At 38.7% G+C, this 71,842-nt stretch overlaps 3 protein-coding genes across 3 annotated transcripts; all 3 read right to left on the bottom strand.

Moving 5' to 3' along the window:
- Nucleotides 1–12,245: 12,245 nt before the first annotated feature.
- On the bottom strand, nucleotides 12,246–13,195 carry LOC144377649 (granzyme B-like). The gene is made up of 3 exons (XM_078049051.1): nucleotides 13,092–13,195; nucleotides 12,517–12,655; nucleotides 12,246–12,347 (listed from the first exon to the last, which is right to left on the bottom strand). The coding sequence occupies exons 1-3, from the start codon at nucleotides 13,193–13,195 to the stop codon at nucleotides 12,246–12,248; spliced, it is 345 nt and encodes a 114-aa protein (XP_077905177.1).
- A 16,937-nt stretch (nucleotides 13,196–30,132) lies between these two features.
- LOC144377556 (granzyme B-like) lies at nucleotides 30,133–33,484 on the bottom strand. The gene is made up of 5 exons (XM_078048995.1): nucleotides 33,397–33,484; nucleotides 31,672–31,819; nucleotides 31,095–31,227; nucleotides 30,648–30,905; nucleotides 30,133–30,296 (listed from the first exon to the last, which is right to left on the bottom strand). Exons 1-5 carry the CDS (start codon nucleotides 33,449–33,451, stop codon nucleotides 30,135–30,137), a joined length of 756 nt encoding a protein of 251 aa, XP_077905121.1. The 5' UTR covers nucleotides 33,452–33,484; the 3' UTR covers nucleotides 30,133–30,134.
- Nucleotides 33,485–53,329: 19,845 nt separating this feature from the next.
- Nucleotides 53,330–55,167, bottom strand: LOC120886429 (mast cell protease 1A-like). Its single transcript, XM_078049050.1, has 4 exons — nucleotides 54,890–55,167; nucleotides 54,297–54,429; nucleotides 53,848–54,105; nucleotides 53,330–53,491 (listed from the first exon to the last, which is right to left on the bottom strand). Exons 1-4 carry the CDS (start codon nucleotides 55,165–55,167, stop codon nucleotides 53,330–53,332), a joined length of 831 nt encoding a protein of 276 aa, XP_077905176.1.
- Between the last annotated feature and the right edge of the window lie 16,675 nt (nucleotides 55,168–71,842).

The following is a 71,842-nucleotide window of genomic DNA, read 5'->3' as shown; positions in this document are numbered from 1 at the left end:
TTTAAGATTCTATCCTTATTCTGCATGCTAGGCATTTTCCTTATAATGTGCTTTGGTATAGATCTGTTGTAATTTTGTACATTTAGTATCCTGTAAGCCTCTTGTATTTTGTTTTCCATTAATTCTTCATGCTTAAGAAATTTTCTGATATTACTTCTTTGAAGAGGTTATGCATTCCTTTGGTTTGAAACTCTGTACCTTCCTCTATCCCAATAACTCTTAGATTTGATCTTCTGATGCTGTCCCATAATTCTTGGATGTTCTGTTCATGGTTTCTTACTATCTTCACTGTATGATCAAATTTATTTTCCAGATTGTATACTTTGTCTTCATTATCTGATGTTCTTTTTTCCAAGTGATATAATCTGTTGGTTATGCTTTCTATTGAGTTTTTTATTTGATTTATTGTATCCTTCAATTCAATGATTTCTGATTTTTTTCAGAATCTCTATCTCTCTCTTGAAGTAATCTTTTGCTACCTGTATTTGCTCTCTTATGTCTTTGTTGGAGTGATCAATTTTTGCCTGTAATTGTTCCTTAAGGTCAATCTTTAATTCACAGGTCATTTTAAGTATGAACTTCTGAACTTCTTCTCTGACATTTTATCAACTTTGCTGTCCTTGGGATATGTTATTATAGTATCCTGATTTGTTTGGGGCACTTTCCGACCCTGTTTTTCCTGTTGTCTATGTGTCTTCCTTTCTTGCAGTGTGGATCTGAGATGTTACAGTTTCTACCCTATATTCTTGTAGTACCCATGCAGATTTTCTGTATCTCACCTTGATGTTGGGCTTCCATACCCTGCTGGTGTTCCTCTATGTATGCTACTGCATGTAAAGTTGGTGGTGGCAATAGCATAGGTAACTTGAGATAATAGTTAAGGTGCCCCAAGATGGAAGCAATGTCTTACAGAGGTGGGGCTGAAAACGTGGACCTCACACTTATTTTGGGATGCCTTCTCTGAGATGCAACTGCTTCTAGGCTGTGTGTGTTGTCAAAAAGTTAGGGGCTACTCTGTAGGGAAGGCTATGGTGATGACCTCAGTGTCCCAAGGTGGAAGTGGGTTAGGCTTAGGCTCCTAGGTATGTGTGGGGAGGGCAAACTTGGACCTACCCTGGACTTGGATTCTTCACAAGTCAGTGTGGATGGATCAGGGCTGGGCCTGGACTCCTGTGGTAGTCTGCTGGTTGGAAGAGTGGGTCCTGTGCCAGAGTCTGGGCTCTGGTCGGTGCCTGCTGGTGGAGGGGTTGACACAGGGCACCTATGTGGGTACATTTGCATATATTTGTTGGTGGATTGTATTTGTTCTCCTGTGAAGAGGCTGTTTAATTCCTTAGCCCATTTTGTAATTGGATTATTTGTGGTTTTGGTGTTAAGTTTTTTGAGTTCTTTATATATTCCAGAATTAATACTTTATCTGAGGTGCATGTGGTAAAGATTTTCTCCCAGTCTGTAGCCTCTCTTCTCAATTTACTGATTGTTCTTTTGCTGAGAAGAAGCTTTTTAATTTGAATCCATTTCATTTATTGATTCTTGATGTTACTTCATTCCCTTTAGAAGGATTGTTAAGGAAGTCAGATTCTAGGTTGTCATAATAAAGATTTGGGCCTATTTTTTCTTCTATTAGGTGCAGAGTCTGTTCTAGTGCCTAAGTCGTTGATCCACTTTCAGTTGATTTTTGTGCAGGCTGAGAGAGAAGTTTAATTTCACTTTGCTACATATGGATTTTTGGTTTTGCCAGCACCATGTGTTGAAGAGGCTATTATTTCTCCAGTGAATATTTTTGTCACCTTTTTCTAGTATGACATAACTATGTGTATATGGGTTTGTCTCTGTGTCCTCTATTCTGTACCGGTGGACTAAGAATTTTTTAATCTCCTCTCTGATGTCTTCTGCTATCCATTGTTCATTCAATAAGTTATTATGTATTCACCAGGTGTTGGAGGAGCTTTTATTTTTTAATTTATCATTGATTTCTAGTTTCATTCCATTTTGATTAGATAGAATTCTGGTTAGCATTGGTATTATTTGTATTTGCTGAGAATTACTTTGTGGCATAATAAATGGTCTGTTTTAGAGGCAGATCCATGTGCTACTGAGAAGAAAGTATATTTAGTTTTTAATGGATGAAATATATCAGTGAAACAGTCTTGGAGTAGAATATACCCAAGGGGATTCAAATTGGCAGGGTGAAGGGGAGCCCAGTTCACTTCTCCTTTGTGTCTGGCAGCTCATGTGCCCAGTTGGTGTAGGATGGGAATCCGAGTGGGGGGGAATAAGTACACTTATAAAATAAGCCTGGGAAGACTGTGCCCCTGGTCTGCAATGAGTGGAGGACCAGCCCCTTAAACCCACAGTTGTTTTCCTTTGGAGGTTCCTGAGAAACAAACTCATACAGAGATGGGCTACTGTCAAGCCCTAGGGAGAAGTGGAATAATCTCTTGAAAGCAAGCCTCCCCCAACAAAGGCCATGAGGCTTGATTAGACCCCAATGCCACCTGCTGGAACTCCCCTCATAAAATGTGGCAGAACAATTGTATCCTGGGAGGGGACTGAACAATTCCAAATGGATGAAATGTTAACTGACAGAACATCCAAACCCATCTCAACTCACACTGGTGAGAAGGAAAGCTGAATCTTATATCAAACAGCTTCAATCTTAATCTGCTCTAATTGGAAACCATAGAGCAATACAAAAATCTCCAACCCTTGCCATATCAGCACACAGCCCAAGAAGAAACAGAAAGAAAGATTGTTGGAAATGGACAGTGACCACCCAATATCGTCAACTATTTTGACCATCTCAGTGGAGATATTTCCTTCATTTTTTTTGAGATCATTATTTGTTTATTTCTAATACTTCTCATGTGTTTATGTGTGTGTGTGTGTGTGTGTGTGTGTGTGTGTGTGTGTGTGTGCATGTGTACGTGTGAAATCTGGGTGTGCTGATGGTTAGGAACATAAGTATTTTTTTCTTTCATTTTGAGGATTTTCAATTATAATGTTCTGTAATATTATCTTTTGAGGGTTTACGCTTTTTATTATATATTTTGTTTTGGTTTGTATTATTTTCATGTTTGTTTCTTTTTCTCTCTTACCTTGTCCTACTAATGGCCAAATTCTATTCTCTCTCTCCCTCTCTCCCAATACTTTGCTTCTTCAATTTTCCCTTTGTCTCACTTAAACATCACATGCTACATCTCTTCTGTGTTCTCTCTGTTCACTTTTTGAAACTGGGCACTCCTTTCTAATTTACCCATGCGTTTTCTTTCCCCCAAAGTGTATTTTTACCATCTTTCAAAACTAATTGTCTTATATAACTCTGACCCCCTCTGTTAGTGCTGATATAATCATTACTGCTATGGATGATATAGATGACACCTGCTGTTTTCTTTGAAGCAAAATATAGTTTATGATTATTGTTTTAACAGTTAACAACTGCTGAACCCTCATTTCTTAGATTAACGTTGGAGACATCACAGTAGGAATTGGGCATTTATTTTGATGCTGTGTATCCTTTACAATTATCATTACTATTGCTTACTTTGCCCATTCTGTGAGGTTCTGGAAACCTATAGGTATACATAAAGTTCACAAGTTAGAGGCTTTGTTGCTGAAGTAAACTCTACCAAAGACAATAAACTTTACTGCACAAGTGGAATAATGCCACTCAATCTTCAGCTATCCTTTAATACAAAGAATAGAGAAGACAAAAACCAACACTAATAATTAGACTATGTGATTTCCACCACTTGAATTGGGGTGATCATCAATATACCAGATAAAATAGTAGATATCTTCAGTTAAATTCCTGATTTATTTCATATATCTATATATCTATATCTATATATCTTAAATGTATACTTATTGTATGTATTTTAAAATTATAATCTTATATATGTATTTACTAAACACATAAACATATGTATTTAAATATATACTTAATACTTATATTTTAAAGTATATTCTATATATATTTATTCAATAAATACATAAAATATATATTTATTAAGTAAATATATATATATTTAATAAATATAAATGAACTAGATCAAGAGTTTGTTAAACATATGTATATATATATATATAACTTAGATAATGAATATTTATATATTTATTGTTGGTATTATTGTTAAATGCAAAACTACCATTACTACTTAGGTGGCAAATAGTATTACAGACATTGAACAAGAAATCAGATTTATCATAAAGTTGTACATTTTCTCTTGTCATTTGTGTCATTCCTAGATTCTTGTCCCTCTAAAGGAGCTGAAAAGAGATTGGGGCACTTCAAGAGCACAGAGTAGATATCTGGCAGCTGAGAAATACTCAGATCTCAACCAGCAACAGTGAATCTCCCTTCACACACAGTCTTCTCCACCTGAGCCCTAACATTACTTCAATTCAAAGAAGTGAAGACACAAAAGCCCCAAACAAAAAACAAGGAACCTAGGAGGCGCTATCTGAGAGGGTACTGAGGTCTCACCCCTTGGCATCACACCCAAATTCATAATACCTCAACAAAAGAAGACACTGATAGCATGGTGGATGAAAACCCCCCAAAAGATGATAAGAAATAGATTATTAAAATGTCCATTGAACTAAAAGAATATCCAAGGAAGGAATTGGGGAGCAATTTAGGAGATAAAAGAGAGCTTAAAAAAGAAATAGAAATTGTTAAAATAAGCCAAGAAGAATGCTTAGACATGAAGGACACAATTCATCAAATTAAAAGCACAGTTAAAAGCATCACTAACAGATGGGATTGCATAGAGTACTGAACCTCAATTCTTGAAGACAGAACTTTAGGAATTGGAGGCAAACCTATATGATATTGAGCACACAGAAGTCAATAAATGAAAAAGTATAGAAAATGTCCAGATATACAAGAATTCTGAGAAAACTTTAAAAGACCAAACTTGAGAATCACTGGGGTAGATGAAATATGTAGTTGCAAGCTAAAAGCATAAAGAGCATTTCCAGGAGATAGTTCCAGAAAAATTTTCCCATACCAGAAACAAGAAGGACATCCACATATAGTACACTTGAAGGACCCCAAAGAGTCCTAGGCATATGAGGAGCTTGCCAAGACATATCATAATCAAAATGTCTACGATAGAAGTAAGGGAAGAGTATTGCAACCCACAAGAGAGAAACACCACATCACATTTAGAAGCAAAACAATAATACTCACTTCTGATTTCTCAATTCAGACTCTAAAATCAAGAGGAGTTAGATATTCCAAGCCCTAAAAGAAAACAAGAGCCAGCCGTGGTTAGTATACCAGGAAAGCTTCATTCCAAATTTGAGAGGGAAATAAAAACTGTCCATGACAGGAATAAGCTAAAACAATTCATGAGCATGAAGCTAGCACTAAAAGAATATTCAAAGACTAATTGTGCATAGAGGAACTACAAAACAATCCCTAGAGCTCTAAATTAGAGGAAGTTCAGTTGAAGAATAATCCACTAAATGAGAATCAATACAAGAAAAATATAGCAAAGAAAAAAGCAAAATGCAGGAAATCATAAACACAAATCCATATGAATGCTGAATATTAAGTGTCTCAACTCCCCTTTAAAAGACACAGATTAGCAGAATGAATAAACAACATGATCAAAGAATCGTCTGTTTAAAAGAGACTCATCTTAGAGGTAAGACATCCAGAGGCAGAGAGTAAAAGCATAGAAAAATAGACTTCATTCCCATGATCCAAAAAAGCAGGCTTGTGTAGCTATTCTCATATCTGACCAAGCTGATTTCAGCAAAAAGTAATCAGAAGAGACAAAAAGGGTCACTACATTCTAGTAAAGATAACAATCCAACAGGAAAATATAACAATAATTAACATTTAAGCCCCAAATGTCAATACACACAATTACATGGAAAAACCATTCTACGAGAGTAAGTCCCACATAGACCCCAACACAATAATACTGGATGATTTTAATGCACTCTTATCACCAATAGACAGGTCATCAAACACAAAATCAAGAAAGATGTCTGTGAGCTGAACAACAGTATAAATTAAGTGGACCTAATGTACATCTACAGAACATTCCAGTAAAAACAAATGAATTTACCTTTTTCTTAGTTGTGCATGAAACGTATTCCAAAATAGACCATTTTCTGATACACAAAGCAAATCTTAGCAAGTACAAAAAAGTTGATAAAATTGCATGTATCCTATCAGATCATAAAATCATAATGGAATGAGCCTAGATATCAACAGCAAGAAAAATCATGGAAACCCCATAATCACATGGAGATTGAACAATACTCTCTTATTTGTTGAATGAAGCAAAGCAGAAATGAGAATAAATCTCAAAAAATTCTTAAGAGATGAATGAGAATAAAGACACAACATATCAAAATCTCTGAGACAGTATGAAAGCAGTTCTAACAGGATAATTGATAGTATAGAGGCCTATGTTAAAATATTAGAGAAATCCCTAGTAAATACGTTTATGTTCCACATCAGGGCCTTAAAAATAACAAACTTTAAACCAGTAGAAGAGAAGAAATAATTAAGATTACAACTTAAATCAATGAAATTGAGAATAAGAATATAATACACAGGATGAATGCAATGACAAATTGGTTTTTGCAAAACTAAATAAGATTGACAAATCCTTAGCCAAAGTAACCAAAGGAAAGATGGAGAAGAAGCAAATCAACAAGATCAGAGATGAAAAAAAGGAAATATTACTCTAGATCCTCTGAAATCCTGAGCATTAACAAAATGTAGATCGAAAATGTATCCTTCAATACCTCCATAATCTGGAAGACATTGACAAATTTCTAGACACTTATGATCTGCCCAAATTGAAACAAGAATGTATAGAAAACCTAAACATACCAATATTCAGTAATGAACTTGTAATTGAAAGCTTTCTGAAAAATAAAAATCCCAGGACCCAATGAAAACAGCAAATAAAAGCTTTAAGAAAAAGAAAATTCCAGGACCTGATGGATTCTCACCTGAGTTTCTCCAAATCTGTACAGGAGAATTAATACCATTTTTTTGAAAAAAAAATTATTCCATGAAATTGAAAGAGGAGGACACTCCCAAATATATTTTATGCAGCCAATATTATCTAGATACTGACTGATAAAGATGCATAAAGGAAAGAAAAGTATAAAGCAATATCCTTGATGAATGTAGATGCAAAAATCCCTAATAAAATATTAGCAAACCACATTCAAAAGCACATAAAATACACCATGTTGAAATGGGTTTATTTTCGGGGTGAAAGTTTGGTTCAACATATGAAAATGAAAAAATGAAATTCACCACTTAATGAGAATTAAAGATAAGAATCACATGATCATTTCAATAGATGCCAAAAAGGCCATTGATAAAATCAAACACCCATTCATGTTAAAAATGATGAAAAAATTAGGAATAGAAGGACATTACTTCAACATCATATAGGCCAAATAAAAATATATGAAAACTGTTCAACATCTGTAACAATCAGGGAAATCAAATGAAAACTATGCTAAAATTTTATCTGCATTTTAGATTTGGAAACAAGCCCAAAGCCAACACCATCCTGATATTCAGTGGAGAAAAACTAAAAGCATTTCCTCTGAAATTAGGAACTAGGCAAATATATCCACTCTCACTACCCCTATTCAATATAACACTTGAAACATTAACCATGGTAATCAGACATGAAAAGGAAATCAAAGGAATAGAATTAGAAAAGGAAGAAGTAGAAGTACCTCTGTTTGCCTGTAACATGATCCTATATCAACAAGACTCATAAAATACCATAAGAAATCTTCTAGAGCATAGAAATCAGTTTAACAGTGTAGCAGGATACAAGATCAATACCCATAAATCATTAGCTTTCCTATACTCCAACAGGGATTCAGTTGAGGAAGAAATCATGAAAACAAACCCCTTCATAGTAACTTCAAAAAATTAATCTAACTAAGGAGGGAAAAGGGGTTGGCAATACAATTATAGAACACCAAAGCAAAGAATTGAAGATGACCTCAAAAGATGAAAAAACATGCCATCTTCAATATGCAGAATCAATATTATCAAAATGCCCAAAATACCAAGAGCAATATACAGATGCATTTCAATCCTCCTCAAAATATCAATGATATTCTTCACATAACTAGAAAAATATCAATTCATTTGGAAAAATCAGAGACCCAGAATAGCCAAAGCAATACTAGGCAAGAAACGTGAAGCATGAGACATCACAATACCTGAACTGTAATTACATTCAAAACTATAGTAACAAAAACAGCATGGTATTGGCATCAAAATAGACATGAGGACCAATGGAACAAAATAGAAGACCCAGAAAGATATTCACATATCCATAGCTGTCTGATTTTTGACAAAGGCACCTAAAATGACTCTTGAAAAAGACAGCATGTTAAAACAAATGGTTCTGGGGCAACTGGATAGGTATCTGTAGAAAAATGAAATGACTTTTCTCTCACACCTTCCACAAAACCCACATTGAAATGGATCAAAGACTAGGAATTAGACTAGAAACTGTACAACTGCTGGAAGAAAACATAGGTTCAATACTCCAGTAGGTAGTTGCTGACACCAGCTTCCTTAAAGAGACCCCCAGTGAATAAGAAAAAAAAAACAAGTTTCAAGAAGTGAGATGCCATCCAACTGAAAAGCTTCTGCACAGCCAAGGAAATGATTAAGAGTGAGAAGAGAGAGGTTATAAAACAGGAGAAAGTCCTGGCCTGGTAATCCTACAATAGGGGATTTATATCCAGAATATACAAAGAATTTAAATCCTTAACACAAAAAAACCCCACTCCCACAAAGCATCCAGTCAATAAATGGACAAAAGAATAAAACGGAAGTTTCTCAAAAGAAGAAACACAATGGGCAACACATATATGAAAAATGTTTACCATTTGTAGAATTAGGGAAATCAAATCAAAACTGTCCTATGATTTCAAGTGCCTCTAGTCAGGTTGGCAATGATCAAGAATATGAACAACAATAAATGCTGGCAAGGTTGTGGGCAGAAAGGAACACTTGTACATTGTTGGTTGTACTACAGACCAGTACGAGCACTCTGGAAAGCAGTATGGTGACTCCTCAAGGAACTAGGGATAGAACCACCATGTCATCCAGCTATCCTACTCATTGGTATTCCCCCAAATATATGCATTGACATACTATAATCACCTCAATGGTTATTGCAGGACAATGAACAGCAGCCAAATTATGGGATCAATCTAGATACCTGTCAGTAGATGAATGGAACAAGAAACTGTGGTATATATATTCAGTGGAGTTTGACTCAGCCATAAAAAGAATAAAGTTATAGCCAGTAATGAATGGAAGTGGAGAATATCATGCTAAGTGAAATAAGCCAACTCTGAAATCCAAACGTTGAAATTTTAGTGTTTTACACTGAAACTAGAATAACATTAAGGAAAGTGGAGGGAGGAATACATATTACAAAGAATCAAGCAAATATAATTAATTATACCAACTAACAATTTGGTTAATTTTACTAATATAATTAAGTAATAGATGAGCAATAGGGAGTTAAGTAGAGTAGATGAAGGAGGATGCGAGAGAAAAGTTTAGCTGAGTGTTAAGAGAGGGGATTGAAAAGATTGGCATTATGAGCTGAATTGATTTTCATGTATGTGTGAGTTTGTCAGGATGAACCCAGACACAATAAAAAAATTTAAAAACGATTAAAAAAGCTTCCATTTTCCAAGCATAACTAAGCCTGCCTCTCTTGGTTCAATTGTGAGTGTGGCTAGGCCTCACTAATAACTAGGGTTACTTTTCACATTGGCCCATGTTTAAAGTCAGACCCCAGATTTCAGAAAAATGTGAACTATGATTCGTGTCTGAGTTTGTGTATATGCCACATTGTTAAATCAGGACAGACTTGTTCACACTGTGGTCCTTCTTCCCATCTTCTTTCTGCCTTCTGAGAGGTAAAATCTTAAGCACTGATAGGACTATAAAGTCTCTATTTCCTCTAGACCCCATAATCAGCACTTCTTGGATCTGCTGTGATAATATGCTCAAAAACTGTACCATGTAGCATCAGTACAATTCAAATAAGTTTTATTATCTTGAAAAGAAGATGCCTGTGATTCTTGTAAATTTTATTTTATTTTTTTTAAAGAGAGAGTGAGAGAGGGGAGAGAGAGAGAGAGAGAGAGACAGAGAGAGAGAGAGAGAGAGAGAGAGAGAGAGAGAGAATTTTGAATATTTATTTTTTAGTTCTCGGCGAACACAACATCTTTGTTTGTATGTGGTGCTGAGGATCGAACCCAGGCTGCACGCATGCCAGGCAAGTGCGTTACCTTTTGAGCCACATCCCCAGCCCTCTTGTAAATTTTAAACTGAGATGCAGGCCTGGAAAGCCACAGAAACACCACATGGATTCCATGATGACTGCTGCTTTTCAGAATGTTGCTTCTGTCCTGTTACAGAGGCAGGCTGTCTCACATAGATGGACATTATAGTCCAGGATCCCAATCAGTGAGTTCTGTCCCAGAGGCCAGACTGTCAGTTGTGGCTAAAAGGAAGTGCCTGCAAGGGATCAGGCTGCTGAGTGTGACCTGTCATTTTTGGGCTCTGAGGTCAGGAGCAGGACTCCTCTGCATGAGGAGGACTGATATGGCCTTGACCCAGGTGAAAGCTCTGGACTAGAGTTCTGAGGACTGTCTCTGCTTCCTGGTCCTTCATGAATGGGGCAGAAAGTGAGCTAGTGCTCAAGATCCATCAAGGATGAGAATCTTGGTGAACAAAGATAGAAAGGGTACTTGGATCCTCACAGGATTCCAGGGAACCTGCACATGGGAGGTGGAGAGAAGCTGGCTCAGACTAAGATGAAAAATTTTTGGGATTATGGGAGGATGGGTTCTTAGGAGACCAGACACTGCACTGGACTCTGGACCCACAACAGGGCTATGACAGAAACTCAAGTTGCATCTGGGGACACTGAAAATTCTTTCTGAAAGTCTTCATGCTTCCCAGCTGCCAGTTGTGCTGACTGGAAGAGGGAGCCCTGCATGAACCACAGCTTTCCAATAGGCTCTTAAGGATTACCACTAAGGTGGGAATTATGTGATTTACTTTCCAAATATGGGTTCTTTTGTATTGTGTTACTGGCCCTGATGTAGGGTGGGGTAGGAATGTAGGTACAGAATGAGGTAAGATGGCACTGAAGGAATGAGTTTTGTCTAGAGAGGGTCCTTATTCCTGGGTAGCTTAAACTCAACCTGTGGCAGGGAGATGGCATTGGGACAGGTCATTTGGAGCCAGTATCAACACAGCATGGTTTTATATTCTAGAGGTGGAAGGTGGAGTTTGCCTGAGGGGAAGCGTGTAAGGAATCATAAATGTAAACAGATCCTGCTGGACATGCAATGAGAACCTTACAGAATGTTATGCTGGCGAATAAAGGAGGAATCCATCACTTCTGTTTCAGAGATGGAAGTTTATTAAGTACCTGGCAGTCTCCCCTTGACTCCTCCACCCAGTGCATTTTGGGCCTTTGTTCAAGAGAAAATGAATATCACTTCTGAAGGCCTCTCAGTCTTGTCCTTGGAGTTTGGATGATTTCATTGTTTTTTCAATCCACCGCAGAAAGCTTGAGGTCCTGGTGTAGATATTTGGAGGTGTCCCCTCCATTTTCCCATAGGACACAATGTCTTGTGCCACGTTTTTACACACAAGAGGACTTCCTGAATCTTCCTGTGGACAGAGAAAGGCTGCCCTTAGCTAGTTTTCTCCCAATCCCACACCACCCACTCCCCAGGTGTGTGTGGGCACTGTTAGAGGGCTGTGTGTGTGAAATCAGGACCAGGGCAGTCCTCATTCAGTTTGGGGGGCTCCAGCCTGACCCTGACTATTCCCTCCAGTTAACTGATGCCTCTCCTCCTTCAGTAAGTCTCTTTACATGAAGTGACCAATGGCAGTCAGTCTCTACTGATTCCCAAGGACCAGAGACTGAATTGGTGAAAGGCTGAGTACATAGGGACATAAGTAGTTCCCTTTGCTCTGGTTTTCCTCACACTCTGCTGTGCTCAAGGCAGGGAATAGCCAATGCAGGTGAATTTACCTGAAGACCATTCTTCTTCTCTTTTGGGTTCCCCACACAAATCTGGGTGGTGGAGTCATATGGTCTTTTGAAATGAGAGAGACTTTCCTTGTCTTTTTGGATTTCCAGTTGTACCTCATGCAGTTTTGATGTGGATATGTTTTGGTCAATGCGTCCTCAGCCGGCTAAAGAGCACACCATCCCTGGTGTAACCTGGTAATGTCCTGAGGGTAACTTGAGGAGGCTCACCTCAGCAGTCAGCTTGGCCTTCTTTTCCAACTAAAGGCAGATTAAGGGAATTCTGATCAACCAACAACTCACGAAAATCCACACAGTCATGGGGACAAGTGAAGGGGTGAATTTGGAAATGAATAATGGAAACAACGCCATGAGGATTTAACCTTCTAGGATTAACCTGTATATGACTCAGTGGAATGGCATGCCATACCTGAAGTAACATGATGTGATTGAATGACTTTATTTTAAAATATGGATGGGGGATGGCTTTTCTTATAGGGATGACCTGCTGGGTCATCTCTTGCTCATCAATATCGTGGGCTCCCAGGATGACAGTGAAGGATCTATTCCTAGAGCAGACAGTGAAGTAGAGTCATAGGGGATACAAGTCAGGATCCCTGAAGGAAAATGGTTTGCCCAGGGCAGGGAAGGTTGGAGTTGGGAGAAGCTTCATGGGAAGATGACTCTGGGCTGAGTATATCTTCATTTTGATTCCTGGCATTCAGGGTTGGTGCAGGTCCTGGAGCATTGTAGTATGCTCAGTCATGTACAGAACATGCACAATCATGTACAGGGACTCTCTCCAGGTGAGACTCTAAATTTCACCACAATTGCACTCTGCCTCCTTCCCATCTAGACTTGATCCATGTTCTCCTTTTGTATAACAAGCCACCTGCACTGACCTGCTCCTCTCTCCCCAGAGCTTTCCTGCCACCATGGTCTTCATATATTCATCCCCAAAGGAGAGGATTTTCTGTGGGGTTTTCTCTAGATGTGTGAACTTACCTTCTCCAGCAGTTGGCTGCTGTCAGGACAAAGTCCTTACACACAAGGAAACACCCACATTTTTTTTTTGTTTTCTCTGTGGTATTGATCCAAAGATATACCATGTAGGGATGAGAATGAGGCATGGCTTCCCGGCCCCCGATTATTTTGCCTGAAAGAAAAGTTCTGTCCTGCCCTTGGTGCTCATGGTGCCAAAGGCTGAAGAGAGGAGACTGTATCAACTCCAGGGAGGGAAGGATTGAGTGTGATGTTGTTACCATCTAGGGGTGCAGGGTTCATTGGCCTTGATCAGCAAAGAATTGACAAACAGGATGCAGAGAGAGCAAGAAAGCAGCAGGTTTATTGCAAGAGCAACAGGCAGATTTCTCTGAAGAGAATGTCCCCAGAGCTGGGAATCTGGTGGTAGAGTTTCTCTTGTTCTTTTATGGTCTCTGAAGTTTACGTTCTGCTCACTATTATTGATTGGTGTCCCATTGGTACACATATCTCTTTTAGTTTTTCTATTGGATCCCCCACTTCGGAGCATAAGCACAGAAGTGCCTGTCTGATAGGTCCCCTCCATTTGCCCAAAAGAACTTTCATCAAGCAGGAAGTTGACCTCATCAGAAGACCCTCTCCATGCTCCTTTGTTCTGCTCTGCTCCTTGTCTCCTCACGTGCCATGTAGCCCTGGCTGCTTAAACTCTTATACATGTCCCTAAGGGCAGGGTCTAAGGAGCCAGCAGCAGCAAACATGGGGCCCTGAGTCTTTGTCAGGCAGCATTCCTGGCTTGAAGAGTGACCCACAAGACTCAGATACTCCCTCTGACCAAGAGCAGGGCAGTCCTTGCTCTGTAATTCCTGCTTCAGACGTCAATGTTGACTGACAGGATTTGAGTTTGGAACAAGCAGCAAAGTCCCTACAGATCCTGGTCAGTCCTTTCTCTGAAGTGTCCCAGTCTTCTTTCGTCTCTTGTTTCCCCTTAGTTCCCACTGAGCTCCTACTGGGTTCTGCACATAAAATCAGGATGCGGAGTCGTGTTTTATATTTGTCTGCTGGAGCCAGACACCAAGTAGGTGCCCAGTAAAGGTCTTGGCTGTGTGAGGGAATAGCTACTGAGAATCCTGTGGCTTAGCTTTGGAGGGCAGTGCTGGTGAGATTGTGCGCACCAGGGATGATGGGGTCTGACAAAGCCATTGCACCCATCTGAAACTGAAAATGACCTGAGAGAAACTGAGGCTAAACCAAGGCACACGTATGTGTTAAGGGATGAGAATGCCTACAATTCTGAGATCAAAAGGGTCCTTGGCTGCATTCCTGTGCAGTGTGAGAATGACAGAGTTTGGAAGAGCAAGTGGAGATTGAGGGTAGATTTTAAGTAATTTAGAAAATTAGTGAACTTTACCTTGATTACAGAAGCTATCCATTTGCATTTCTGTGATTGCTATCATTCAGTAGCATACTTTTTAGTCTACAAGTATTAGAGTGGCTGGTATTTTTATTATATATTTGATTTCTAATTTCATTTCATTATGATCTGAGGGGTTGCAAGTTATTATCTGTATTTTTTTGTATTTATTAAGAGTTGCTTTCTGGCATAAGATACCTTCTATTTTAGACTAGGATCCATCTATTGCTGAAAATAAAGTGTATTTAGTCTTTTTTTTTGCAAAGTGTTTATTGATTTTACTTTTTTTTTATTATTTATTTATTTTTATTGGTTGTTCACAACATTACAAAGCTCTTGACATATCATATTTCATACATTAGATTCAAGTGGATTATGAACTCCCAATTTTAACCCAAATGCAGATTGCAGAATCACTTCGGTTACACATCCACAATTTTACATAATGCCCAATTAGTAATTGTTGTATTCTGCTACTTTTCCTATCCTCTACTATCCCCCCTCCCCTCCCCTCCCATCTTCTCTCTCTACCCCATCTACTGTAATTCATTACTCTCCTTGTTTATTTTCCCATTCCCCTCACAATCTCTTATATGTAATTTTGTATAGCAATGAGGGTCTCCCTTCATTTCCATGCAATTTGCCTTTTCTCTCCCTTTCCCTCCCATCTTATGTCTCTGTTTAATGTTAGTCTTTTCTTCTTGCTCTTCCTCCCTGCTCTGTTCATAGTTGATTTCATTATATCAAAGAAGACATTTGGTATTTGGTTTTTAGGGACTGACTAGCTTCACTAAGCATAATCTGCTCTAGTGCCATCCATTTCCCTGCAAATTCTATGATTTTGTCATTTTTTATTGCTGCATAGTACCCCATTGTGTATAGATGCCACATTTTTTTTATCCATTCATCTATTGAAGGGCATCTGGGTTGGTTCCACAGTCTAGCTATTGTGAATTGTGCTGCTATAAACATCGATATGGCCACATCCCTGTAGCATGCTCTTTTAAGGTCTTCAGGGAATAGTCCGAGAAGGGCAATAGCAGGGTCAAATGGTGGTTCCATTCCCAGCTTTCCCAGGAATCTCCAAACTGTTTTCCAAATTGTCCGCACCAATTTGCAGTCCCACCAGCAGTGTACAAGTGTACCCTTTTCCCCACATCCTCGTCAGCACTTGTTGTTGTTTGACTTCATAGTGGCTGCCAATCTTACTGGAGTGAGATGGTATCTTAGGGTGGTTTTGATTTGCATTTCTCTGACTGCTAGAGATGGTGAGCATTTTTTCATGTACTTGTTGATTGATTGTATGTCCTCCTCTGACAAGTGTCTGTTCAGGTCCTTGGCCCATTTGTTGATTGGGTTATTTGTTATCTTATTTTCTAATTTTTTGAGTTCTTTGTATACTCTGGATATTATGGCTCTATCTGAGGTGTGAGGAGTAAAAATTTGTTCCCAGGATGTAGGCTCCCTATTTACCTCTCTTATTGTTTCTCTTGCTGAGAAAAAACTTTTTAGTTTAAGTAAGTCCCATTTGTTGATTCTTGTTATTAACTCTTGTGCTATGGGTGTCCTATTAAGGAATCTGGAGCCCGACCCCACAATATGTAGATCGGAGCCAACTTTTTCTTCTATCAGACGCAGAGTCTCTGATTTGATATCAAGCTCCTTGATCCATTTAGAGTTAACTTTTGTGCATGGCGAGAGGAAGGGATTCAGTTTCATTTTGTTGCATATGGATTTCCAGTTTTCCCAACACCATTTGTTGAAGATGCTATCCTTCTTCCATTGCATGCTTTTAGCCCCTTTATCAAATATAAGATAGTTGTAACTTTGTGGATTAGTCCCTGTGTCCTCTATTCTATACAATTGGTCCACCCGCCTGTTTTGGTACCAGTACCATGCTGTTTTTGTCACTATTGCTCTGTAATATAGTTTGAAATCTGGTATCGCTATATCGCCTGATTCACACTTCCTGCTTAGAATTGCTTTTGCTATTCTGGGTCTTTTATTTTTCCATATGAATTTCATGATTGCTTTATCTATTTCTACAAGAAATGCTGTTGGGATTTTGATTGGCATTGCATTAAACCTATAGAGAACTTTTGGTAATATCGCCATTTTGATAATGTTAGTTCTGCCTATCCATGAACAGGGTATATCTTTCCATCTTCTAAGATCTTCTTCTACTTCTCTCTTTAGGGTTCTGTAGTTTTCATTGTATAAATCTTTCACCTCTTTTGTTAGGTTGATTCCCAAGTATTTTATTTTTTTGGAGGATATTGTGAATGGAGCGTTTTTCCTTATTTTCGTTTCAGAAGTTTTGTCGCTGATATACAGAAATGCCTTTGATTTATGCGTGTTGATTTTATATCCTGCCACTTTGCTGAATTCATTTATTAGTTCTAGTAGTTTCTTTGTAGACCCTTTTGGGTCTTCTAAGTATAGAATCATGTCATCTACAAGTAGTGATAATTTAAGTTCTTCTTTTCCTATTTTTATGCCTTTAATTTCTTTCGTGTGTCTAATTGCTCTAGCCAGTGTTTCGAGAACTATATTGAATAGAAGTGGTGATAGAGGGCATCCTTGTCTTGTTCCATATTTTAGAGGGAATGCCTTCAACTCTTGTCACTTTAGAATGATGCTAGCCTGAGGCTTAGCATAGATAGCTTTTACAATGTCAAGGTACGTTCCTGTTATCCCTAGTTTTTCAAGTGTTTTGAACATAAAGGGATGCTGTACTTTGTCGAATGCTTTCTCTGCGTCTATTGAGATGATCATATGGTTCTTATCTTTAAGTCTATTGATGTGGTGAATAACATTTATTGATTTCCGTATATTAAACCATCCTTGCATCCCAGGGATGAATCCTACTTGATCATGGTGCACATTTTTTTTGATGTGTTTTTGTATTCAATTCGCCAGAATTTTATTGAGGATTTTTGCATCTAGGTTCATTAGAGATATTGGTCTGTAGTTTTCTTTCTTTGAGGTGTCTTTGTCTGGTTTCGGAATCAGGGTGATGTTGGCTTCATAGAATGTTTTTGGAAGAGCTCCCTCTTTTTCTATTTCCTGAAATAACTTGAAAAGTATTGGTATTAATTCTTCTTTAAAGGTTTTGTAAAACTCCGCTGTATACCCATCCGGTCCTGGGCTTTTCTTGGTTGGTAGTCTTTTGATGGCTTCTTCAATTTCATCCATTGATATTGGTCTGTTCAAATTGTGTGAATCCTCCTGACTCAGTCTGGGCAAATCATATGACTTAAGAAATTTATCAATGTCTTCACTGTCTTCTATTTTATTGGAATATAGGTTTTCAAAATAATTTCTAATTGTCTTCTGTATTTCTGTAGCATCTGTTGTGATATTGCCTTTTTCATCCTGTATGTTAGTAATTTGAGTTCTCTCTCTTCTTCTCTTCGTTAGCATGGCTAACGGTCTGTTGATCTTATTTATTTTTTCGAAGAACCAACTTTTAGTTTTGTTAATTTTTTCAATAGTTTCTTTTGTTTCAATTTCATTGATTTCCACTCTGATTTTAATTATTTCTTGCCTTCTGCTACATTTGCTGTTGTTTTGCTCTTCCTTTTCTAGGGCTTTGAGATGAAGTGTGAGCTCATTTATTTGTTGGTTTTTTCTTTTTTTGAGGAATGACCACCAGGCGATGAATTTTCCTCTTAAAACTGCTTTCATTGTGTCCCATAGATTCCTATATGTTGTGTCTGTATTTTCATTTATCTCTAAGAATTTTTTTATTTCCTCCTTTATGTCTTCTGTAACCCATTGATCATTCAGTAACATATTTTTCATTTTCCATGTGATGTAGGATTTTTCCTTCCTTCTTTTATCATTGATTTCCAGTTTCATTCCTTTATGATCAGATAAAATGCATGGTATTATCTCCACCCCTTTATATTTACTGAGGGTTGCCCTGTGGCATAATATATGGTCTATTTTTGAGAAGGACCCATGTGCTGCTGAGAAAAAAGTATATCCACTTGATGATGGTTGATATATTCTATATATGTCAGTTAATTCTAGGTTATTGATTGTGGTATTGAGTTCTATAGTTTCTTTATTCAACTTTTGTTTGGAGGATCTGTCCAATGGTGAGAGAGGTGTGTTGAAGTCACCCATAATTATTGTGTTGTGGTCTATTTGATTATAGAACTTGAAGAGAATTTGTTTTATGAATGCCGCAGCGCCATTATTTGGTGCATAAATATTGATAATTGTTATGTCTTGTTGTGAATGGTTCCTTTTAATAGTATATAATGTCCTTCTTTATCCCTTTTGATTAACTTAGTATTGAAGTTGATTTTATTCGATATGAGGATGGCCAACCCTGCTTGCTTACAAAGACCGTGTGCGTGGTATATTTTTCCCATCCTTTCACCTTCAGCCTGTGTATGTCTTTTCCAGTCAGTTGTGTCTCCTGGATGCAGCATATTGTTGGATTTGTTTTTTTAATCCATGATACCAACCTATGTCGCTTTATTGGAGAGTTGAAGCCATTAACATTCAGAGTTACTATTGATATATGGTTTGTATTTCCATCCATGTTTGATTATTTGTCCTTTCTTTAAAAAATTTAGTTTGTTTCTCCATGATTATCTTTCCCCTCGCCCTCTGTCTTTACAAGGCACTTCCCTGTGATGGTTTTGGTTATTGTTTTTCATTTCTTCCTCGTGTAGTGTTTTGCTCAAAATGCTTTGCAATGCTGGTTTTCTGGCTGCAAATTCTTTTAACTTTTGTTTATCATGAAAGATTTTTATTTCGTTGTCATACCTGAAGCTTAATTTTGCTGGATACAGAATTCTTGGTTGGCATCCATTGTCTTTCAGTGTTTGAAATACATTGTTCCATGACCTTCTTGCTTTCAGTGTCTGTGATGAAAAATCCGTTGTTAACCTTATTGGTTTACCCCTGAATTAATGTCTCCTTTCTCTTGTAGCTTTTAATATTTTCTCTTTGTTCTGTATATTGGATATCTTCATAACAATGTGTCTTGGCGTTGGTCTACTGTGATTTTGTGTGCTCGGTGTCCTGTATGCATCTTCAATTTGTATATCTGTTTCCTTTTTTATTTCTGGAAAGTTTTCTGTAATTATTTCATTCAGCAGGTTACTCATTCCCTTGGTTTGAATCTCTGTACCTTCTTCTATCCCAATGACTCGTAAGTTTGGTTTTTTTATGTTATCTCATAACTCTTGGATGTTTTTCTCGTGATTTTTTACCAGCCTTTCTGAGTTGGCTAGACTCTTTTCAAGATGATATATTTTGTCTTCATTATCTGATGTTCTGGCTTCTACTTGCTCCACTCTGTTAGTGATACTCTCAATTGAGTTTTTAATTTGGTTTATCATTTCCTTCATTTCTAGAATTATTGTTTGATTATTTTTTATAATCTCTATCTCCTGATAAAGATGCTTAACTTCTTCTTTTTTCTGTTTATGTACTTCATTCTCAATGTGTTCTTTCGCTGCTTGAATTTGCTGTCTCGTATCCTCCTTAACGTTCCATTCCATCTGTCTAAGGTGTTCCTTGAGTTCTTTATATGACCATTTTTCTGATGACTCTAGGTCCTCCTGAATATTTAGGCTGTCCTGCATTGTTTGTACTCCTTTTCTTCCTTGCTTTTTGAACCTGCTCATGTTACTTCTTGTTCTGTTTGACTGCTGTGTTACTCTTTACTCCTATAAATTTATTTGATGCTTGGGAGGAAAGGTAATAGAAGGGAAGGGAAGAAGTCACTAAAGAGTATGAGAGTAAGCAGGTAGAATTCAAGGAAGGGGGGATAAGATAATTGAAAGGAAACGAAAAGACAAAAGAAGAAAAAAAAGGGAAATAGAAAAAGAAAAAAATAAAAAAAAATAACCAAAAATTAAAATTAAAATTGAAAGAAAAAAACTTAAAAAAAATTGTAAAAAAAAATTTTAAAAAACAAGAAAGAAAAATGAAAATGAAAGAAAATCCCAAATCAAAATTAAAAAAAAAAACCAAACTAATAAATGGAGTCTTAGAGTTTGATTACCTTCTCTTCCAGTAGGTGGCGCTGTGCCCACCAGGCCAAGTTTCTCCTATCAATACGCGGGAACCAATCACTGTGCAGCAGCTCCTCCTCCCAGACTGGGCGAGTCTCCAATCCTGGGTGCCTAGGGCCTCCTCTTGTGTCTAGTCACTTCCCCACTTATCTTCTAGCCAGGCCCCTCTCACCGGTGCCGCTCACCACAATACTGGCTACATGCCAGGTCTGCTGCTCCCGGGAGCCCTGTTGTCATGAATGACTGGGCACACTCTTCCAGTTTGGCATTCCCTCAGACCCTAAGTTTGTAGAGCTTGGGGCTGAGAATCCTCAGCGAATTTTACTGCTCCTCCGGTAGCCACACCCCCGGTAGCTGGTGCAATAGACCTCAGCTGTCAGCACTGGTGGGAGCGGTAGTTTCGAGCCGCGGGTCCCGCGCCACCTCGCGCCACCTCTCATTCCCTCGGTCTGGGTACGGCGCTCACGGGAAAGCTGGGAGGGGCCCTTACAGGAGAGCTGGGAGGGGCCCTTATGGGAGAGCTGAATTGGCCCTTAAGGTTTCCCCGATGTGTGGAGAGAGAAGGCTAGGGAATTACACACGTGTAGCCACAGGTTTCAATGAAGTTATCTCCTCCCCCGCAGTCTGATGACGTCAGTTATCTGCCATGGAGGTATCTCTTACAAATAGCGACAGTTTTTTTCCCTTTGCCAGGTGACCAATGCAACAGGTGGGTCCTTACTGTCTCTCCCAAGCCCCGTTTCAAACCTGTGACCACTACCTATGAAGGCTCGGTTGGCATTTACCTTCATAGGATCAGAAGGGCTGACCGGTTGTTTCAGCTGGATGGATTAGTGCTGAGTCACAGCTGTTTGTCTGCGGGAAGCAGGCGAATGGAAGCTTGAATTCAGCCGATCTGGGTTCAGTGTGTGTTCTGAGAGGCCCAGACTGCTCGCCCCAGATCCACGTCAGCTCAACATTGCCTAGTGATCCTGAGCAAACAGATTTAGGCTGTTTACGACTCCCTATGCCTGCACAGCTGAAGAGGTCAGAGACTTGATCTCTCCGCGCCCGCCGCCATGTTGGAGTCCTGTATTTAGTCTTTGATGGACAAAATATTCTCTATATGTCTGTTAAGCCTAAATATTAATTTTAGTTCTATGTTTTTCTTGTTTTTAGTATTTGTTTGGAGGATCTATCCTGTGGTAAGAGAGATGAATTAAAGTCACCCAGTATAATAATGTTGTGGTCTCTTTGATTCTTGAGATTGAGAAGGATTTTTTGGATGTACATAAATGTTTCATTGTTTGGGGAATAGATATTTACAAATGTTATGTCTTGTTGATGTATTATCCCTTAAGCAGTATGAAAAGTGCTTCCTTATGCTTTTGATTAAGTTTGGCTTGAAGTCCAATTTACCTAATATGGGGATAGAAACCTCTGCTTGTGTAGGTGATCCATGTGAGTGATATGTTTTATTCCCATACTTTCACCTCAGTCTATGGATTTTTTTTGCTTATGAGGTGAGTCTCTTGGAGACAGAATACTGTTGGGTCTTTTTTTTTTCAGTCCAATCTGTCTATGTCTTTTGATTGATGAGCTTAGGCCATTTGCATTCAAGGTTATCATTGAGATGTGATTTGTATTCCCATTCACTTCTTGTTTTTAATCTGAATTAGTTTCTCCTTTGAATATTCCTGTAATGTAAATCCTCTGTTTGCTAGTCTCCCCCCACAGTTTTTTTTCCATTTCTCTTTCATGGAGTATTTTGTTGAGAGTGTTTTATTGTGCAGGCTTTCTAGTTGTGAGTTCATTTAACTTTGGTTTTTCATGGAAAGTGTTTTTGTCTTCAAATCTGAAGCTTAATTTTGTTGGATATGGAGTTCTTTGTTGGCATTCATGTTCTTTCAGATTTTTGTATGCATTATTCTAAGACCTGGCTTTGAGGTGCTGGGTTGAGAGATAAGCTGGGTTCCATGTTGGTTTTCGTCTAAATATTACCTATAATATTTCTCTTGCAGCCTTTAGATTCTATCTTTAATCTGTATGTTAGTGTTTTCATAGTAATGGTAACATTATTGGTATGTTGGAATTTTGTATATTTGGAGTCCTATTTGCCTTCTGTACTTGATTTTCCATTTTACTTTTTAGGTTTGGAAAATTTTCTGATATTATTTTATTGAAAAAAAATTGTGTTTGTGTCTTTCATTCGTGTCTCTGTGTGTTCATCTTTCCCTATAAATCTTAAATTTAGTCTTTTCAGGTTATCCCATATTTTTGAAAGTTCTGTTCATGGCCTCTTAACATCTTTTCTCCACAGTTTACTTTGTTTTTCAGAGTGTATCTTTGCCTGAAACTCTGTCTTCCAAGTGATCTAGTCTTTTTCTATTAGAGATTTCTTCAATTAAATTCTCTTTAAATTAGTGATTTTTTTCAGTTAAAATTTTTATGTTTTTAATTGATTTCTTTATTTTTAGAATTACTGCTTTGTTGTTTTTCAGAATGTTCATCTCTTTATTCAAGTTATCTTTCACTTCCTGTATTTTCCTGCTTTCATTCCTTATACTGTCATTTACTTCACATTCTAAACTCCTTCTCTAACATTCCTTCAACTGTGGTGTTGCTGGATTCTGTTATGGGAGTATTTTGGTTTGTTTGGAACAATTTTCCATTGCTTTTAATGTTTTTATGTGTCTATCTTTCTAGTAGTATGGATCTTAGGCTAGAGTTTCTACCCTGTGGACTTACAATGTCCCTGATACTTACCATTTCCTTACTTGCTGAGAAGCTAGCTGTCTGTCTGCTTTCTTGATTTCGTGCCACGAAGCAGCCAAGAATGTGCTGGCCTCTATTCTGCCATTGTAAAAAACTCCCAGTTTGGAACATCTTGATCTCAATTCTGTCAAAAAGTGTGTGTGTGTGTGTGTGTGTGTGTATGTGTGTGTGTGTGTGTGTGTGTATATAATTTAATTCTACTATCTTTCCTATTTCCACATATCCTCATCTTCCCTCCCTTCACTTCCCTCTACCTAGTCTAAGGTAACACTAGTCTTCTCTAGTGGCCCCCACCTTATTGTGTATTAGTATCTGCATATTAGAGACAACATTTGGCCTTTCTTGGGGGGGTATTGGCTTCTTTCACTTAGCATGATATTCTCCAACTCCATTAATTTACTGACAAATGCCATAATTTCACTCTTCTTTAAAGCTAAGTAATATTCTAATGAGTGTATAGAGCACATTTTCTTTAACCATTCATCTATTGAGGGATACCTAGGTTGGTTCCATAGTTTAGCTATTGTGAGTTGAGCTGCTATAAACATTGATGTGGCTGTATCACTGTTACTACAGCTGATTTTAAGTCCTTTGTGTATAAACCAAGGAGTAGAATAACTGATCAAATGATGGTTCCATTCCAAGTTTTCTGAGGAATCTCCATAGTGCTTTCCATTATGGTTGCACCAATTTGCAGTCCCACCAGCAATGTATAAGTGTACCTTTTCTCCCACATCCTCGCGAACATTTATTGTTGTCTGAATTCTTGATGAATACCATTCTGATTGGTGTGAGATGAAATCTTAGAGTAGTTTTGATTTATATTTCTCTAATTTCTAGATTTGTTGAACACTTTTTCCTATATTTCTTGGTCATTTTTACTTCTTCTTTTGTGAAATGTCTGTTCTTTTTCTTAGCCCATTAATTGGGTTATTTGGTTTTTTTTTTGTATTTTATTTTTTGAGTTCTTTTTTTTGTATTTTATTTTTTGAGTTCTTTCTAGAGATTAATGCTTTATCAGAGGTTCATGTAGTAGGGGTTTTCTCCCATTACATAGGCTCTCTCTTCACATTACTGATTGTTTACTTTGCTGAGAAGAAGCTTTTTAATTGGAATCCATTCCATTTATTGTTTATTGATTTTACTTCTTATGCTTTAGGAGTATTGTTAAGGAAGTCAGATCCAAGGCCAACATAATGAAGATTTAGATCTATTTTTTTCTTCTATTAGGCATGGGTTTCTAGTGGAGTGGACTGAACTGGTTCAAATGGACACAATGGCAACTGACAGTACATCCTAACCCATCTCAACTCACACTGGTGAGAAGGGAAGCTGAATATTATATCAAACAGCTTCAATCTTAATCTGCTCCAATCGGCAACTATAGAGCAACACAAAAATCTCCAACCCTTACCATATCAGCACATAGCTCAAAAAGAAACAGAAACAAAGATTGTTGGAAAGGGGCAGTGACCACCCAATATGGTCAACTATTTTGACCATCTCAGTGGAGATATTTCCTTCATTCCTTATGGGATTATTACTTATTTATTTATAATATGTCTCATGTGTTTATGTGTGTGTGTGTGTATGTGTGTGTGTGTGTGTGTGTGTGTGTGTGTGTGTATGTGTTTATGTGTTTGCATGCATACATGTGAATTCTGGCTGATGGTGAGGAACATAAGTACATAAACTTATTATTTTTCTTTATTTTGTGTATTTTCAAATATAATTTTCTGTAATATTATCTTTTGAGGGTTTAGGATTTTTATTATATATTTTGGCATGGGTTGTATTATTTTCATATCTTTGTTTCTCTTTCTCTCTTACCTTCTCCTGCTAATGGCCAAATTCTATTTTTCTCTCTCCCTCTCTCCCAATACTTTGCTGCTTCAAATTTTCCTCTTTTTCTTACATAAACATCACATGCTACATCTCTTCTGCATTCTCTCTGTTCACTTTTTGAAACAAGGCACTCATTCTAATTTCCCAATGTATTTTCTTTCCCTCAAAGTGTATTTTTACCATCTTTCAGAACTAATTGTCTTATATAACTCTGGCCACCTCCATTAGTGCTGATTTAATCATTACTTCTGTGGATGATATAGTTGACACCTGCTGTTTTATTTAAAACAAAATAAAGTTTATGATTATTTTAATACTTGACAACTGCTGAACCCCCCCCCCCCATCACTCCAACATCACTCAACAGTGATTCAGTTGAGGAAGAAATCATGAAAGTAATCCCATTCATAGTAACTTCAAAAAATCAATCTAACTAAAGGCACATATAAGGAGGGAAAAGAGCCCGGCAATAAAAATTATAGAACACCAAAGCAAAGAATTGAAGATGACCTTAAAAGATGAAAAAACATGCCATCTTCAATATGCAGAATCAATATTATCAAAATGGCCAAAATACCAAGAGCAATATACAGATTCATTTCAATCATCATCAAAATATTAATACTTCAGCATGTAGTTTCTGGCACCAACTTCCTTAATAAGACCCCCAGTGAATAATTCTTCACAGTATTAGAAAAACAATTCTTAAATTCAATTGGAACAATCAGAGACCCAGAATAGCCAAAGCAATAGTACTCAAGAAAAATAAAGCATGAGGTATCAGAATACCTGATCTGTAATTAAATCCAAAACTGTAGTAAGAAAAACAGCATGGTATTGGCATAAAATAGACATGAAGACCAATGGAGCAGAATAGAAGACCCAGAGAGATATTCACATACCCATAGCTGTCTGATATTTTACAAAGGCACCTAAAATGCCTCTTGGAGAAAAGACAGCCTGTTAAAAATGGAAACCCTATGTTGTGCAGAAACTTTACAGTTTGCTGGCATCCCATCAGATATTGTGTTCAACTACAGCTAAAAAGAAAAAAAAATGGATACACTATAGCGATACAATCACCTCAAAGGTTACAGCAGTGCCAAGGGCCAATGTCTCGGCTTGGCACCAAAATCACGAGCCACCACACACCTTTGTAGGTTCAAACAGCAATTCTTTATTCCAGCTCTCACACCGCCTCCACACAGGTTCAGGGGCAAACGCGTTCTGCCGTCTCCCGCACAATTCACCTACTCCCTGAGGCTCTCTCCAAAATCCCCTTTTAATCTCACGAGAACTCAACGGGAACAAGCAGCAGAAACACCCTAATCCCAGCAATAATCTTCAACTTCCAACTTCCCTAAAACCCATTATCTTAAACTGGCAACGCCTTAAACTCAAGGAGCTGGTTACTTCCTCAAACCTGATCAGCTCTAAACCCGGATCCGTCTTGGTCCTTGAGCAAGGTCACCTTATTAAAGCATGCATGCAATGTCCCATCGAATGTCCTCTAAGCAGCATGGGGTACGCTTGGCAAGGAAATTTCGATGCGTCATTCCTACTTGGTAATGGCCCTCAGCACAGCAGCACAATGCAAAATAGCCAAATATTGGGATCAACACAAAACCTGTCAGTAGATGAATGGATTCAGAAATTCTGGTATATATATATTCAGTGGAGTTTGACTCAGCCATAACTATCTGAAGAAAACTGGGATTAGATTTTCTCTCACACCATGCACAAAGCTCACATTGAAATTGATCAAAGACTAGGAATTAGACCAGAAATTGTACAACACCTGGAAAAAACATAGGGTCAATACTTCAGCATGTAGTTTCTGGCACCAACTTCCTTAATAAGACCCCCAGTGAATAAGAAAAAAATCAAGTTTCAAAAGTGGGATGCCATCAAACTGAAAATCTTCTGCACAGAATAGGAAATGATTAAGAGTGTGAAGAGTGAGCTGACAGAATAGGAGAAAATCCTGGCCCACTAATCCTCCAATAGGGGATTAATATCCAGAATATAAAAAGAACTATGCCTTAACACACAATGCCCCCACCCCCACAACATATCTAATCAATAATTGGGTAAAAGAACAAAATGGAAGTTTCTCAAAAAAAGAAAAACAAATGGACAACAAATATATGAAAAAATGTTCACCATTTTTAGACTCAGGTAAATCAAATCCAAACTATTCTATGATTTCATCTGACTCTAGTGCGATTGGCAATGATCAAGAATATGAACAACAATAAATGTTGGCAAGGTTATGGGCAGAAAGGAACACTTGTATGTTGTTGGTGGCATGGCAGACCAGTACAACCACTCTGGAAAGAAGTATGGTGACTCCTCAAGAAACGAGGGATAGAACCCTATCCTAGGGATAGATCCAGCTATCCTGCTTCTTGCTATTTTCCCAAAGGACAGAATAGATATACTGGGCCTGGGATTGTGGCTAGTGATCGAGCACTGACCTAGTATGTATGAGGTGCTGGGTTTGATCTTCAGCACTATATAAAAAGGTAAATAAATAAAGCAAAGGTATTGTGTTCAACTACAACTAAAAAAGAAAAAGGAAAAAAATGGATACACTATAGCGATACAATCACCTCAAAGGTTATAGCAGCACAATGCAAAATAGCCAAATATTGGGATCAACACAAATACCTGCCAGTAGATGAATGGATTGTGAAATTGTGGTATATATATTCAGTATAGTTTGACTCAGCCATAAAAAAGAATAAAATTATAGCCAGTAATGGATGGAAATGGAGAATATCATGCTAAGTGGAAATAAGCCAAACTTTGCATCCAAATGTTGAATGCTTTCTCTCTTGTGCTGAAACTAGAGTAAAATTAAGGAAAGCAGAGGGAGGAATAGCTATTATAAAGAACCAATCAAATATAATAAGCACATATGTATACCAATTAATAATTTGGTTAATTATACTAATTAATCAAATATAATCATTACTAATTAAATTTAATTAATTAATAGATGAACAAAAGGAAATCAAATAGAATAGAAGAAGACAAATGGGGGAGGAGAGAATGGGAAGAAAAAGATGGGAGTGACAGGGTTGGCATTATGAACCAAAATTGCTTTTCAGGTATGTGTGAGTTTGTCAGATGAACCCACATACTATATATAAAGCTGCAATAAAATATATTAAAAAAGATTAAAGGAAGCTTACATTGTTTTTAAGCATACCTAAGCCTGCCTATCTTGGTTCAATTTTGGGTGTAGCCAGGTCTTAGTAATAACTAGGGTAACTTTTCATACTGGCCCAGGCTTAAAGTTAGACCCCAGACTTCAGAAAAAGATAAAATATGTTCGATGTTTGAGTTTCTGTACAAGCTCCTTTTCCATGCCATTGTTAAATCAAGATAGGCGTGTTCCACTCTAGTACTCCTCCCTAACTTCCTCCTGCCTCCTGGGAGGGATGCTCTTTCTTTTAATATTTATTTTTTTGTTTTAGTGTACACAATATATTTATTTTATTTTTATGTGGTGCTGAGGATCAAACCTAGTGCCTCATGCATGCTAGATGAGTACTCTACCACTGAGCCACAACCCCAACCCCAGGGGAGTACTCTTAAGCACTGACAAACTAGAAAATCTCTATTTCCTCTAAACCTCATAAACAGCAGTTCTTAGGTCTGCTATGATAATGTGCTCAAAAACTGTACCATGTAACATCAGGACAATTCAAATGAGTTTTATTATCTTGACAAGCACATGCCTTTGATTTTTGTAAATTAAACTTAGATCCAGGCCTGGAAAGCCACAGAAGGAAGTGACATGCAAATCAGATAAACCACATGGATTCCATGATGACTGCTGAATTGCAGGGATCCTGTTGCCTGGCACAAAGTATTTGCCCAATGAGCATTGATGTATTGGTTGATGGCAGAATTCTGCTTCTGTCCTGCTACAGAGGCAGACTTTCTCACATTGATGGACATTATAGTCCAGGGTACCAATCAGTGAGTTTGGTCCAGAGGCCAGGCTTTCAGTGGTACCCAAAGGAAGAGCCTGCAAGGGAACAGGCTGCCGAGTGTGACCTGTCTTTGGCTCTGAGCTCAGGAGCAAGAATCCTCTGCATGGGAGGACTGACATGGCCTTGACCAGGTGAAAGCTCTGGACTAGAGTTCTGAGGACATTCCTAGCTTCCTGGTCCTTCATGAATAGGGCAGAAGGTGAGCTAGTGCTCAAGATCCATTAAGGATGAGAATCTTGGTGAACACAGATAGAAAGGGTTCCATGGAACCTGGACATGGGAGGTGGAGAGAAGCTGGCTCAGACTAAGATGGAAGATCATTTGGGATTGTGGGAGGATGGGCTGACAGGAGACCAGACACTGCACTGGGCTCTGGCACCATGACAGGGCCATGACAGACACTTAAGGTGCATCTGGGGACACTGAATATTTTTCTTGAAAGTCTTCATGCTTCCAAGCTGCCAGGTGTGCTGATTTGGAGAGGGAGCCCTGCATGAATCACACCTTTCCAAAAGGCTCCTACCCTTTTCCACCAGGTGGGAAATACAATTCCCTTTATAAATCTGGGGTCTTTTGTGTTTTAATAGTGGCCCACAAGCAAGGTAGGGTTAGGGTGTAGGGACAGAATGATGTAAGATGGCATTGTAGGAATGAGTTTTGTCTAGAGAAGGTCCTTTTTTTCCTGGGTAGCTTAAACTCAACCTGCTGCAGGGATCTGGCATTGAGACAGGTCATTTGGAGCCATTATCAACACAGTGTGGTTTTGTATTCTAGAGGTGGAAGGTGGAGTGTGCCTGAGGGGAAGCATGTAAGGAATCATAAATGTGAAGAGATCCTGCTGGATATACAGTCAGAACCTTACAGAATGTTATGCTGGTGAAGAAAGGAGGAATCTAGCACTTCTGTTCTAGAGATGAAAGTTTATTAAGCACCTGGCAGTCTCCCCTCGCCTGCTCCATCCAGTGCACTTTGGGGCTTTGTTCAAGAGAAGATGAAGATCAGTTCTGGAGGCCTCTCAGTCTTGTCCCTGGAGTTTGAAGGATTTCATTGTTTTTTCAATCCAGAGCCTAAAGCTTGAGATTCTGGTGTAGACACGTGGAGGTATCCCCTTCTCTTTCCCAAAGGACACAATGCCCTGGGCCACGTTTTTACACACAAGGGGCCCCCCAGAGTCTCCCTGTGGGCAGAAAAAACACCATTAGCTGACCTCCTCCAATTCTCACACCTGGCCTCACCACTGGGGGTGGACACTTTGTGAATTCAGAAATAGGGCAGTCCTCATTCAGTCCGGGGGCGGGGGTCCTCAGACTGATCCTGACTACTCCCTCCAGTTGACTAAGGCCTCTCCTCCTCCAGTAAGTCTATTTCCATGAAGTGTCCAATGACATTCAGTTTCCACTGACCCCAGGACCAGAGACTGAATTGGTGAAAGGCTGAGTACATAGGGGCATGAGTAGTTCCCTTTGTCCTGGTTCTCCTCAAACTCTGCTGTGCCCAAGGCAGGGAATGGTTAAGGCTGGTGACTCACCTTAAAAGAAGTCTTGTTCTCCTTTGGATTCCCCACACACATCTGGATGGCGGAGTTGTATAATATTTTGAAACGAGAGAGACATTCCTTGTCCTTTTGGATTTCAAGCTGTACCTCATGCAGTTTTGTTGTGGATGTATTTTGGCCAATTCGTCCCCATCCAGCCACAGTGCACACCATCCCTGGTGTAACCTGGGATTTTCTTGAGGGTAACTTGAGGAGGCTCACCTCAGCAGTCAGCTTGGCCTTCTTTTCCAACTAAAAGAAGATAAAGGCAATTTTTTCAACAAATAGTCCACAAAACTCCAGATAGTAATGGGGTTGCCTTCTTCATGGCTTTGGGACAAGTGCTGCCTTCATTTTAGGAAGGATGGTTGGACAGAAGGACAGCAGATTTAATCCTCCAGGATTAAAGTGTGCAAGACCCATTGGAATGGCATTCCTCACCTGCAGTAACATGATGTCATTGAAATAGCTGCATTTGTAATCTGGGTGGGGGAAGGCTTTTTTTACAGGAATGATCTGCTGGGTCTTCTCATTGTCTTTGATGTTGTGGGCCCCCAGGATGACAGTGATGGATCTGCTCCTAGAGAAGACAGGGAGGTAGAGTCACAGGGGATACAGCTCAGGATCCCTGAAGGAAAATGTTTACTCAGGGCAGGGCAGGGTGGAGTTGGGAGGACGTGTAGGGGAACAGGACTCTGGGCTGGGCATCTCTGCCCTTTGCTAACCTGGCAGCCAGGACTGGTGCAGTTCCTGGAGCAGATGGAATGTGCTCAGTCATGCATAGAGCTCAAGTGTCTCCAGGTTAGACTCTGAAATTCTCACATGTGCACTCTGGGCTCTTGGGAAAAACCCACCTCCTTCCCATCCAGCCTTGATCCATGTTCTCATTTTGTATAACAAGCCACCTGCACTGACCTGCTCCTCTCTCCCCAGAGCTTACCTGCCCTCCACAGAGTCTTGTCTTCAGCCCCAAAGGAGAGGATTCCCTGTGGCATTTTCTTTAGATGTGTGAACTCACCTTTTCCAGCAGTGGGCTGCTGTCAGGACAAAGTCCTCACGTACAAGGAAACCCCCACATCGTTTTGTTTTAGTTAGAGTCTTGATCTGAAGAAATGCCATGTAGGGATGGGAATGAGGCACAGCTTCCCGGCCCCCGATGATTTTCCCTGAAAGAAAGGTTCTGTCCTGCACTTGGTGTTCATGGAGCAAAAGGCTGTAGAAGATGAGACTGGGATCAACTCCAGTGAGGGAAGGATTGAGTGTGGTGGTGTTACCATCTAGGGGTGGGGGTTCATTGTCCTTGTTCAGCAAAGAATTGAAGAAAAGGACACAAATATATGAAGCAAGCAGCAGGTTTATTGAGAAAGGGACAGAGAGATGCCTCTGAAGAGAAATGCCCCAATGCTGGTATCCGGTGTGGGAGTTTTGATTTGTTCTTTTTATGATCTCTAGAATTTCCTCCTGTCTTTATCATGTCCACAGTTCACCCTCTGCTCACTATTATTGATTGTGTCTTCTCTGTCCTTGCTTCTGTTTTAGTTTTCCTACTGGATCCTCCTTTAGGAACATGAATATAAAGTGTCTGATTGGGTGCCTGGCTTGTGTCCTCAAGCACTTTCATCAAGCAGAAAGTTGACCTCACCAAAGACCCTCTCCATGCTCCGTTGTTCTGGCCCTGCCCCTGATCTCCTTGCTTGCCTGGCTCTTAAGCCCTAGAGGCAGGGTCTAAATAGCCATCAGCAACAAACATGGGGCCCTGAGTGTGCACCTGGCAGCATTCCTGGCTTGAAAAATGACCTACAAGACTCAGTTACTCCCTCTGACCAAGAGCAGGGCAGTCCTAGCTCTGTAATTCCTGCTTCAGATGTCAATGTTGACTGATAGGATTTGAGTTTGGAACAAGTAGCAATGTCCCCACAGATCCTGGTCAGTCCTTTCTCTGACGTGTCCCAGAATCTTCTTTCCCCTCTTGTTTCCCCCTTAGTTCTCACGGAGCTCCTACTGGGTTCTGAACGTAAAACCAGGATGCTGAATCATGTTTGATGTTTGTCTGCTGGAGGCAGACACCAAGTAGGTGCCCAGTAAAGGTCTTGGCTGTGTGAGGGAATGGCTCATGATTAGCCTGTGGCTGAGATTGGAGGGGCAGTGCTGGTGAGATTGTGAGCACCAGGGAAGATGGGGTCTGACAAAGCCATTGCACCCATCCAAAACTGAAAATGACCTGAGAGAACATGGGGCTGAACGAAGGCACACGTATCTGTTAAGGGATGAGATTGCCCACAGTTTTGAGATCACATGGATCTTTGGCTTCATTCCTGGGCAGTGTGAGAATGACAAATCTGGAGAAGCAGGTGCATATTGAAGGTAGATATTAAGATATTAATTTAAAAACATAGTGGGCTTTACCTTGATTACAGAAGCCAGCCCCTTTCTGTCAGCTGCCTTTTCTTGGGGAATTGGTTATTTATTTTTCATATGTCTTTGTGAAAAAGGGCCTGCTTTCCAGATGTAAAGGTTATAGTTGGGAAAGGGGAAGGTGGCCACTGACTCTCAAGAAAACCAGCCTTCTGCTCTGCTCCTCCTTTGTGCTCCCATCCCCATGAGGCCCGCCAGTCTTTGGGTGAGGTTTACCTTGCTAAGCAGAAAGTTGCTGGAGGTGCACCTGAGCTGGAATGGTGGGGTGCAGCGTCTGAGCAGGGCTGAGCTTGGGGTTGGGCTTCAGTTGTTGGAGATAGTCACTCACCTGCCTCTGTCCTTGGGCACAGAAGAAAGACCAACAGGAGCAAGAGTGGCTTCATCTTCCCAGGAAGGCCTCTCTGGTCAAAGATGTTGTTGTGTCGTCCTGGTCTTTTAAACTCCCAGTGTTCTCTTCTGGTGTGTGGGGGCTTTTTCTTCTGAGATGATCTCACCCTTGCTTCTCTGTCTGATCAAGATCTGATTGTTGAGTTAGACTTTAGCCATGGCTTAGCTCCCACCACTCTTGATTCAGTGCTGACCACAGAAGCAAAAAACAGGAACCTATGGTCACAAGGTGGGGTGCTATAGGTGCTAAACATTGGCCATAGTGAATACTGTGTTCTCAGAAATAGGCTCATTTCCTTGGTTCTCTTTGAATGATGATCATGGAAAGATGATCATTTGGTGAAATCGTTTTTTTGGTAAGACTCAGGGCATTGGAGATGAGATTCTTTGGCTGTGGCAGAGGACAAGAAAATATTAGTGAATAGACAAGATGGTGGGGCTGGGGTTACAGGGATGGGCAGAATGGGGTGGGAGCAATGCTGAAGTCAGTGTTCCTCAGTGACCCATGTACTTAGTGTTCAAAACAACAATGACATATGCTTTGCTCAGGAAGCTCAATTCGGTCATGGTTGCTGAGGACAGCGTGTCTCTGCTCCTCTGTGTGTCAGCAGGCTGGTCTTGAGATGCAGAGAGGGGAATCGTCTGAAGGCTCCCTGCCTCACAGGTCAGTGCTTATGCTGGCTGTCACCTGAGAACTTCCTTTTCTCTCCAGGAGGTTCTGTCATGTGGTCTCCCTGCAGGGATTTGTTCCTTGCAACATGATGATTGGCTTCTCCAGAGAGACCATTCTCTCCTAATTGCTAAGAGGCAGAAGTTGTGTTCTTTTTCACCCATATTTTAAAAGTCAGATGGTATCAACTCTAACATATTTTATTGCTTGCATCAATCTCAACCCCACCCAGAGTAAACAGCCAGGGACATTCCTTGCCTGAGGAGGGGGCATTAAACGATGCTGTAAGTAAAGCTGCTGGCATGGGAGACACACAGTTGCTGTCATTTAGGAAAGTGTTATCTGCCAACCAGTTTGGGTGTTTGTAAAGTTTATCAGAGGAACTAAACCACTAATCCAAAGTCATCGCCTTTGGATAAGTTTGTGAGTCTGCTTTGTTTAAACCATGTGGAAATGGAAGACAGTCTTTTCTCCCAGCGCTATTCTGTTTAATAAATCAATGATACCATGTGAATTTGAATCCAATACCAGAGAGCCAAATTAGTAGCCTTTGTGCACTGTTCAGAGATCTACCATTCTGAAATCCCACTACCATTTGCTACATAAATGACCCTGATGTTTCCCCCTGCATGGAAAAAAAGGAAGAATCATGAACTCAGAAATATTATTTATTTGGAACATCTCTGTTCTTTTAAAAAAATTGTTCTTTTTAGTGAAACATCACAGTAGAATGTTTATTTTGACATATCATAAATATATGGATTATACCTTCCCATTTTTGTGGTTGTACATGATATGGAGTTACACAAGTCATGTATTCATATATGAACAGAAGAGAGTTATGTCTGATTTATTCTACTGTCTTTCCCATTTCCCATTCCCATCTCTCCACCATAATTCCATTTTCCCCTGACCAATAGGGTGAATCTCCACTCCTGCCTCCCCTCTGCCTATTGTGAGTTGGCATCCACATATCAGAGTGAACATTTGGCCTTTTGTTTGTTGGGATTGGCTCATTCAGTAAGCATGATGGCTTCCGGTTTCATCCATTTAAAAATGTTCATCATCACTAGCAATTAGAGAAATGGAAATCAAAACTACACTGAGATTTTATCTCACTCCAGGAAGAAGGGCAATAATCAAAAATACAACTAATAACAAATGTTAGCAAGGATGTGGGGGGAAAGATACACTCATAAATTCCTAATGGAAATGCAAATTGGTGCAACCACTCTGAAAATCAGTAGAATGATTACTCATAAAACTTGAAATGGAACCGCCATTTAATCCAGCTATCTCACTACTCACTTAATAACCAATGGACTTAATATCAGCATACTATACTGATGTGGTCACATCAATGTTCATAGAAGCTCAATTCACAATATCTAAGCTATGAAAACAATCTGGGTGCCCTTCAATAGATGAATGGATAAAGAAAATGTGGTACATATACACAATAGAATATCAGTCATAAAGAAGAAAGAAAATATGCCATTTGCCAATAAATAGATGAAACGGGAAGCCATCATGCTTTTGAGTTGATAAACTTTGTCTTCAGTATCTGATGTTCTGACTTCTATTTGATCTAGTCTATTTGTAATATTCTCGTTTGAGGTTTTAATTTGTTTTTGTTTTCCTGCATTTCTAGGATTACTATTTGATTTTTTAATAAAATCTCTATCTCCTGGTAGATTTCATTCTTTGCTATTTGAATTTGCTTATGTAATTCGTTTTCAAAGTATTCTTTCATTGTTTGGACTTGCTGTCTAATGAGTTCTCTAGGATTCCATTCCATCTGAGTTAGGTATGCCTTGAGTTCTTTCTCTGTCCATTTTTCTGATGCCTCTAGGTTCTCCTGTAAATTTAGGTTGTCCTGCATTGTTTGTAATCCTTTTTTCCCTTGTTTTTTTTATGGTGTTCAGGTTACTTTCCAACTCTGTTTAACTGCTGTGTTTCTGTTTTCTCCTATAAATTTGTTTTGGTTTTGTATATCTCTGTGTTCTCTCCTTTGTGGTGAGAAACTATGCCTAGAAATTTTGGGCTTTATTGTACTTTAAAGCTGATTCATTCAATTCATAAAAGGTTTACGTATTCTGTATGCATATAGTGATTTGTTGTTTGGTCTTAGGACTTTATGTTTAGGTTAGGTCCTATGATGGTATGAAGGTTAGTATGTCTTGGCTACTTTGGGAGATTGCTCTACTGAAGGATGATATTAACAGGCGATTGGATCAGGGTGTTTGGTAATAGCTAGGTATTTAGGAGCCCTATAGACAGCCTTGAAACAATCACCTATTTGCATTTAGACAATTACACGTAATGGAAGATGTAATGCTTGGGATAAAAGTTGGGGGGAAGGGGAAGGAAGGAGCTCTTAAAAAGAAAGAGGGAGAGAGATAGATAGAATAGATGAGAATGGAAAGAACAATAAAACTTGAAAAGGGAAAGAAAGAAGAAAGGAAAAGGGGAGAAAAAACTAACAAAATAGAAATTAAAAAAAAAATGAAGTTTTAGAGATCCATTTTCTTCTCTGCCAGTAGGCGGAGCTGTGCCCTCTGAGCCAAGCTTCTGCCCTCTATGTGAGGACAGCAATCCTTGTAAAGCCGCTCCTGGGAGTCTCTCAATCCTGTTAGTCCAGAGCTGTTTCTCTTCTCCTGCCCCTCCCCCCTTCCTCCTGTCAGCAGGCTAGAGGCGCTCTCCAAGGATCTGGTTACACTTGAAGCCCCTCTACGTGCCCTATTTCCTGAACGACTGAGCACTCTCTCTGTCATTCATCCAAGCCCCAGTGCTGTGGAGTGGTGATCTGGGAAACGACAGTTTAATTTTTCTGTACCCCTTTGGTGGGCATGCCCCCAGGAACTGGCGGCTAAGACCTTGGGTGTCGCTGCTGGTGGCAAGGGGAGTTGGGGATCGAGAATCCCCTCTGCTTCCCTTGGCCCCTACAGTCACATCCGCGCCGCTGGTGGTAGGAGGAGTTGGGGTTGGGGAGTCCCCTCTGCTTCCCTTGGCCCCTACAGACACGCCTACGCCGCTGGCAGTCGGGGGAGTTGGGGGTTGGGAGTCTTCTCTGCTTCCCTCGGCCCCTACAGTCATGAGCATGGAGCTCTGGGTCAAGAAATTTTAGGTTTCCTGGCTGTATGTATCTGGTGAGGGTGGGAGTCACACACCTGCTAAAGCACATTCCGCTGAGAAGGAATCCCGACGGCCGAATTCTAGTGACATTACTTCTCTGCTAAGGGGCCCCAGGCTCCTTGCTGGAGTGTCCGAAGGGAGGGGTGGGTCTGGCCTGTCTCTGGTCTGCAGTCTCAGTTGGTTTTGGTTCCAGTTCGCTGTTTCATGAAGGCTTGGTTAGAGACCTCTCCATAGGGTCCCTACGATGCGCCTGCTGAACTGCCTCCTACTGTGCTGTTCGCTGCGCAGCGGTGGGTGGCAGGTCTGGACCTCCACGCTGCATGGCAGAGATTCACTTGTCTGGGGCAAACTGTCACCTCCAATAATCCTACAAATTCACCAGCAGGTCTGACTTCAGCGGAATTTTGCTAGAAGTTTCTCAGCAGGTAGAATCTGAAAGTATTAATGCGTCTCTCTGACCCCGTTATTGAGGAGGTACTGAAAGAGCTGCCTCCCCGCCTGCCACTATGTTGGGTCCTCTTGAAATATTTATCTGACCATCTCTCTGCTGTGTCTAGCATCTCCTGTAAGGTTGAGCTGTACTGCATTGTTTGTGTTCCTTTTTTTCCTTGTTTCTTTTTCATGATGTTCATGTTTCTTTCCAGCTCTGTGCGACTGCTGTGTTATTATTTTCTCCTATAAATTTGTTCTGGTTTTGTATAGCTATGATATCTCCCCTTTGTGATGGTAGACAATGTCTAGAGATGTTGGGTTTAATTGTAATTTAAAGAAATTAATTAGTTTCATAAAAGGCATACAGATTCTGATGGTGTATAGAGAACTGAGGTTTGGTCTTAGGACTTTCTGTTTAGGTAGAAAGATGTGATGATATGGGAGTTAATATATCTTAGCTACTTTGGAGGATAGCTCCAATGAAGGGGGATATTAACAGAAGAATGACAGGAGTATTTGGGGGTAGCTAAGTACTTAGGTGCTTTATAGAAAGCTTTAAAACATTCACCTATTTGCATTTAGTAAATTACATGTAGTAGAAGTAATAATGCTTGGGAGGAAAGGAAAAGGAAAGGAAAAGAAAAAAGAAAAAGAAAGAAAAGAAAAAAGGAGAAAGAGGAAAAAAATATATATAAAAGGAAAAGAAAGAAACAACAACAACAAAAATGCACTCTTAGAGTTATATTTTCTTCTCTCCCAGTAGGTGGAGTTTTGCTTTCCAGGCTAAGTCTCTGCTCTTGGGTTGTAGGAAGCAATCCATGTGAGGCTGCTCTCTCTCCCCAGCTGGGTGTCTGTCTAATCCCAGTCGCTTAGGGTTGCTCCTGGTCTCTAGCCCCCTCACTTCTCATGCCTGCCAGGCCCCACTTACTGGGGCACTTCTCCACAGTTCTAGCTACACTCGGGGCCTGCAGTTTCCTGGATGCCTCACTCTCTTGAATGACTGGGTGCTCTCTTTGTTTGTGATTCACCTAGCCATCATGGCTGTGGAGAGCAAGAGCAGGGGTTGGAAACCAGCGACCTATTCTGCCTGATTCCCTCTGATAGCCACACCCCCAAGAGCTGGGGAGAAAGGTTTTGGTTTTTGATGCTGGTGGGAGGGGGAGTTGGAGGTCAGATGCCTTTTCAGTTTCCCTTGGCTGTGATATTCATGCCCACGGAGAGCTAGGGAGAGATTCTTTGAGTTATCCCAGCTGTATGGAGGGGGGGGGCTGGGAGTCACACAGCTGATCTGTCACCAAACTTGTGCCATGTCTTCCCATCCACAGAACGTTGATGACAAAAGTTCTTCAATATGGTGGCTGCCCATTTCTTTGATTTGGGCTGTTTCTCTACTAATTCCCAACTTCAGTTCTTGGTCCAGTGCCTGTGGAAGCTTGGTTGGCAGATCTTCACAGAATCCCAAGTTCTGTTTTTTTTGCACTGACAGATCTCCATAGGGTTCATATTCCTCCAGCTGCTGCGGGTTACTGTTCAGCTGGCCAGTACCTCTGCGAATCTGAGCCATGTCCGTGTCCCTCAGGTGCTCAAACTCTTGCCTCAGGTTCCATGTAGACCAACTTCGCGGAATATTCCATCCAAGACAGCCTCTGGCCCCTCTGAATTCACACCCTGCTGGTGCAGCAGTGCAGGTCACAAGGGTGCTCACTCCCTTCCCGCCGCCATGATCTAAATCAATTTTATTCTCTTTACCATGATATTTTGTTACTATGGGTCTGTAGTATTAAGTATTTAAGCTAGTATTGTGAAACCTCCAACTTCACTTTTCTGTGGAAGATTGCTTTGGCTATTTTTGTCCTCTTATTTTTTCAATGAATTTTATGTCTGCTTTTTCTATTTCTATGAAGAACATCATTGAAACCTTAATTGGAATTGCATTAAATCTGTATAGTGCTTTTGGTAGTATGGCCATTTTGACAACATTAATTTCTTTCTTTAGTATTCTGTAGTTTTCATTGCAGAAATCTTTCACCAGTTTTGTTAGATTTATTCCCAGATACTTTATTTTAGTCTTTTTTTGTGGCACTTGTGAATGTGATAGTTTTCTCAATTGATTTATCATGGATATATGTGAACATGTTTGATTTATGGGGTGTTATTTTGATGTCTTGCTACTTTGCTGAATTTATTGTGAGTTTTAGAGGTTTTTTGGTGGAGTTTTTTGGTTTTCTAAATATAGAATCATGTTGTCAGCAAATAGGGATAGTTTGAGTGTTTCTTTTCCTATTTTTATCCCTTTAATTTCATTTTTTCTGTGTTATTCCTCTGGCTAGAGTTTCCAGGACTATGTTAAATAGAAATAGTGAAAGAGGGCATCTCTGCTTTGTTCCAGTTTTGGGAGGGAAAGCTGTCAATTTTTTTCCATTTAGAATGATGTTGGCCTTGGGCTTAGTGCAGATAGCTTTCATAATGTTGAAGTATGTCCTACTATTTCTATTTTTTTAGTGTTTGGAGCATGAATGGATGCTGTATTTTGTCAAATGCTTTTTCAGCATCAATTGAGATAATCATGTTATTCTTGTCTTTAAGTCTATTGATGTGATTAATGATCTTTGTATTGATTTCCATATGTTGAACCAACCTTGCATCCCTGGGAGGAACCCCACTTGATAGTTGTGCTCTAGCTTTTCAATATGTTCTCTGATGTGATTTGCCAGTATTTCATTAAGAATTTTTGCATCTATGTTCATGAGGGGGATATCGATTTGAATTTTCTTTCCTTGATATGTCTTTGTCTGGTTTTGGCATCAGGGTGTTACTAGTTTCACAGAATGAGTTTGGAAGTGTTCCCTCCTTTTCTCTTTCATGGAATAATTTGATGAGGATTGGTTTTAATTCTTCTTCAAGGGTCTTGTAGACCTCAGATGAGAATCTGTCTGGTCCTGGGCTTGCCTTTCTTGGTAGGCTTTTGGTGGAGCATCCAATTTTCTTGCCTGAAATGGATCTATTTAAATTTTCTATGTCCTCATGATTCAATCTGGGTAGATAATATGTCTCTATAGATTTTTTCCATGTCTTCAAGATTTTCTATTTTATTAGAGTGTAAATTTTTAAGATAGCTTGTGATTTCATCTGTATTTCAGTAGTGTCTATTGTGATATTTCCATCTTCATGATGAATTTAATAATTTGAGTTTTCTCTTTCTTTGTCTTTGTTAGCTTGGCTAAGTTTTATCAATGTTATTGATTTTTATATGGTCTATTTTAGAGAAGTATCCATATGCTGCCGAGAAGAAAATATATTCTCTCGTTGAAGGATGAAATGTTTTTTAAATGTCAGTTAAGTCTAAATTATTTATTGTATAATTGAGTTCTATAGTTTATTGTTCAGCTTTTGTTTCGAAGATTTATCTAGATGAAAGAGGTGTGTTAAAGTCACCCAAAATTATTGTGTTGTGGTCTATTTAACTCTTGAACTTGAGAAGAGTTTGATCAATGCAGATGGTCCATTGTTTGGGGCATATATATTTATTATTGTTAAGTCTTGTTGGTGTATGGTTCCCTTGAGCAGTATGTAGTGTTTTTCTTTATCCTTTTTGATTGACTTTAGTTGGAAGCCTACTTTATTTGTTATGAGGACGGAAACCCCTGCTTGCTTCCGCAGTCCATGTGAGTGGTATGATTTTTCCCAACCTTTCATCTTCAGTCTGTGAATGTCTTTTTCTATGAGATGAGTCTTTTGTAGGTTGTGTATTGTTGGGTCTTTTTTTTGATCCAATCTGCAAGTCTATTTCTTTTGATTGGTGAGGTTAGGTCATGAACATTCAGGGTTATTATTGAGACATGATTTGTATTCCCAGCCATTTTTGTTTATTTTTGTTATTTAACATGACTTGCTTTCTCCTCTGATTAGATTTTCCTTTTGTGTAATCCCTCCCTCTGCTGATTTTCATCATTGTTTCTCATTTCCTCTTTTTGGAATATGCTGCTGAGGATGTTCTGTAGTGCAGGCTTTCTAGTTTCTTTTAACTTTTTTATTATCAAGGAAGGTTTTTATTTCATTATCAAATCTAAAGCTTAGTTTTGCTGGATATCAGATTGTTGTTTGGCATCCATTTTCTTTCAGAGCTTGATATATGTTTTTCCATGATCTCCTGGCTTTGAGGGTGTGGGTTGAAAAATCTGCTGATATATGAATTGGTATACCCCTATATGTGATCTGATTCCTCTCTCTTGTGGCTTTTAAGATTCTATCCTTATTCTGCATGCTAGGCATTTTCCTTATAATGTGCCTTGGTATAGATCTGTTGAAATTTTGTACATTTAGTATCCTGTAAGCCTCTTGTATTTTGTTTTCCATTCATTCTTCATGCTTAGGAAATTTTCTGATATTATCTCTTTGAAGAGATTATGCATTCCTTTGGTTTGAAACTCTGGGCCTTCCTCTATCCCAATAACTCTTAGATTTGGTCTTTTGAAGCTATTCCATAATTCTTGGATATTCTGTTCATGGTTTCTTACTATCTTCACTGTTTGATCATCTTTATTTTCCAGATTGTATACTTTGTCTTCATTATCTGATGTTCTTTTTTCCAAGTGATGTAATCTGTTGGTTATGCTTTCTATTGAGTTTTTATTTGATTTTTTGTATGCTTCATTTCAATGATTTCTGTCTGTTTTTTTTCAGAGTCTCTATCTCTCTCTTGAAGTAAACATTTGCTACCTGTATTTGCTCTCTTATCTTTGTTGCAGTGATCAATTTTTGCCCGTAATTGCTCCTTAAGGTCCATCTTTAATTCACAGGTCATTTTAAGTATGAACCTTCTGAACTTCTTCTATGACATTTTATCAACTTCACTGTCCTTGGGATATGTTATTATACTATCCTGGTTTGTCTGGGGCACTTCCTGACCTTGTGTTTTCATGTTGTCTATGTGTCTTCCTTTTTTGCAGTGTGGATCTGAGATGTTACAGTTTCTACCCTATATTTTTGTAGTACCCTTGCATAATTTCTGTATCCTACCTTGATGTTGGGCTTTCATAGCCTGCTGGTGTCCCTCAATGTATGCTACTGCTTGTAAAGTTAATGGTGGCAATAGCAGAAGTAACTTGAGATAATAGTTAAGGTGCCCCAAGACGGAAGCAATATCTTACAGAGGTGGGGCTGAAAGAGTGGACCTCACACTCCCTTTGGGTGCCTGCTCTGAGATGCAGCTTCTTCTAGGCTGTGTGTGTTGTCAAAAAGTTAGGGGATACTCTGTAGGGAAGGCTATGGTGTCCCAAGGTGGAAGTGGGTTAGGCTTAGGCTCCAAGGTGTGTGTGGGGAGGGCAAACATGGACCTACCCTGGACTTGAGTTCTGCACAAGTCAGTGTGGATGGATCTGGGCTAGGCCTGGACCCCTGCAGTAGTCTGCTGGTTGGAAGAAGTGGTCCTGTGCCAGAGTCTGGGTTCTGATGGGTGCCTGCTGGTGAAGGGATGAACCCAGGCCACCTGTGTGGGGTGGTGTGGGCACGATTTCATATATTTGTTGGTGGATTGTATTTGTTCTCCTGTGAAGAGGCTGTTTTATTCCTTAGCCCATTTTTAAATTGTGTTATTTGTTGTTTGGTGTTAAGTTTTTTGAGTTCTTTATATGTTTGGGAATTAATACTTTATCTGAGGTGCATGTGGTAAAGATTTTCTCCCAGTCTGTAGCCTCTCTTCTCTTTTTACTGATTATTGCTTTGCTGAGAAGAAGCTTTTTAATTTGAATCCATACCATTTTTTGATTCTTGATTTCACCTCATTTCCTTTAGAACAGTTGTTAAGGAAGTCAGATCCTAGGTCAACATAATAAAGATTTGGGCCTATTTTTTCTTTTATCAGGCACAGAGTCTCTGTTCTAGTGCCTGTCTTTGATTCACTTTCAGTTGATTTTTGTCCAGGGTGACTGAGGTTTAATTTCACTTTGCTACATATGGATTTCCGGTTTTGCCAGCACCATGTTTTGAATAGGCTATCTTTTTTCCAGTGAATGTTTTTGTCATCTTTGTCTATCTAGTATGACGTAACTATGTTTATGTGGGTTTGTCTCTGTGTGCTCTATTCTGTACCGGTGGTCTAAGAATTTTTTAATCTCCTCTCTGATGTCTTCTGCTATCCATTGTTCATTCAATAAGTTATTATATAGTCACCAGTTGTTGGAGGAGCTTTTATTTTTTAATTTATCATTGATTTCTAGTTTCATTCCATTATGATTAGATAGAATTCTGGTTAGCATCTGTATTTTTTTGTATTCGCTGAGAATTACTTTGTGGCACAATATATGGTCTGTTTTAGAGACAGATTCATGTGCTGCTGAGAAGAAAGTATATTTAGTTTTTGATGGATGAAATATGTGAGTGAAATAGGCTTGGAGTAGAATATACCAAAGGGGATTCAAATTGGAGGGGTAAAGGGGAACTTAGTTCACTTCTCCTTTGTGGCTGGCAGCTCATGTGCCCAGTTGGTGTAGGATGGGAATCTGAATGTGTGTGGGGGGATAAGTACACTTATAAAATAAGCTTGGGAATGCTGTGCCCCTGGTCTGCAGTGAGTGGAGGACCAGCCCCTTAACCCCACAGTTGTTTTCCTTTGGAGGTTCCTGAGAAACAAACTCATACAGAGATGGGCTACTGTCAAGCCCTAGGAAGAAGTGGAATAATCTCTTGAAAGCAAGCCTCATCCAACAAAGGCCCTGAGGCCTGATTAGACCCCAATGCCACCTGCTGGAACTCCCCTCATAAAATGTGGCAGAACAATTGTATCCTGGGAGGGGACTGAAAAAGTCCAAATGGATGAAATGCCATCTGACAGAACATCCTAACCTATCTCAACTCACACTGGTAGAAGGGAAGCTGAATCTTATATCAAACAGCTTCAATCTTAATATGCTCCAATTGACAACCATAGAGCAATACAAAAACTCCAACCCTTGCCATATCAGCACATACCTCAAGAAGAAACAGAAAGAAAGATTGTTGGAAATGGACAGTGACCACCCAATATGGTCAACTATTTTCACCATCTCAGTGGAGATATTTTCTTCATTCCTTTGAGATCATTATTGGTTTATTTCTAATACTTCTCATGTGTTTATGTGTGTGTGTGTGTGTGTGTGTGTGTGTGTGTGCATGTGTACGTGTGAAATCTGGGTGTGCTGATGGTTAGGAACATAAGTATTTTTTTCTTTCATTTTGAGGATTTTCAATTACAATTTTTTTTGAAATATTATCTTTTGAGGGTTTATGGTTTTTATTATATATTTTGTTTTGGTTTGTATTATTTTCATGTTTATTTCTTTTTCTCTCTTACCTTGTCCTACTAATGGCCAAATTCTATTTTTCTCTCTCCCTCTCTCCCAGTACTTTGCTTCAATTTTCCCCTTGTCTCACTTAAACATCACATGCTACATCTCTTCTGTATTCGCTCTGTTCACTTTTTGAAACTGGGCAGTTCATTCTAATTTACTCATGTGTTTTCTTTCCCCCAAAGTGTATTTTTACCATCTTTTAAAACTAGTTGTCTTATATAATTCTGGCCCCCTCTGTTAGTGCTGATATAATCATTACTGCTGTGGATGATATTGTTGACACCTGCTGTTTTCTTTGAAGCAAAATATAGTTTGTGATTATTGTTTTAACAGTTGACAACTGCTGAACCCTCCATTTCTTATTATTGGTGGTGATTAACCTTGGACACATCATAGAAAAGGCATTGGGTATTTATTTCAATGCTGTGTATCCTTTGAAATCATCGTTAGTGTTGCTAACTTTGCCCATTCTGTAAGGTTCTGGGAACCTATAGGTATATATAAAGTTCACAAGTTAGAGGCTTTGTTGCTGAAGTAAACTCTACCAAAGACAATAAACTTTACTCCACAAGTGGAATAATGCCATTCAATCTTCAGCTATACTTTAATACAAAGAATAGAGAAGACAAAAAGCAATACTCATAATTAGACTGTGTGACTTCCACCACTTGAATTGGGGTGATCATCAATATACTCAATAAAATAGTAGACTTCTTCAGATAAATTCCTGATTTAGTTCATATGTATTTAATATATATATATTATATATACATATACACACACATATACATATGTATATATATATATCTTAAATGTAAACTTATTGTATGTATTTAAAAATATATAATCTATATAACTTATCTACTTAATATAACTATTAAGTATATATTTAAATATGTATTTTTATGTGTTTATTTACTAAACACATAAAAATATGTAGTTAAATATATACTTAATACTTATATTTGAAAATATATTCTACATATATTTATTTGATAAATACAGAAAATGTATATTTATTAAGTAAATATATATATTTAGTAAATATAAATGAAGTAGATGAAGAGTTTTTAAACATTTGTATATATATAACTTAGATAATGAATATTTATATATTTATTGTTGATATTATTGTTAAATGCAGAAACCATCATTACTACTTAGGTGGCAAATAGTATTATAGATATTGAACTAGATACAAGATATTTAACATAAAGTTGTACATTTTCTGCTGACATTAGTGTAATTCCTAGATTCTTTTCCCTCTAAAGGAGCTGAAAAGAGATTGGGGCACTTCAAGATTACAGAGTAGATATCTGGCAGCTGAGAAATACTCAGATCTCAACCAGCAACAGTGAATCTCCCTTCACACACAGTCTTCTCCTCCTGAGGCTTGACATTACTTCAATTCAAAGAAGTGAAGACACAAAAGCCCCAAACCAACAACAAGGAACCAAGGAGGGGCAATCTGAGAGGGTACCAAGGTCTCATCCCTTGGCATTACACCAAAATTCACAATACCTCAACAAAAGAATCCACTGATGGCATGGTTGATGAAAACCCCCTAAAGATGATAAGAAATAGATTATTAAAATGTCCATTGACCTAAAGAAGATCCAAGGAAGGAATCAGGGAGCAATCTAGGAGATAAAAGAGAGCTTAGAAAAGAAATAGAAATAGTAAAAATAAGCCAAGAAGAATGCTTAGAACTGAAGGAGACAATCCATCAAATTAAAAACACAGTTAAAAGCATCACTAACAGATTAGATTGCATAGAAAATATAGGTCAGTTCTTAATGACAGAACTTTAGGAATTGAAGGCAGACCTATATGATCGTGAGCACACAAAAGGCAATAAAGAGAAAAATTATAGAAGATGACCAGAATATACAAGAATTTTGGGACAACATTAAAAGACCAAAGTTGAGAATTATTTTGATAGAAGAAATATGAAGATGAAAGGTAAAAGCACAAAGAACATTTCCAGGAGATAGTTCCAGAAAACTTCTCCCATATAAGAAAGAAGAAGGACATCCACATATAGTACACTTGAAGGACCCCAAAGAGACCTAGACAAATGAGGAGCTTGCCAAGACACATCATAATCAAAATGTCTAAGATAGAAGTAAGGGAAGAGTATTACAACCCACAAGAGAGAAACACCACATCACATTTAGAAGCAAACCAATAATGCTCACTTCTATTTCTCAATTCAGACTCTAAAATCAAGGAGTAGTGAGATATTCAAAGCCCTAAAAGAAAACAACAGCCAGCCATGGTTAGTATATTAGGAAAGCTTCATTTGAATTTTGAGAGGGAAATAAAAACTTTCCGCGACAAAAATAAGCTAAAAGAATTCATGAGAACGAAGCTAGCACTAAAAGAATATTCAAAGACAGATTATGCATAGAGGAACTACAAAACAATCCCCAGAGCTCCAAATTAGAGGAAGTTCAGTTGAAGAATAATTCACTAAATGAGAATCAATACAAGAAAAATATAGCAAAGAAAAAAAAAGCAAAATGCAGGAAATCATAAACACAAATCCATATGAATGCTGAATGTTAAGTGTCTCAACTCCCCTTTAAAAGACACATAGTAGCAGAATGGATAAACAACATGATCAAACAATAGTCTTTTTAAAAGAGACTCATCTTAGAGGTAAGACATCCAGAGGCAGAAAGTAAAAGCATGGCAAAATAGACTTCATTCCCATGATCCAAAAAAGCAGGCTTGTGTAGCTATTCTCATATCTGACCAAGCTGATTTCAGCAAAAAGTAATCAGAAGAGACAAAAAGGGTCACTACATTCTAGTAAAGATAACAATCCAACAGGAAAATATAACAATAATTAACATTTAAGTCCCAAACGTCAATACACACAATTACATGGAAAAACCATTCTACGAGAGTAAGTCCCACATAGACCCCAACACAATAATACTGGATGATTTTAATGCACTCTTATAACCAATAGACAGTTCATCAAAGCACAAAATCAAGAAAGATATCTGTGAGCTGAACAACACTATAAATCAAATGGACCTAATGTACATCTGCAGAATCCAGCAAAAACAGATGATTTTACCTTTTTCTTAGTTGTGTATGAAACCTATTCCAAAATAGACCATTTTCTGATACGCAAAGCAAATCTTAGCAAGTACAAAAAAGTTGATAAAATTGCATGTATCCTATCAGATCATAAAATCATAATGGAATGAGCCTAGAAATCAACAGCAAGAAAAATCTTGGAAACCCCATAAACACATGGAGATTGAACAATACTCTCTTATTTGGTGAATGAAGCAAAGCAGAAATGAGAATAAATCTCAAAAAATTCTTAGAGATGAACAAGAATAAAGACACAACGTATCAAAATCTCTGAGACAATATGAAAGCAGTTCTAAGAGGATAATTGATACTATAGAGGCCCATGATAAAATATTAGAGAAATCCCTATAAATACATTTATGTTCCACCTCAGGGCCTTAAAAATAAAGGAGGAAACAAACTTCAAACCAGTATAAGAGAAGAAATAATTAAGATTACAACTTAAATCAATGAAATTGAGAATTAGAAGATAATACACAGGATGAATGCAATGACAAGTTGGTTCTTGCAAAGCTAAATAAGATTGACAAATCCTTAGCCAAACTAACCAAAAAAAGATGAAGAAGAAGCAAATCAACAAGACCAGAGATGAAAAAAGGAGATATTACTTTAGATCCTTCTGAAATCCTGAGCATTAACAAAATGAGGTTCGAAAATTTATTCTTCAATGACCTGTAAAATCTGGAAGACATTGACAAATTCTAGACACGTATGGTCTGCCAAAATTGAAACAAGAATGTATAGAAAACCTAAACATACCAATATTTAGTAATGAACTTGTAATTGAAAGCCTTCTGAAAAATAAAAATCCCAGGACCCAATGAAAACAGCAAATAAAAGCTTTAAGAAAAAGAAAATTCCAGGACCTGATGGATTCTCACCTGAGTTTTTCCAAATCTGTACAAGAGAAACTATACCATTTTTTTAAAAAAATTATTCGATGAAATTGAAAGAGGAGAACACTCCCAAATATATTTTATGCAGCCAATATTATCTAGATACTGACTGATAAAGATGCATAAAGGAAAGAAAAGTATAAAGCAATATCCTTGATGAATGTAGATGCAAAAATCCCTAATAAAATATTAGCAAACCACATTCAAAAGCACATAAATACACCATATTGAAATGGGTTTATTTTCAGGGTGAAAGTTTGGTTCAACATATGAAAATGAATAAATGAAATTCACCACTTAATGAGAATTAAAGATAAGAGTCACATGATCATTTGAATAGATGCCTAAAAGGCCTTTGATAAAATCAAACACCCATTCATGTTAAAAATGATGAAAAAATTAGGAATAGAAGGACATTACTTCAACATCATATAGGCCAAATAAAAATATATGAAAACTGTTCAACATCTGTAACAATGAGGGAAATCAAATGAAAACTATGCTAAAATTTTATCTGCATTTTGGATTTGGAAACAAGCCCAAAGCCAACACCATCCTGATATTCAATGGAGAAAAACTAAAAGCATTTCCTCTGAAATTAGGAACTAGGCAAATTTATCCACTCTCACCACCCCATTCAGTATAACACTTGAAACATTAACCATGGTGATCAGACATGAAAAGGAAATCAAAGGAATAGAATTAGGAAAGGAATAAGTAGAAGTACCTCTGTTTGCCTACAACATGATCCTATATCAATAAGACTCAAAAAATACCATAAGAAGACTTCTAGAGCATAGAAATCAGTTTAACAGTGTAGCAGGATACAAGATCAATACCCATAAATCATTAGCTTTCCTATACTCCAACAGGGATTCAGTTGAGGAAGAAATCATGAAAACAAACCCCTTCATAGTAACTTCAAAAAATTAATCTAACTAAGGAGGGAAAAGAGGTTGGCAATACAATTATAGAACACCAAAGCAAAGAATTGAAGATGACCTCAAAAGATGAAAAAACATGCCATCTTCAATATGCAGAATCAATATGATCAAAATGCCCAAAATACCAAGAGCAATATATAGATGCATTTCAATCCTCCTCAAAATATCAATGATATTCTTCACAGACCTAGAAAAATATCAATTCAATTGGAAAAATCAGAGACCCAGAATAGCCAAAGCAATACTAGGCAAGAAACGTGAAGCATGAGACATCACAATACCTGAACTGTAATTACATCCAAAACTGTAGTAACTAAAACAGCATGGTATTGGCATCAAAATAGACATGAGGACCAATAGAATAAAATAGAAGACCCAGAGAGATATTCCCATATCCATAGCTGTCTGATTTTTGACAAAGGCACCCAAAATGCCTCTTGAAAAAGACAGCATGATAAAACAAATGGTTCTGGGGCAACTATTAGGTATCTGTAGAAAAATGAAATAAGACTTTTCTTTCACACCTTCCACAAAACACACTTGAAATGGATCAAAGACTAGGAATTAGACTAGAAACTGTACAACTGCTGGAAGAAAACATAGGTTCAATATTCCAGTAGGTAGTTGCTGACACCAACTTCCTTAATGAGACCCCCAGTGAATAAGAAAAAAAAACAAGTTTCAAGAAGTGAGATGCCATCCAACTGAAAAGCTTCTGCACAGCCAAGGAAATGATTAAGAGTGAGAAGAGAGAGGCTACAGAACAGGAGAAAGTCCTGGCCTGGTAATCCTACAATAGGGGATTTATATCCAGAATACACAAAGAACCCCCACTCCCACAAAGCATCCAGTCAATAAATGGACAAAACGAAAGTTTCTCAAAAGAAGAAACACAATGGGCAACACATATATGAAAAATGTTTACCATTTGTAGAATTAGGGAAATCAAATCAAAACTGTCCTATGATTTCAAGTGCCTCTAGTCAGGTTGGCAATGATCAAGAATATGAACAACAATAAATGCTGTCAAGATTGTGGGCAGAAAGGAACACTTTACATTGTTGGTTGTACTACAGACCAGTACGAGCACTCTGGAAAGCAGTATGGTGACTCCTCAAGGAACTAGGGATAGAACCACCATGTCATCCAGCTATCCTACTCATTGGTATTCCCCCAAATATATGCATCGGCATACTACAACCACATCAATGGTTGTAGCAGGATAATGAACAGTAGCCAAATTATGGGATCAATCTAGATACCTGTCAGTAGATAAATGGAACAAGAAACTGTGGTATATATATTCAGTGGAGTTGACTCAGCCATAAAAAGAATAAAGTTATATCCAGTAATGAATGGAAATGGAGAATATCATGCTAAGTGAAATAAGCCAACTCTGAAATCTAAACATTGGAATTTTAGTGTTTTACACTGAAACTAGAATAACATTAAGGAAAGTGGAGGGAGGAATAGATATTACAAAGAATCAAGCAAATATAATTAATTATACCAACTAACAATTTGGTTAATTTTACTAATTAAATATAATTAATTATTAGATGAGCAAAAAGGAGTCAAGTAGAGTAGATGAAGGAGGATGCGAGAGAAAAGTTTAGCTGGGTGGTAAGAGAGGGGACTGAAAAGATTGGCAGTATGAGCTGAATTGATTTTCATGTATGTGTGAGTTTGTCAGGATGAACCCAGTTACAATGTTTCACTGTAAACCTTCAATAAAAAAATAAAAACGATTAGAGAAAGCTTCCATTTTCCAAGTATAACTAAGCCTCCCTATCTTGGTTCAATTGTGGGTATGGCTAGGCCTCAGTAATAACTAGGGTTACTTTTCACATTGGCTCATGCTTAAAGTCAGACCCCAGATTTCAGAAAAATATGAACTATGTTTCATGTCTGAGTGTTTGTATATGCCACAATGTTAAATTAGGACAGACTTGCTCACACTGTGGTCCTTCTTCCCATCTTCCTCCTGCCTCCTGAGAGGGAAAGTCTTAAGCACTGATAGGACTAGAAAGTCTCTATTTCCTCTAGACCCCATAATCAGCAGTTCTGGATCTGATGTGATAATGTGCTCTACCATGTGACATCAGGACACTTCAAATAAGTTTTATTATCTTGAAAAGAAGATGCCTGTGATTCTTGTATATTTTAAACTGAGATGCAGGCCAGGAAAGCCACAGAAACACCACATGGATTCCATGATGACTGCTGCTTTGCAGAATGATCTTCTGTCCTGTTACAGAGGCAGGCTGTCTCACATAGATGGACATTATAATCCAGAGTACCAATCAGTGAGTTCTTTCCCAGAGACCAGACTGTCAGTGGTGCCCAAAAGGAAGAGCCTGCAAGGGATCAGGCTGCTGAGTGTGACTTGTCTTTGTTGAGCTCTGAGGTCAGGAGCAGGACTCCTCTGCATGAGGAGGACTGATATGGCCTTGACCTAGGTGGAAGCTCTGGACTAGAGTTCTGAGGACATACTCTGCCTCCTGGTCCTTTATGAATGGGTCAGAAGGAGAGCTGGTGCTCAAGATCCATCATGGACGATAATCTTGGTGTACACAGGTAGAAAGGGTGCTTGGATCCTCACAGGATTCTAGGGAACCTGGACATGGGAGGTGGAGAGAAGCTGGCTCAGACTAAGATAGAAGGTCATTTGGAGTTTTGGGAGGATGGGTTCTCAGGACACCAGACACTGCACTGGGTTCTTGCCCCATGACAGGGTATGACAGAACTCAAATTGCATCTGGGAATACTGAAAATTATTCCTGAAAATCTTCATGCTTCCCAGCTGCCGGTTGTGCTGACTTGGAGAGGGAGCCCTGCATGAACCACACCTTTCCAAAAGGCTCCTACCATTACCACTAGGGTTGGAATTATGTAATTTCCATTCCAAATATGGGTTCTTTGTGTTTTCATATTGGCCCTGAAGGTGGGTAGGGTAGGGATGTGGGTACAGAATGAGGTAAGATGGCACTGAAGGAATGAGTTTTGTCTAGAGAGGGTCCTTTTTTCCTGGGTAGCTTAAATTCAGCCTGCTGCAGGGAGCTGGCATTGAACAGTTATTTGGAGCCAGTATCAACACAGCAAGGTTTCATATTCTAGAGATGGAAGGTGGAGTGTGCCTGAGGGGAAGAATGTAAGGAATCATAAATGTGAGCAGTTCGTGCTAGACATACAGTTAGCACTTTACAGAATGTTATGCTGGTGAAGAAAGGAGGAATCCATCACTTCTGTTGCAGAGATGAAAGTTTATTAAGCAACCAGCAGTCTCCCCTTGACTCCTCCACCCAGTGCACTTTGGGCCTATGTTGAAGAGAAGATGAAGATCAATTCAGGAGGCCTCTCAGTCTTGCCCCTGGAGTTTGAAGGATTTCATTGTTTTTTTAATCCAGCGCAGAAAGCTTGAGATTCTAGTGTAGACACTTGGAGGTGTCCCCTCATCTTCCCCAAAGGACACAATGCCCTGGGCCACATTTTCACACACAAGGGGACTTCCTGAGTCTCCCTGTGGACAGAGAAAAGAAGCTCTTAGCTGACCAGGTTCAGATTCCACACTGCCCACTCCCCAGGTGTGTGTGGGCACTATCAGAGGGCTGTGTGTGTGAAATCAGGACTGGGCAGTCCTCATTCAGTCTGGGGGGCTCCAGCCTGACCCTTACTATTCCCTCCAGTTGACTGATGCCTCTCCTTTTCTAGTAAGTCTCTGTTCATGAAGTGACCAAAGGGAAATCAGTCTCCAGGACCAGAGACTGAATTGGTGAAAGGCTGAGTACATAGGGGCATAAGTAGTTCCCTTTGCCCTGATTGTCCTCAAACTCTGCTGTGCCCAAGGCAGAGAATAGCCAATGCAGGTGAACTTACATGAAGACAATTCTTCTTCTCTTTTGGGTTCCCCACACAAATCTGGGTGGTGGATTCATATATACTTTTGAAATGAGAGAGACATTCCTCGTCTTTTTGGATTTCCAGCTGTACCTCATGCAGTTTTGTTGTGGATATGTTTTGGCCAATGAGTCCCCATCCAGCCACAGTGCACACCATCCCTGGTGTAACCTGGGAATTTCTTGAGGGTAACTTGAGGAGGCTCACCTCAGCATTCAGCTTGGCCTTATTTTTCAACTAAAGGCAGATAAAGGGAATTCTGATCAACCAACAACTCATGAAAATCAACACAGACATGGGGTTGCTTTCTTCATGGCACTGGGACAAGTGAAGTGGTGAATTTGACAAGGAGGAATGGAAACAAGGCCATGAGGATTTAACCCTCTAGGATTAACCTGTGTAAGACCCAGTGGAATGGCATGCCTCACCTGAAGTAACATGATGTCATTGAATGGCTTTTTTTTAAAATTTGAATGGGGGATGACTCTTCTTATAGGGATGACCTGCTGGGTCGCCTCTTGCTCATCGATGTCATGGGCCCCCAGGATGACAGTGATGGTTCTGTTCCTAGAGCAGACAGTGAGGTAGAGTCACAGGGGATATAAGTTGGTATCCCTGAAGGAAAATGGGTGGCCCAGGGCAGGGAAGGTTGGAGTTGGGAGAAGCTACATGGGAAGAGGACTTGGGGCTGAGCATCTCTTCCCTTTTCTTCCTGACAGCCAGGGTTGGTGCAGGTCCTAGAGTATCGCAGTGTACTCAGTCATGTACAGAACATGTACAGTCGTGCATAGAGACTGGCTCCAGGTGAGACTCTTAATTTCACATATTTGCACTCTGGTATCTGGGGCAAAACCCACCTCCTTCCCATTAAGCCTTGATCCACGTTCGCCTTTTGTATAAGAAGCCACCTGCACTGACTGCTCCTCTCTCCTCAGAGCTTCCCTGCCCTCCATGGAGCTCTTGTCTTCAGGCCCAAAGGAGAAGATTCCCTGTGAGGTTTTCTCTAGAAGGGTGAACTCACCTTTTCCAGCAGTGGGCTGCTGTCAGGACAAAGTCCTCACGCACAAGGAAACCCCCACATCGTTTTGTTGTAGTTTGTGTCTTGATCCGAAGAAATGCCATGTAGGGATGGGAATGAGGCACAGCTTCCTGGCCCCCGATGATGTTCCCTGAAAGAAAAGTTCTGTCCTGCCCTTGGTGCTCATGGAGCCAAAGGTTGAAGAAGAGGAGACTGGGATCAACTCCAGGGAGGGAAGGATTAAGTGTGATGGTGTTACCACTTAGGTGTGCTGGGTTCATTGTCCTTGTTCAGCAAAGAATTGACAAACAGGATGCAGAGAGAGCAAGCAAGAAGCAGGTTTATTGCAAGAGGGACAGAGAGAGAGGTCTAAAGAGAAGGTTCTACAACATTCTGAATCTGGTGGGAGAGTTTGTCTTCTTTTATGGTCCAAGGAATTTTTTCCTTTCCTTATTCATCTCCCCTCTCCACCCTCTCCTCACTATTATTGATTGGTGCTGTGAATACTTCTCTTTTAATTATTCTGTTGTGTTTCCACTTAGGAGTACAAACAAAAAAATTTCTGTCTGATTGGGTCCCTGGATTGTGTCCTCTCAGGTTTTCATCAAATAGGAAGTTGACCTCATCTGGAAACCCTCCATGCTCCTTTGTTCTTGCCCTGCCCTGGTCTCCTCACTTGCCATGTAGCCTTGACTGGCTCAATACTTATACATGTCCCTAGGGGAAAGGTCTAAGTAGTCAGCAGCAGCAAACATGGGCCCTGAGTGTTTGCCAGGCAGCATTCCTGGATTGAAGAGAGACCCACAAGACTCAGATACTCCCTCTGACCAAGAGCAAGGCAGTCCTTGCTCTGTAATTCCTGCTTCAGATGTCAATGTTGACTGACAGGATTTGAGTTTGGAACCAGTAGCAACATACCTACAGATCCTGGTCAGTCCTTTCTGTGAAGTGTCCCAGAATCTTCTTTCCCCTCTTGTTTCCCCTTAGTTCCCACTGAGCTCCTACTGGGTTCTGCACATAAATTCAGGATGCTGAGTCATGTTTGATGTTTGTCTGCTGGAGGCAGACACCAAGTAGGTGCCCAGTAAAGGTCTTGGATGTGTGAGGGAATGGCTCCTGATTATCCTGTGGCTGAGGTTGAAGGGGCAGTGCTGGTGAGATTGCAGGCACCAGGAAAGATGGGGTCTGACAAAGCCATTGCACCCATCTGTAACTGAAAATGACCTGAGAGAACATGGGGCTGAATCAAGGCACATGTATCTGTTAAGGGATGAGATTGCCCACAGTTTTGAGATCAAATGGATCTTTGGCTTCATTCCTGGGCAGTGTGAGAATGACAAATCTGGAGAAGCAGGTGCATATTGAAGGTAGATATTAAGATATTAATTTAAAAACATAGTGGGCTTTACCTTGATTACAGAGCCAGCCCCTTTCTGTCAGCTGCCTTTTCTTGGGGAATTGATTATTTATTTTTCATATGTCTTTGTGAAAGGGCCTGCTTTCCAGATGTAAAGGTTATAGCTGGGAAAGGGGAAGGTGGCCACTGACTCTCATGAAAACTAGCCTTCTGCCCTGCTCCTCCTTTGTGCTCCCATCCCCATGAGGCCCGCCAGTCTTTGGGTGAGGTTTACCTTGCTAAGATTAATGTTGCTGGAGGTGCACCTGAGCCGGAATGGTGGGGTGCAGTATCTGAGCAGGGCTGAGCTTGGGGTTGGGCTTCAGTTGTTGGGGATAGTCACTCACCTGCCTCTGTCCTTGGGCACAGAAGAAAGACCAACAGGAGCAGGAGTGGCTTCATCTTCCCAGGAAGGCCTCTCTGGTCAAAGATGTTGTTGTGTCGTCCTGGTCTTTTAAACTCCCAGTGTTCTCTTCTGGTGTGTGTGGGCTTTTTCCTCTGAGATGATCTCACCCTTGCCTCACTGTCTGATCAAGATCTGATGGTTGAGTTAGACTTTAGCCATGGCTTAGCTCCCACCACTCTTGATTCAGTGCTGACCACAGAAGCAGAAAACAGGAACCTATGGTCACAAGATGGGGTGCTATAGGTGCTAAACATTGGCCATAGTGAATACTGTGGTCTCAGAAATAGGCTCATTTCCTTGGTTCTCTTTGAATAATGATCATGGAAAGATGATCATTTGGTGAAACCATTTTCTTTGTAAGACTCAGGGCATTGGAGATGAGATTCTTTGGCTGTGGCAGAGGACAAGAAAATATTAGTGAATAGACAAGATGGTGGGGCTGGGGTTACAGGGATGGGCAGAATGGGGTGGGGGCAATGCTGAAGTCAGTGTGCCTCAGTGACCCATGTACTTAGTGTTCAAAACAACAATGACATATGCTTTGCTCAGGAAGCTCAGTTTGGTCATGGTTGCTGAGGACAGCGTGTCTCTGCTCCTCTGTGTGTCAGCAGGGTGGTCTTGAGATGCAGAGAGGGGAATTATCTTAAGGCTCCCTGCCTCACAGGTCAGTGCTTATCCTGGCTGTCACCTGGGAACCTCCTTTTCTCTCCAGGAGGTTCTGTCATGTGGTCTCCCTGCAGGGGTTTGTTCCTTGCAACATGATGATTGGCTTCTCCAGAGAGACCATTCTCTCCTAATTGCAAAGAGGCAGAAGTTGTGTTCTTTTTCACCCAAATTTTAAGTCAGATGGTATCAACTCTAACATATTTCATTGCTTGCATCAATCTCAACCCCACCCAGAGTAAACACCCATGACAGACCTTGCCTATAGAGGGGACATTAAACAATGCTGTAAGTAAAGCTGCTGGCATGGGAGACACACAGTTGCTGTCATGTAAGAAAGAGTTATCTGCCAACCACTTTGGGTGTTTGTAAAGTTGATCAGAGAAACTAAACCACTAATCCAAAGTCATCGCCTTTGGATTAGTTTGGCAGTCTGCTTTGTTTAAACCATGTGGAAATGGAAGAAGGTCTTTTCTCCCAGCAATATTCTGTTTAATAAATGAATGATACCATGTAAATTGGAATCCAATACCAGAGAGCCAAATTAGTAGCCTTTGTGCACTGTTCAGAGATCTACCATTCTGAAATCCCACTTCCATTTGCTACATAAATGACTCTGATGATCCCCCTGCATGGAAAAAAAGGAAGAATCATGAACTCAGAATATTATTTATTTGGAACATCTCTGTTCTTTTAAAAAAATTGTTCTTTTTAGTGAAACATCACAGTAGAATGTTTATTTTGACATATCATAAATATATGGATTATACCTTCCCATTTTTGTGGTTGTACATGATATGGAGTTACACAAGTCATGTATTCCTATATGAACACAAGAGAGTTATGTCTGATTCATTCTACTGTCTTTCCCATTTCCCATTCCCATCTCTCCACCATAATCCCATTTCCCCCTGACCAAAAGAGTGAACCTCCACTTCTGCCTCCCCTCTGCCTATTGTGCTTCGGCATCCACATATCAGAGTGATCATTTGGCCTTTTGTTTGTTGGGATTCGCTCATTCAGTTATCATGATGGCCTCCTGTTTTATCCATTTATTGGCAAATGGCATATTTTCTTTCTTCTTTATGACTGATATTCTATTGTGAATATGTACCACATTTTCTTTATCCATTCATCTATTGAAGGGCACCCAGATTGTTTTCATAGCTTAGATTTTGTGAATTGAGCTTCTGTGAACATTGATGTGACCACATCAGTATAGTATGTTGATATTAAGTCCATTGGTTATTAAGTGAGTAGTGAGATACCTGGGTTAAATGATGTTTCCATTTCAAGTTTTCTGAGTAATCTCTATACTGCTTTTCAGAATGGTTGCACCAATTTACAGTTCCACTAGAAATATATGAGTGTATCTTTCCCCTTAAATCCTTGCTAACATTTGTTGTTAGTTGTGTTTTTGATAATTGCTATTCTTCCTGGAGTCAGATGAAATCTTAGTGTAGTTTTGATTTGCATTTCTCTAATTGTTAGTGAAGATGAACATTTTTTCATATATTTGTTGACCATTTGTTCTTCTTCTTGTTTGCAGTGTCTGTTCAGTTTCTTTGCTCATTTGTTGACTGGGTTATTTGTTTTTATTTTGTTTTTTTTTGTATTCTTTATATATCCTGGAGATTAATGCTCCATCCTAGTGCAGGTTTTAAAGATTTTATCCTATTCTGTAGGCTTTCTCTTCACACTATTGATTGTTTCTTTTGCTGAGAAGAAGCTTTTGAGTTTGAATCCATCCCATATATTGATTCTTGATTTTACTCCTTGTGCTCTAGGAGTGTTGTTAAGGAAGTCATATCCTAAGCCAACAGGTAAGGAATTGGGCCTGCTTTTTCTTGTATTAGGCACAGGGTCTCTGTTCTAGTGCCTATCTTTTTGATCTACTTGGAGTTTTGTGCAGAATAAGAGATAGGGGTCTAATTTCATTTTGTTACATATGGATATCCAGTTTTCTCAGTACCATTTGTTGAAGAGGCTATCTTTTTTCAATGTATGTTTATGGTGCCTTTGTCTATTAGGATGAGATAACTGGGTTTAGGTGGATTTATCTCTTTTTCTTCTGTCCTTGCTATTGATCTTCATGTCTGTTTTGGTGCCAATACCATGGTATGTTTTTAAATTCTTTTTTAATTCTAATTTGGTTTATACAACAGCAGAATGCATTACAATTTATGTGACACATACAGAGCAAATTTTTCTTATCTCTGGTTGTATACAAAATATATTCACACCATTTGTGTCTTCATACATGTACTTAGGTAATGATATCCATCTCATCCCACCATCTTTTCTACCTCCATGCCCCGTCCCTTTGCCTTTCACCTCTTTGTCTAGAGTTTGTCTAATCCTCCAGTGCTCCCTCCCAACCCCACTATTAATCAGCCTCGTTATATCAGAGAAATATTTGGCATTTGATGTTTTGGGATTGGCTAACTTCACTTAGCATTACATTGTCCAACTCCATCCATTTACCTGCAAATGCCATGATTTTATTCTCTCTTTTTTTATTGGTTGCTCATGACAATACAATGATTTTGACATATCATATTTTTGAATCTAATGGGGCTTAATTTCTCATTTTTCCAAGTGTACAGGTTGCAGAATCACATCGGTTATATGGCCATGTATATTCGTACAGCAATACTAGTGTCTATTTTATTCTGCTGCCCTTCCTATCCCTCCTTCCCCTCCCCTTCCCTCCCATCACCTCTCTCTACCCAATCTAATGTGTCACATTTCTCTCTCTTTTTGCTCCCTCACATCATCATGCATGTATTTTGTATAACGATGAAGGTCTCCTTTCATCTTCCGTGGAACTCCTCTTCTCCCTCCCATTCCCTCCCACCTCTCTTCCCTATTTAATGGTAATATACTTCTCATGCTCTTTCTCTCTACCCTATTTTCAGTCACCCCCCCCCTTATATCAGAGAGGACATTCGGTATTTGTTTTTTAGTGTTTGGATAACTTCACTTAGCATAATCTGCTCTAATTCCATCCATTTCCCTGCAAATGGCATGATATTGTTAGTTTTTAGTGCTGTGTAATATTCCATGTGTATAAATGCCACATTTTTAAATCCATGTATCTATTGAAGGGCATCTAGCTTGGTTCCACAATCTAGCTATTGTGAATTGTGCTGCTGTATACATTGATGTGGCTGTGTCCCTGTAGTATGCCCTTTTTAGGTCTTTTGGGAATATCTGGAAATTGGAATAGCTGGATCAAATGCTGGTTTCATTCCTAGCTTTCCAAGGAATCTCCATACTGCTTTCCAAATTGGCTGCACCAATTTGCAGTCCTACCAGCAATGTATGAGTGTACCTTTTTCCCCACATCCTCACCAGCACTTGCTATTTTTTGACTTCCTAATGGCTGCCATTCTTACTGGAGTGAGATGGTATCTTAGAGTAGTTTTAATTTGCATTTGTCTGACTGCTAGAGATGGTGAGCATTTTTTTTGTGTATTTGTTGATTGATTGTATATCCTCCTCTGAGAAGTGTCTGTTCAGGTCTTTGGCCCATTTGTTGATTGGGTTATTTATTTATTTGTTGTTTAACTTTTTGAGTTCTTTGTACACTCTAGAGATTAGAGCTCTCTCTGAAGTGTGAGGCGTAAAAATTTGTTTCCAGGATATAGGCTCCCTTTTTATCTCACATGTTATTTCTCTTGCTGAGAAAGAACTTTTTAGTTTGAATATGTCCCATTTGTTGATTCTGGATTTTAACTCTTGTGTTATAGGTGTCCTATTAAGGAATTTGGAGCCCGACCCCACGAGATGGAGATTAGGGCCAACTTTTTCTTCTGTTAGATGCAGAGTCTTTGGTTTCATTCCTAGCTCCTTGATCCATTGGGTTAACTTTTGTGCATGGTGAGAGAAAGGAATTCAATTTCATTTTGTTGCATATGGATTTCCAGTTCTCCCAGCACTATTTGTTGAAGATGCTATCTTTTTTCCATTGCATGCTTTTAGCACCTTTGTCTAATATAAGGTTGTTGTAATTTTGTGAATTGGTCTCTGTGTCCTCTATTCTGTACCATTGGTCCACCCGCCTGTTTTGGTACCAGTACCATGCTGTTTTTGTTACTATTGCTCTGTAGTATAGTTTAAAATCTGGCTTCGCTATAACACTTGTTTCACTCTTCCTGCTTAGAATCGCTTAAGCTATTCTGGGTCTCTTATTTTTCCACATGAATTTCATGATTGCTTTTTTTTTATTTATTCAAGGAGTGCTGTTGAGATTTTCATCAGAATTGCACTGAGCCTGTAAAGTTCTTTTGTTAATATGGCCATTTTAATGATATTAATTCTGCCTATCCATGAGCAAGGTATATCTTTCCATCTTCTAAGGTTGTCTTCTATTTCTCTCTTTAAGGTTATGTAGTTTTTGTTGTATAGATCTTTCACCTCTTTTGTTAGGTTGATTCCCAAGTATTTTTTTTTTGAGGATATTGTGAATGGGGTAGTTGTCCTCATTTCCATTTCAGAGGATTTGTCGCTGATATACAGGAATGCTTTTGATTTATGCGCACTGATTTTATATCCTGCCACTTTGCTGAATTCATTTACTAGTTCTAGAAGTTTCTTAGTAGAACCTTTTGGGTCTGCTAGGTATAAAATCATGTCATCAGCAAATAGTGTTAATTTAAGTTCTTCTTTTCCTATATTTTTCTGTTTAATTTCTTTTGTCTGTCTAATTGCTCTGGACAGTGTTTCTAGAACTATGTTTAATAGAAGTGGTGAGAGAGGGCATCCCTGTCTTGTTCCAGATTTTAGAGGGAATGCCTTAAATTTTTTTCCATTTAGAATGATGCTGGCCTGAGGCTTAGCATAAATAGCTTTTACAATGTTGAGGTAAGTTCCTGTTATCCCTAGTTTTTCTACTGTTTTGAACATAAAGGGATGCTGTACTTTGTTGAATGCTTTTTCCTGCTTCTGTTGAGATGATCATATGGTTCTTATCTTTAAGTCTATTAATGTGGTGAATTACATTTATTGATTTCCATATGTCAAACCAGCCTTGCATCCCAGGGATGAATTCTACTTGATCATGGTGCATGATCTTTTTGTTATGTGTTTGTATCTGATTTGCCAGAATTTTATTGAAGATTTTTGCATCCAACTTCATTAGAGATATTGGTCTGTAGTTTTCTTTCATTGAAGTGTCTTTGTCTGGTTTTGGAATCAGGGAGATGTTGGCCTCATAGAATGGATTTGGAAGTGCTCCCTCTTTTTCTAATTCCTGAAATAGCCTTAAGAGTATTGGTATTAGTTCTTCTTTAAAGATTTTGTAAAACTCTGCTGTATATCCATCTGGTCCTGGGCTTTTCTTGGTTGGTTGTCTTTTGATGGCTTCTTCTATTTCCTCATTTGATATTGGTCTGTTTAAGTTGTGTATATCCTCCTGACTCAATCTGGGCAGATCATATGACTTAAGAAATTTATCAATGCCTTCACTATCTTATATTTTATTGGAATATAAGGTTTCAAATTAATGTCTAATTATCTTTTGTATTTCTGTAGTGTCTGTTGTGATATTGCCTTTTTCATCCCATATGTTGGTAATTTAAGTTCTCTCTCTTTGTTAGCATGGTTAAGGGTCTGTGGATGTTATTTATTTTTTCAAAGAACCAATTTTTAGTTTTGTCAATTTTTTAATTGTTTCTTTTATTTTGATTTCATTGATTTCAACTCTGATTTTAATTATTTCTTGCCTTCTACTGCATTTGTTGTTGTTTTGCTCTTCTTTTTCTAGGGCTTTGAGATGAAGTGTGAGATCATTTATTTGTTGTTTTTTTCTTTTTTTGAGGTATGAACTCCAAGCAATGAAATTTCCTCTTAGAACTGCTTTCATTGTTTCCCATAGATTCTGATATGTTGTGTTTGTGTTTTCATTTATCTCTAAGAATTTTTTGATTTCCTCCATGATGTCTTCTGTAACCCACTGTTTATTCAGTAGCATATTGTTCATTCTCCAAGTGATGTAGGAGTTTTTCTTCCTTCTTTTATTGTTGATTTCCAGTTTCATTCCATTATGATCAGATAAAATGCATTGTATTATCTCTAGTCCTTTATATTTCCTAAGAGTTACCTATGGCATAGTATATGATCTATTTTTGAGAAAGATCCATGTGCTTCTGAGAAAAAAGTATATCCTCTTGATGATGGTTGATATATTCTATATATGTCAGTTAAGTCTAGGTTATTAATTGTGTTATTGAGTTCTATAGTTTCTTTATTCAACTTTTGCTTGGAAGATCTGTCCAGTGGTGAGAGAGGTGTGTTGAAGTCACCCATAATTATTGTGTTGTGGTCTATTTGACTCTTGAACTTGAGGAGAGTTTGTTTTATGAACATAGCAGCACCATTGTTTGGGGGATATATATTGATGATTGTTATGTCTTGTTGGTGAATGGTTCCCTTTAACAGTATATAGTGTCCTTCTTTATGCCTTTTGATTAAATTTGGCTTGAAGCCAATTTTATTTGATATGAATATGGCCACCCCTACTTGCTTCTGAGGTTCAGTTTTGGGAAAGAAAGCTGTCAATTTTTTTCCATTTAGAATGATGTTGGCCTTGGGCTTAGTGCAGATAGCTTTCATAATGTTGAGGTGTGTCCTACTATTTCTAGTTTATCTAGTGTTTGGAGCATGAATGGATGCTGTATTTTGTCAAATGCTTTTTCAGCATCAATTGAGATAATCATGTTATTCTTGTCTTTAAGTCTATTGATGTGATTAATGATCTTTGTATTGATTTCCATATGTTGAACCAACCTTGCATCCCTGGGAGGAACCCCACTTGATAGTTGTGCACTAGCTTTTTAATATGTTCTCTGATGTGATTTGCCAGTATTTCATTAAGAAATTTTGCATCTATGTTCATGAGGGGGATATCGATTTGAATTTTCTTTCCTTGATATGTCTTTGTCTGGTTTTGGCATCAGGGTGTTACTAGTTTCACAGAATGAGTTTGGAAGTGTTTCCTCCTTTTATCTTTTATGGAATAACTTGAAGAGGATTGGTTTTAATTCTTCTTTGAGGGTCTTGTAGACCTCAGCTGAGAATCTGTCTGGTCCTGGGCTTTTCTTTCTTGGTAGGCTTTTGATGGAGCATTCAATTTTCTTGCTTGAAATGGATCTGTTTAAATTTTCTATGTCCTCCTGATTCAATCTGGGTAGATAACATGTCGCTATAGATTTTTTTATGTCTTCCAAATTTTATATTTTATTAAAGTATAAATTTTTAAGATAGCTTGTGATTTTCATCTGTATTTCAGTAGTGTCTATTGTGATATTTTCATTTTCATGGTGAATTTTAGTAATTTGAGTTTTCTCTTTCTTTGTCTTTGTTAGCTTGGCTAAGGTTTATCAATGTTATTGATTTTCATATGTTCTATTTTAGAGAAGGATCCATATGCTTTCAAGAAGAAAATATATTCTCTCATTAGAGAGAATATATTCTTTATATGTCAGTTAAGTCTAAATTATTGATTGTATAATTGAGTTCTATAGTTTCTTTGTTCAGCTTTTGTTAGAGAGATCTATCTAGCGATGAAAGAGGTGTGTTAAAGTCACCCAAAATTATTGAGTTGTTGTCTATTTAACTCTTGAAGTTGAGAAGAGTTTGATAAACGTAGATGATCCATTGTTTGGGGCATATATATTTATAATGGTTATGTCTTGTTGGTGTATGGTTCCCTTGAGCAGTATGTAGTGTTTTTCTTTATCCTTTTTGATTGACTTTAGTTAGAAGCCCACTTTATTTGTTATGAGGATGGAAACCCCTGCTTGTTTCTGCAATCCATGTGAGTGGTATGATTTTTCCCAACCTTTCATCTTCAGTCTGTGAATGTCTTTTCCTATGAGCTGAGTCTCTTGGGGGCTGTGTATTGTTTGGTCTTTTTAAAAAATCCAATCTGCTCATCTATTTCTTTTGATTGGTGAGGTTAGGCCATGAACATTCAGGGTTATTATTGAGACATGATTTGTATTCCCAGCCATTTTTGTTATTTAACATGACTTGCTTTTTCCTCTGATTAGATTTTTTTTTAAATTTTTTTATTTGTTTTAATTAGTTACACATGACAGTACAATGACCTTGACATATCATACATTTGAATCAGATGGGATATAATTTCTCATTTTTCTTTTTTTTAATTGGTTGTTCACAACATTACAAAGCTCTTGACATATCATATTTCATACATTAGATTGAAGTGGATTATGAACTCCCAATTTTACCCCAAGTGCAGATTGCAGAATCACGTCGCTTATACATCCACAATTTTACATAATGCCCAATTAGTAATTGTTCTATTCTGCTACCTTTCCTATCCCCTACTATCCCCCCTCCCCTCCCCTCCCTTCTTCTCTCTCTACCCCATCTACTGTAATTCATTACTTTCCTTGTTTATTTTCCCATTCACCTCACAACCTCTTATATGTAATTTTGTATAGCAATGAGGGTCTCCCTTCATTTCCATGCAATTTCCCTTTTCTCTCCCTTTCCCTCCCATCTCATGATTCTGTTAAATGTTAGTCTTTTCTTCCTGCTCTTCCTCCTTGCTCTGTTCATAGTTGCTCTCATTATATCAAAGAAGACATTTGGTATTTGTTTTTTAGGGATTGACTAGCTTCACTAAACATAATCTGCTCTAGTGCCATCCATTTCCCTGCAAATTCTATGATTTTGTCATTTTTTATTGCTGCATAGTACTCCATTGTGTATAGATGCCACTTTTTTTTATCCATTCATCTATTGAAGGGCATCTGGGTTGGTTCCACAGTCTAGGTATTGTGAATTGTGCTGCTATGAACATCGATATGGCAGCATCCCTGTAGCATGCTCTTTTAAGGTCTTCAGGGAATAGTCCGAGAAGGGCAATAGCAGGGTCAAATGGTGGTTCCATTCCCAGCTTTCCCAGGAATCTCCAAACTGCTTTCCAAATTGGCCGCACCAATTTGCAGTCCCACTAGCAATGTACAAGAGTACACTTTTCTCCACATCCTCGCCAGCACTTGTTGTTGTTTGACTTCATAGTGGCTGCCAATCTTACTGGAATGAGATGGTATCTTAGGGTGGTTTTGATTTGCATTTCTCTGACTGCTAGAGATGGTGAGCATTTTTTCATGTACTTGTTGATTGATTGTATGTCCTCCTCTGAGAAGTGTCTGTTCAGATCTTTGGTCCATTTGTTGATTGGGTTATTTGTTATCTTATTGTCTAATTTTTTGAGTTCTTTGTATACTCTGGATATTAGGGCTCTATCTGAAGTGGGAGGAGTAAAAATTTGTTCCCAGGATGTAGGCTCCCTATTTATCTCTCTTATTGTTTCTCTTGCTGAGAAAAAACTTTTTAGTTTAAGTAAGTCCCATTTGTTGATTCTTGTTATTAACTCTTGTGCTATGGGTGTCCTATTAAGGAATTTGGAGCCCGACCCCACAATATGTAGATCGGAGCCAACTTTTTCTTCTATCAGACACAGAGTCTCTGATTTGATATCAAGCTCCTTGATCCATTTAGAGTTAACTTTTGTGCATGGTGAGAGGAAGGGATTCAGTTTCATTTTGTTGCATATGGATTTCCAGTTTTCCCAACACCATTTGTTGAAGATGCTATCCTTCCTCCATTGCATGCTTTTAGCCCCTTTATCAAATATAAGATAGTTGTAACTTTGTGGATTAGTCTCTGTGTCCTCTATTCTATACCATTGGTCCACTCGCCTGTTTTGGTACCAGTACCATGCTGTTTTTGTCACTATTGCTCTGTAATATAGTTTGAAATCTGGTATCGCTATACCGCCTGATTCACACTTCCTGCTTAAAATTGCTTTTGCTATTCTGGGTCTTTTATTTTTTCATATGAATTTCATGATTGCTTTATCTATTTCTTCAAGAAATGCCATTGGGATTTTGATTGGCATTGCATTAAACCTATAGAGAACTTTTGGTAATATCGCCATTTTGATAATGTTAGTTCTGCCTATCCATGAACAGGGTATATTTTTCCATCTTCTAAGATCTTCTTCTACTTCTCTTTTTAGGGTTCTGTAGTTTTCATTGTATAAATCTTTCACCTCTTTTGTTAGGTTGATTCCCAAGTATTTTATTTTTTTGAGGATATTGTGAATGGGGTGTTTTTTCTCATTTCCGTTTCAGAAGTTTTGTCGCTGATATACAGAAATGCCTTTGATTTATGCGTGTTGATTTTATATCCTGCCACTTTGCTGAATTCATTTATTAGTTCTAGTAGTTTCTTTGTAGACCCTTTTGGGTCTTCTAAGTATAGAATCATGTCATCTACAAATAGTGATAATTTAAGTTCTTCTTTTCCTATTTTTATGCCTTTAATTTCTTTCGTCTGTCTAATTGCTCTGGCCAGTGTTTCGAGAACTATATTGAATAGAAGTGGTGAGAGAGGGCATCCCTGTCTTGTTCCAGATTTTAGAGGGAATGCCTTCAACTTTTGTCCATTCAGAATGATGCTAGCCTGAGGCTTAGCATAGATAGCTTTTACAATGTCAAGGTACGTTCCTGTTATCCCTAGTTTTTCAAGTGTTTTGAACATAAAGGGGTGCTGTACTTTGTCGAATGCTTTCTCTGTGTCTATTGAGATGATCATATGGTTCTTATCTTTAAGTCTATTGATGTGGTGAATAACATTTATTGATTTCCGTATATTGAACCAGCCTTGCATACCAGGGATGAATCCTACTTGATCATGGTGCACAATTTTTTTGATGTGTTTTTGTATTCGATTCGCCAGAATTTTATTGAGGATTTTTGCATCTAGGTTCATTAGAGATATTGGTCTGTAGTTTTCTTTCTTTGAGGTGTCTTTGTCTGGTTTCGGAATCAGGGTGATGTTGGCCTCATAGAATGAATTTGGAAGAGCTCCCTCTTTTTCTATTTCCTGAAATAACTTGAAAAGTATTGGTATTAATTCTTCTTTAAAGGTTTTGTAAAACTCCGTTGTATACCCATCCGGTCCTGGGCTTTTCTTGGTTGGTAGTCTTTTGATGGCTTCTTCAATTTCATCCATTGATATTGGTCTGTTCAAATTGTGTGTATCCTCCTGACTCAGTCTGGGCAAATCATATGACTTAAGAAATTTATCGATGTCTTCACTATCTTCTATTTTATTGGAATATAGGTTTTCAAAATAATTTCTAATTGTCTTCTGTATTTCTGTAGCATCTGTTGTGATATTGCCTTTTTCATCCCGTATGTTAGTAATTTGAGTTCTCTCTCTTCTTCTCTTTGTTAGCATGGCTAAAGGTCTGTCGATCTTATTTATTTTTTCAAAGAACCAACTTTTAGTTTTGTTAATTTTTTCAATAGTTTCTTTTGTTTCAATTTCATTAATTTCTGCTCTGATTTTAATTATTTCTTGCCTTCTGCTACATTTGCTGTTGTTTTGCTCTTCCTTTTCTAGGGCTTTGAGATGAAGTGTGAGCTCATTTATTTGTTGGTTTTTTCTTTTTTTGAGGAATGACCTCCAGGCGATGAATTTTCCTCTTAAAACTGCTTTCATTGTGTCCCATAGATTCCGATATGTTGTGTCTGTATTTTCATTTATCTCTAAGAATTTTTTTATTTCCTCCTTTATGTCTTCTGTAACCCATTGATCATTCAGTAACATATTGCTCATTTTCCATGTGATGTAGGATTTTTCCTTCCTTCTTTTATCATTGATTTCCAGTTTCATTCCATTATGATCAGATAAAATGCATGGTATAATCTCCACCCCTTTATATTTACTGAGGGTTGCCCTGTGGCATAATATATGGTCTATTTTTGAGAAGGATCCCTGTGATGCTGAGAAAAAAGTATATCTAATTGGTGATGGTTGATATATTCTATATATGTCAGTTAAGTCTAGGTTATTGATTGTGGTATTGAGTTCTATAGTTTCCTTATTCAACTTTTGTTTGGAGGATCTGTCCAATGGTGAGAGAGGTGTGTTGAAGTCACCCATAATTATTGTGTTGTGGTCTATTTGATTCTTGAACTTGAGGAGAATTTGTTTTATGAATGTCGCAGCGCCATTATTTGGTGCATAAATATTGATAATTGTTATGTCTTGTTGGTGAATGGTTCCTTTTAACAGTATATAATGTCCTTCTTTATCCCTTTTGATTAACTTAGTCTTGAAGTCGATTTTATTTGATATGAGGATGGCCACCCCTGCTTGCTTACGAGGACCGTGTGCGTGGTATATTTTTTCCCATCCTTTCACCTTCAGGCTGTGTATGTCTTTTCCAATCAGATGTGTCTCCTGGAGGCAGCATATTGTTGGATTTGTTTTTTTAATCCATGATATCAGCCTATGTTGCTCTATTGGAGAGTTTAAGCCATTAACATTCAGAGTTACTATTGATATATGGTTTGTACTTCCATCCATGTTTGATTATTTATCCTTTTTTTTAAAAAAAATTTCGTTTGTTTCTCCATGATTATTTTTCCCCCCGCCCTCTGTCTTTACCGAGGCACTTTCCTCTGATGGTTTTGGTTATTGTTTTTCATTTCTTCCTCGTGTAGTATTTTGCTCAAAATGCTTTGCAATGCTGGTTTTCTGGCTGCAAATTCTTTTAACTTTTGTTTATCATGAAAGATTTTTATTTCGTTGTCATACCTGAAGCTTAATTTTGCTGGATACAGAATTCTTGGTTGGCATCCATTGTCTTTCAGTGTTTGAAATACATTGTTCCATGACCTTCTTGCTTTCAGTGTCTGTGATGAAAAATCCGTTGTTAACCTTATTGGTTTACCCCTGAATGTAATCTGTCTCCTTTCTCTTGTAGCTTTTAATATTTTCTCTTTGTTCTGTATATTGGATATCTTCATAACAATGTGTCTTGGCGTTGGTCTACTGTGATTTTGTGTGCTCGGTGTCCTGTATGCATCTTCAATTTGTATATCTGTTTCCTTTTTTATTTCTGGAAAGTTTTCTGTAATTATTTCATTCAGCAGGTTACTCATTCCCTTGGTTTGAATCTCTGTACCTTCTTCTATCCCGATGACTCGTAAGTTTGGCTTTTTTATGTTATCCCATAACTCTTGGATGTTTTTCTCGTGATTTTTTACCAGCCTTTCTGAGTTGGCTAGACTCTTTTCAAGATGAAATAATTTGTCTTCATTATCTGACGTTATGGCTTCTACTTGCTCCACTCTGTTAGTGATACTCTCAATTGAGTTTTTAATTTGGTTTATAGTTTCCTTCATTTCTAAGATTATGGTTTGATTCTTTTTTATAATCTCTATCTCCTGATAAAGGTGCTTAACTTCTTCTTTTATCTGTTTGTGTAATACATTCTCAATGTGTTCTTTCGCTGCTTGAATTTGCTGTCTCGTATCCTCTTTAAGGTTCCATTCCATCTGTCTAAGGTGTTCCTTGAGTTCTTTATATGACCATTTTTCTGATGACTCTAGGTCCTCCTGAATATTTAGGCTGTCCTGCATTGTTTGTACTCCTTTTCTTCCTTGCTTTTTGAAGCTGCTCATGTTACTTCTTGTTCTGTTTGACTGCTGAGTTACTGTTTACTCCTATAAATTTATTTGATGCTTGGGAGGAAAGGTATTAGAAGGGAAGGGAAAAAGTCACTAAAGAGAATGAGAGTAAGCAGGTAGAATTCAAGGAAGGGGGGATAAGATAATTGAAAAGAAATGAAAACACAAAAGAAGAAAAAAAATAGGAAATAAAAAAAGAAAAAAAAATTTTTAAATAATAAAAAATTATAATTGGAAGAATAAAAAAAATTAAAAAAAATTGTAAAAAAAAATTAAAAAAACAAGAAAGAAAAATGAAAATGAAAGAAAACTCCAAATCAAAATTAACAACAACAACAACAACAACCACAACAACAAAAACAACAACAACAACAACAACAACAAAAACTAATAAATGCAGTCTTAGAGTTTGATTAACTTCTCTTCCAGTAGGTGGCGCTGTGACCACCAGGCCAAGTTTCTCCTATCAATACGCAGAAACCAATCACTGTGCAGCAGCTCCTCCTCCCAGACTGGGCGAGTCTCCAATTCTGGGTGCCTAGGGCGTCCTCTTGTGTCTAGTCACTTCCCCACTTTTCCTCTAGCCAGGCCCCTCTCACGGGTGCCCCTCACCACAATACTGGGTACACACCAGGTCTGCTGCTCCCGGGAGCCCTGTTGTCATGAATGACTGGGCACACTCTTCCAGTTTGTCTTTCCCTCAGACCCTAAGTTTGTAGAGCTTGGGGCTGAGAATCCTCAGCGAATTTTACTGCCCCTCCGGTAGCCACACTCCCGGTAGCTGGTACAAGAGACCTCAGCTGTCAGCACTGGTGGAAGTGGTAGTCCCGCACCGCGGGTCCCGCGCCACCTCTAATTCCCTCGGTCTGGCTACCGTGCTCACGGGAGAGCTGGGAGGGGCCCTTACAGGAGAGCTGAGATTGGCCCTTAAGGTTTCCCCGATGTGTGGAGAGGGAAGGCTAGGGAAT

This window comes from Ictidomys tridecemlineatus, chromosome 5 (assembly GCF_052094955.1).
Source record: "Ictidomys tridecemlineatus isolate mIctTri1 chromosome 5, mIctTri1.hap1, whole genome shotgun sequence".
Taxonomy (NCBI): Eukaryota; Metazoa; Chordata; class Mammalia; order Rodentia; family Sciuridae; genus Ictidomys; species Ictidomys tridecemlineatus.
Note: the sequence above shows the minus strand (reverse complement) of the source record. Positions and strands in the feature narration are given on the sequence as shown.

Coding starts and splice junctions, on each gene's coding strand:
- LOC144377649 (XM_078049051.1), bottom strand. CDS start 13,195: ATGGTATATCTTTGGATCAATACCACAGAGAAAACAAAAAAAAAATGT. Junction 12,656..13,091: donor GCAGCCAACTGCTGGAGAAG/GTAAGTTCACAC, acceptor TGTCTGCTCTAG/GAATAGATCCTTCACTGTCA. Junction 12,348..12,516: donor ATCACATCATGTTACTTCAG/GTATGGCATGCC, acceptor ATCTGCCTTTAG/TTGGAAAAGAAGGCCAAGCT.
- LOC144377556 (XM_078048995.1), bottom strand. CDS start 33,451: ATGAAGCCACTCTTGCTCCTGTTGGTCTTTCTTCTGTGCCCAAGGACA. Junction 31,820..33,396: donor GTGCCCAAGGACAGAGGCAG/GTGAGTGACTAT, acceptor CCTTTCTTTCAG/GGAAAATCATCGGGGGCCGG. Junction 30,906..31,094: donor ATGACATCATGTTACTGCAG/GTGAGGAATGCC, acceptor ATCTTCTTTTAG/TTGGAAAAGAAGGCCAAGCT.
- LOC120886429 (XM_078049050.1), bottom strand. CDS start 55,167: ATGAACCCAGCACACCTAAGTGGTAACACCATCACACTTAATCCTTCC. Junction 54,430..54,889: donor GCAGCCCACTGCTGGAAAAG/GTGAGTTCACCC, acceptor CTCTAGGAACAG/AACCATCACTGTCATCCTGG. Junction 53,492..53,847: donor AGAAGAAGAATTGTCTTCAT/GTAAGTTCACCT, acceptor CTCTGTCCACAG/GGAGACTCAGGAAGTCCCCT.